At 46.4% G+C, this 72,089-nt stretch overlaps 2 long non-coding RNA genes and 1 pseudogene across 2 annotated transcripts; 1 reads left to right on the top strand and 2 right to left on the bottom strand.

The window, feature by feature from the left end:
* Positions 1–12,103: 12,103 nt before the first annotated feature.
* LOC135904328 (uncharacterized) lies at positions 12,104–14,913 on the bottom strand (annotated as a pseudogene).
* Positions 14,914–38,143: 23,230 nt separating this feature from the next.
* LOC135904329 (uncharacterized) lies at positions 38,144–47,043 on the bottom strand. The gene is made up of 3 exons (XR_010565098.2): positions 46,731–47,043; positions 45,541–45,653; positions 38,144–38,310 (listed from the first exon to the last, which is right to left on the bottom strand). It is a non-coding gene; the product is annotated as an uncharacterized lncRNA (long non-coding RNA).
* Positions 47,044–53,993: 6,950 nt separating this feature from the next.
* LOC135904330 (uncharacterized) lies at positions 53,994–54,765 on the top strand. Its single transcript, XR_010565099.1, has 2 exons — positions 53,994–54,295; positions 54,550–54,765. It is a non-coding gene; the product is annotated as an uncharacterized lncRNA (long non-coding RNA).
* The last annotated feature ends 17,324 nt before the right edge of the window (positions 54,766–72,089 follow it).

The following is a 72,089-nucleotide window of genomic DNA, read 5'->3' on the forward strand; positions in this document are numbered from 1 at the left end:
GCTAGTATGCTTCGCATCCTGGGCTTAACCTTACCTAAGCCACAGCCATTTTTTTTTTCATGTAGCTGCACGTTCCAATGACGGGAGAAAAAATGCGCTAAAGTGTCACTGGGAACTTACTGCTGGAAGAATGCCGAAGCACTAACTTCTCATTAGATTGTAAACACGGGTACAATTCCGCGATGTCAAGCACCTTGCCGCTGTTTGTCTGAAGTCCCGTGGTTTTCTGAGCGTTGATACACGATCGCGAACATAAGTGCCGCGTTTGAAAGCGCGCACATGCAGTGCTGCCAGGTACAGTCATGGAAGTTGCTTATCATACACATCCAGTTCGAGATGGTCAGGGGGATTATATGTGCAATATTCAGAATATGGTTCGACCACTTTGCGATTGTGGCTCGATCAAGAATCGGTATGCGCGCTCCATGCTAGTGTTGACATGAAGATATTAGGCAGTTTTAGCCCCGCCGTGTGGTAAACATGATAACTGCAACCGTACGTCGAATGTCACTAGGCAAGCCTATACTGAAATTTATACCTCAGGTGCAACGCTGTGGAAGCTACGCACGAAGTCCGGTTACCAAAATTTATTACTGCGCGCGTGTCCGTCTATGGTTCGCAGCGTGCCAGCGGCATTGGCTCGCGCGAGCATGCACGTGAAGCTGCCGCGACGGGCTGCAATGAAAGAATGCCGAAAAGAATGTTGATTTATAAGAACGGATTGTTTCTATGGGTAAATTCTTTTTTTTTTCATTCAGAACTGAGCTTATATATGAAAAGTTTTCAAAAAAATCGGGTCAAGAAACACCGAACTTTTTCTAAGTGCGAACGCAGCCACTGCAAGAAGTATCTCAAGCCTCCACAGCGTTGCACCTGATGTATGAAACGGAGTATAGCAACGCTAGCAACAACGCGTTTCCGCATTTGTCGTAAGGCTATCCGGCTATCGCGGAAATAGTCCGAGCACAGCACAGTTGATTTCGTCTCTCCTCACCGCACTGCGCTGCAAGCTTCTTGTGCTTCGGGAACCTGTGAAACACCACATCGTCTCGCCCGCGTGTGTTCGCGCAGCCGAATGCTGCACAGAACGAGGGCATGTTGGGCGCCCTTGGCTGTAGGCACTCACGCAGCACAGAAGGAAAGAACAGTTTACGAAAATCGCAAAACAAACGTGAGCGGCGGCGGCGGCAGATCTCTCGTAGCGTCGTTCAGTAAAGCGCAGGACGGAAAGAGGCATGCCAGCGAATGCCAGCACGCCGGTCCGGCAGCTCGGTCCCCGCCAGTGACGTCACTCTCGCCGGTTCTCTCCTCTGGTAACCTCCTCACCCGGCGCTCCGGGAAGCGATGGGGCGTGTCCGCGGGGGTGATTTAGAAAGCGATTTCCGCCCCTTATATTAACAAAACGAAGAAAAAAATTTCGGAACCGTAAATTATTAGGTCTGTTCTTCCCAATCCCAGCAATTCATGGAAATTGAAAACCACTTCAGCTTCCCTTTAAGCGACGTCGGTGAAAAGCGCGCAGTCTACAGTCCGACGTCACGGCGTAGCCGGCGTGCCCAGGTGCGCTTGGCGAACTCAACGCCGCCAGAGAGCGTGTTCCAACTGCGTGCTGTAGCGGCAGCGAACAGAAGGCAGAACGATGGCCTGCGGTGCGCGTACTGATAGTGTGGCTGTCGTTTTCTCAACATTCGTGTGTGATGACAGCGCGAGTGAGGACGCACTTATTGAGCGCCTGCTTGAAGCGATTCGCAACCATCCGTGTGTATACGATGTGAGACGCATGGACTACCGCGACACAGAGCGGAAGAACAACGCGTGGGAAGCTATACGAAAGCAGTGTGGTCTCGCCACAGGTAAGCTGCATTTCGCAGCTCCTGTACTAGCTGGTGGTAGTCGCCGAGTTGAGCGCGCTTGTCGAATAGCTCTCGTATGTACATGGTCCGCTTCCGTTTCTGATGTAGCCGACGTACTACCATTATGAGTGCGATGTTCTGGCTGTCAGGCACGGCGGCCGCATTTCGATCGGGGCGAAATGCGAAAAACACCCGTGTGCTTAGATTTAGGTGCAGGTTAGAGAACCCCAGGTGGTCGAAATTTCCGGAGTCCTCCACTACGGCGTGCCTCATAATCAGAAAGTGGTTTTGGCACGTAAAACCCCTATAATTATTTTTTGCTGGCTGTCAGTACAAGTTAACGCCATGCCTCAAATTTTTCGTTTTAGGCGCACAAACAGCGCGCGGAACGAGAAAAAGCGCGCACGCTACATGAAGGGCGCGGGTATACGCAAGACGCGCATGCGCCATGGAAACAGCTGGTCGCCGCTGGCGTGAAGTTGCGCTCCCGCACGGAGTGATCGCGCCAGCCCCGCACAGCGCGCGCGCCGAACTGTAGAGGAAGCAAATTTCTTGCACCCCTGGCGTCGCTAGCCCAGCGTATCTGACTTCGCCTGCCGCGGCCTGGCGCGCCGAGGACGCCGTACTTGAAACCCCTTAAGGGCAAGATATAGTCCGGCGTAAAGCCTGTTTCACATGATGCGATTTTCGTCGTACCGGAAGTGCGATTTCCGTCGTTTGCGATGAAAATCGCAGTCGCAGTGCCGACCCCCCGATTTTCGGCTGCGACCAACCGGTTGGTCGCACAGTCGCACCGTCGCACCGATCGCTGCGATTTTCCGTCGAAATTGCGCGGAGAGCTGCCAAAGGAGCTATTTCGCTGGTTTGTTTTGGAAAATGGCGTCTCGATCGACAAGTGCAATGCGCGGAGACGTGGATCGTCGAATTCGGTACGTACGCGAAGGGAGAATAAAAAACTTGTACCGCAGATTGCATTCTCCGATTTCTATGCGTTTGTTGACACTCTGCACAGAAATTGAAGTGCATTTTCACGTTTGCTTCGTACGCCTTTGCGAGTTGTCAGTGCTAGGAGGTGTTCGATCCCCAGCAGACGACGAGGTCGCTACAATGTTTTGTTGAGTAGCATGCAAAAATCGCGCTTACGGAACAGCATGAATTATTTCAACCTCGGCAAGGGCAAATGACGAGACACAGCAAAGTACCCGAAGTTGTACCGTTCAGCTGCATTTTCTTGTCGGTTCTTAATCGTGAATTTCCCGATGCATCTTGAAAAATTGTCTTACCTCACGTAGTTATTAAATTTGACATGGCAAACGTGCAGGCTATCGTAATGAATTTTCTACAATAGCATTAACTCCGTGGCTTGAATAAACAGCTTCGTCAGTTTGTTCTCGCATATTTCATGCACGCCGAGTTGAATCTCGTCTCTCGGGATTTTTCTTTTGCTGCACAGAAACCAATGAACACTTTGTGTCCTTACTGCACCTGTATTGCCATTTGTTTGGAACTGTAGTTAACCCTTGGCTTGCTATAGTGGCAGTGACAACGCACCCTCCTGCACCGTCATTTAAAACTCGTGCAGCAATGCGAAAAGCAACGAAATGCTAGAAGACGACACGTTAAAGAAAAGTAAATCAAAACTGTGCAGCGAAGTCAGCCAGTTGCGTCCCTTCCTGGCAATCTTTGAATCTTTTAAGTATAAACGTTCCTGCACGTCCACACCTAATATGGTGTGCAGAAACATCCGTGCCACACATGTTCCTAATGCAGTTTCTAATAAGTTTGTGATCATGACTTGTACAACGATATCCTCTGTCACCTTTATAAGTAATGCAGTACCATGCTACTTACAAGAGCATATCAGCCTGGTATATTAAGAGAACTTTCTACCTTTTAACTTTACACTAGAATATGCAGTTTATTCAATAAAGAGTCACAAAAAGCTTTTTTGCAATGACACATTTATTGCAGCACTTTTTACCGACATATAGGCAAAAAAAAAAATCTCACGACATTGAAGCCGTTCTTCAATTTATTCACCTGCCACTGTGATTAGGCATTCTGCTACTAACACAAGATGAGGGGTTGAATTGCCAGCTGTGGCAGTTACTTTTGGATGAGAGTCACAGGTAAAAAAGCTCTTGCACTTACGTTTAGTTAATCTTCATTTACTAAACCCTTAAACTTCCAGAAGCTACTGCATAAAGGGAGCATGCTTATGCAAAATTAATGCAACCAATTAATACTAACACTACTTGAAAGCATAGCACCTTTCCCCACACTTCGAACACGTAAACATTCATTACATCAATATTTATTCAACAGCGCTGCACAAATAAGCTTGATCAGGCATAGTAAGTACTCTGTCAGGAAGCTGGTTCTACAGATGCATAGATGTCAAGACATGCACATACAGCACAAAGAAAACCTTTTTTCATGAGTTGTGCCTTCTGGCAGATATGAGTGGGCAATAAGCAGCATAAATTTTATTGCAGGGCATTGTGTAATACCGCTTATGAAAGAATAAAGAGAGTGAAGAGGCTTTTAACAGCAGTACCTCATGCTACTCTAATAAGATGAATGATGAGCAAAGAAAGTTTCTTGTAGAGCACCTAAGTTAAACAGTAACATATTGAAAGACAGAAAATAACAGGTGAGAGTTGGAGGTACATTTGGCCCATCCACACCAACACACTACAGTCTATAGGAAAGCTATCTTGTACAGAAATCAAGGACGATGCAAGAAGCTCTTGACAACATTGCAGACTTTCTTAGCCAGCCTGGCCTCTCACTTTTTGACAAGTCGGCCTGCATCGACATCTGATATAAGACTAGAACCAAGAACTACCCCATATTGCATGTTCTGCTTCAGATAGCTGGACAAATATACCCGCATGTAAGCATCTCCAAATCGTCGGCTAGTGCAAGATCAAGACGGCAGAGCCAGCATGTGGGTGAAACGATTATGCCATGCCTGGACACAATACACATGGTGAAAAGAATAATCTCAACATCGACGTAAACAAGCGATCATCACCTGGCCATGACGGCGTGAGTTATGAAGCACTCGCAAATCTATGTCACACATCTCGCCTACGCCTTCTGGAGTACTACAACGCCTCATGGATAACTGGGGAGGTTCCTACGGAATGGAAGCTTGCGAAAGTCATTCCTATATTGAAACCATCGAAGCAGCCAACAAATTACGCCTCCTTCAGACCCATATCTCTGCTTAGCTGCGTAGGGAAGCTATTCGAAAAAATGATCTACAAACGACTAAATTGGTTCCTGGAAACTGCAAAAGTTTACCCGGAGGAAATGAATGGCTTCCGGCAAAATAGATCCGCAATTGATAATGTCATTGCCTTGGTCTCATCAATTGAAGAGGAATTGGTCTCTGGCAACATACCTACTGCATTATTTTTAGACATTAAGGCAGCATATGATTCGGTCTATCATGCAGCAATACTTGACGCTTTGGAAACCCTTGGTCTTGGAGGACGGCTCTACGCATGGATTGCAGACTATCTTCAAGGACGCCAACTTTTCATGTGTACCCCGGATGGCCCCACGGCGCTTTATGCCGTCGAGAAGGGAGTGCCACAAGGAGCTGTGTTAAGCCCGGTATTATTTAATTTAGTCCTCATCCATCTGAAAAGAAACCTGCCCCCTGGCGTCAAAATCACACTGTATGCGGACGACATCTGCATTTGGAGTGCGGCGCGTTCCCGCAGTACCACCCAACAACGCCTCCAGAGAGCGCTAGAAAATATATCGGCCTACCTAAATCCAAGGGGTCTGAAATTGTCCCCCGACAAAAGCGTTGCCATGGCTTTCACGCGGAGGTGTATGGAAAAATACCCACTAGTGTTGGGTGGTCGCGTCCTTCCATACGTCAAGACGCAAAGGTTTCTTGGAGTGACGATCGACAGGAACCTCACATGGTCGCCCCAAGTGAAAAAACTGAGTGAGAAGATTTCCTCGGCGTCGCACGTGTTCCGATTTCTAGCCGGATCACAGTGGGGCAGCACCTGTCGATCAGTGGTGCTCCTCCATAAGACCTACGTCGATGGAACACTCCGATATTACCTCCCGATCCTGCACAAAATATCTCCCACAAGCAAGAGAAAACTCGAGGCAGCACGAAACAACTGCCTTCACGTATGTCTTGGCCTTCCGAAGGGGTCGTCCCGCTCAGGGACTGTAGCAGAAGCTGGATGCCTGTCTCTGGAAGTGCTATGTTCGCAGGAGACACTTCGGATACACCTCCGCCACGTCATTCATACGAAGACTCACTTTTTAAAGGATATTTCCAGAACCCGTGCTACATCTAGCTTTGGGCAGGCCGTCGGAAGCATATCTATTTCGATTCCTGCTCAGGCGTCACAAATTATGCCGCGAAACATTTCACCATGGACACTGTCCCCACTGGAAATCGTGCCATACATACCTGGAATCAGTGCGAAAAAGAAAATGCCTCAAGCAGCGACTTATCAGATAGCTTTAGAATATATGCACAAAGAATACGCAGCCGCAACGCACATTTGCACAGATAGCTCTACAACTCCACATCGTTCATCATGCGGACTTTTTGTTCCCTCTACAGGACAACGATTCTCGTTTCGTCTTGAGCGAGCGACATCATCTACCTCAGCGGAGCTATATGGCATTAAGGAGGCCCTTGTGTATATACTTCGACAGTAGCCGCCAAAGACATGGGTGATATTCACAGACTCAAAAGCAGCCCTACAAAATATATGGAACAGGCACAAGCGTTGCAATAATCAACCAGCAGCATTTGACATTGCTTATCTTCACCACAGGGCTAAGATTGCTGGGCATTGCATAAAGTTCCAGTGGATACCTGGCCATGCCGGCATTTCGGGAAATGAAAGAGCGGACGAAGCTGCCAGAAATGGACTCCAATACCGCAAGTTCAGAAGAACATATTTTACAAAAGCCGACGCTTCAACCATGGCAAAAAAATATGCCTATCAAGAAAAAAACCGCATCTTGAATCTGCCGCTTCACCAAGATAACTTCCTACGTTACATTGACCCAGAAATGAGACCGAAAATTCCACGACCGCTTCCTCGACACTTAGAGACATTGTACCATCGTCTTCGACTGAACGTGGCATATACGAACAATTATCTGTACCGCATAGGACTTACCACTAACCCATACTGTGATAACTGTCGCAACTTAGAGACAATTGAGCACATATTACTATAATGCCCCGCGTACCGCGACGAGAGACAATTTTTTGAGCACCAAATGGACATGATTCGCCACGAACCGTTAACATTACCGAGCATCTTAGGTCCAATGCCCGGCCCTTCAAAACAGCGACGGGTTTTGGATTTATTGTTCAAATACCTGACAGAAATTGGTAAAATAGGAAAACTTTAAAAATTGCATACTTCCTATACAAAAACCTAAATTAACCCGCCATGTCACGTGTAAAAATTAGTATCAGGTCCACTCGGACATTTCATATTTATTTTTATCCTTTTTTTTCTCCTACTCTCTTCTGGAATCTTTTAATCCCATTCCCTATCCCTATACAGAATAGCATGCCAGCGGTTAAATACGCGCCGGTAAAATTCTCTGTTCTTCTAATAAAGAGCCCTCTCTCTCTCTCAACATCATGGGGGGTGGATGAGCGGATACTATAAAAAAGCGCAGTTGCTGTACTTGTGTCCAAGGTGTTGTGGTATGAATTACAAGCAGCGCACAAAAAAGACAACTCGTCAAACACAGGCATACGGGTACTGACTGGTCTTTTCAACTTTACCAAGGTTGGAGACCTCTATGAGAAAGTGCAAACAAATTACAAGCACCTAGACAGAGTAGAGGTACAGCCTGCGGCAAAAATTCTTTGCTTCAAGAGAGCGGAACCTGGTTGCAAGATACTATGCCAGCATATGAGCTGCAAAGACTACTCCTCCCTTCAGAAACACAGGCTCAAAAGCACCCGAACTCGAAACACAACAGGCCCGTACCGTGCAATATGGAGGCAGACAATTAGGCCAGGAGACTATATTCAACTGGCAAGCACTCGGACAAGGTTGCCATTCATGAAGACACAAACAGACATCAGGCACGTGTAGTAGACTGATGTGGCAATAACAATGTAACAGTAGCATGACACAACATAAAATTAAATACCATACAAGTGGAAATTTCTAGGACGTCCTACAGCCAGAGAAACTGAACTGAATGCAAAGCAGCACTTGCAGTGCAAATTTGCAGACTACAACATCCTGCACGCCTGCATGGATTCACCAGAAGCTGTCAGGGCCTGTGCATCACGCCAGATTGTCAGGGAAATCGGGAGACTGACACACGACTTGCAAGCACGTGGCCAAGAAATTAAATTGCAGGTTACAGGGTACATAGCCATGCAGATATTCCAGGACACAAGTGGCCAGACATAACTGAAAACTAGACAAGTTGGTGTGTGCATTATTAATTACAGCACAACAGACAGCCAACGGACATGAAGCAAGAGCTCTGTGTTCACTCTGTTCTTTGTGTTTCTGTTGTGCTGTATAGTTAATGAATTCATCAGGCTGCACAGAAGAACAATGGCCCCGCACAAGGCCCCGATTTCACGTCCAAATCTATGCGTGCACGCACACACACACATGAAGGTTGCAAGGGCACATAGCATGAAGCACTATCCGCAGTATTACACCAGACCTCACAACTAAGGCTTATTGTGAAAATGAGGCAATTTATACAGTTTAACAGAAAAAGAAATGTATCAAGCAGGCCTGATGAAGATTGCTGCTTGATGCAACCAAACATAAATAAAAACATTGCAGAAAGAAAATGCAGACGAAAAATCCAAGTGAAGAGGAAAAAAACGACCATTCCAATTGCCAATCATGGATGCCAGCCCCTTTCAAAAGACACGGTTCTTTTTCCAATGCACAGAGTGACAGCTTGCTTATGCAAACACACTCTTCCAGTTCCATGCCATTGGAAAAAAAAAACAAGTTTCTTGGAACGTAATTGCATGTACAGTGGGTGATCACAACGTTTCTTCTTTTACCCTGGGCTTGTATAGTTATTTGTATTTCCTCTCTCTCCTGTTTTTGATTGTTTGGTTTCATCAAGCACTGGTATTCTATCAGGCTTTCTTGCTGCACTACTTTCAGGTACCCTTTATAAATCACTGAAATTTCACAATAAATCTTTGAATTAGTTAGAAGTTAGCGCACCCTGTTCTCACTGCTTTGCACTATATGCTCTTGCAACATTGCCAAAATAAATATTTTACAAGGTACACATTGCTAGAGTAGATATGCTGGTATGATTTGCAGAAAGGGATAAGTTGCGAATAATGAACACCTTTTTCAGGAAGTGTAGCGACAGAAAGTGGACCTGGAAAATCCGTAATGGTGAAATAAGAAAATCAAGTTAATTTCACACTTTCTGTAGATCCCACCACAATGCTGGATGTAGAATTGTTAGGTAGGGTAAAGGTGCAGTGATCATAGGTTAGTGAGGGCCAGGAAACACCTCAATTTGAAGAGAAAAAGAGTAAAATTGGTCAAGAAGAAACAGGTTAACCAAGATCCAGTAAGGGTACAATCAGACAAATTCAGGCTGGCACTTGCAAACAATTATGCAGTCTAGAACAGAGATGAAGATGACATAGGGGTAATTAATTAAACTGAACTAGGCTGGCTTCAGAGGCAGCAACTAAAATGGGAGGCAATGCACGGCAACCAATAGGCAAGCTCTTCCAAGTAACGAAGGGCCTAATAAAGAAACAACAAAGAATGAAAGTGTCCAACTCAAGAGGTAAGATAGAATTTGTGGAACTATCAAAGCTGATCAACAAGGAGAAAATAAGGGGTATTCGAAATTATAACATGAGAAAGACTGAGGAAGCCTTAAAAGATGGACCCAGCCTTAAATTGGTCAGAAGGAAACTTGGCATAGGACAAACCAAGATGTATGCACTGAAAGATAAGCAGGGTAATATCATCAGCAATATTGAAGGTACAGTAAATGCAGCGGAAGAAATCCATACTGACCTGTACATACCTCCATTAGAAACAGTAATGAACAGGACACAGAAACTCCTCCTATAACTAAAGATGAGGTCAGAAGGGCCTTGCAAGACATGAAACGGGGAATAGCGGCAGGAGAACATGGAATAACAGTCGGTTTAATCATTGATGGAGGAGACATAATGCTGGCGGCTCTTTATGCCAAGTGTCTGTCGGCTGCAAGGGTCCCAGAAAACTGGAAGAACACAAACATTATACTAATCCACAAAAAAGGAGACGTTAAAGAATTGAAAAACTATAGGCCCATTAGCTTACTCCCAGTATTATGTACAAAAACCTCCAATAGAACCTCCAATATTATGTACCAAAATAACCTCCAATAGAATAAGGGCAACACTGGACTTTAGTCAACCAAGGGAACAAACTGGCTTCAGGAAGGGATACTCTACAATGGATCGCATCCATGTCATTAATGAGGTAATCGAGAAAACCGCAAAGCACAATCAGTCTCTCTATATGGCTTTCATAGATGACAAAAAGGCATTTGATTAAGCTAAAATGCCAGCAGTCATAGAGACCTTACATAATCAAGGAGTACAGGCCGCTTACACACATACCTTGGAAAATATGTACAGAGATTCCACAGCTACCTTAATTCTACACAAGAAAAGTAGGAACATACCTATAAAGAAAGGGGTCAGACGAGGAGACACAATCTCTCCATTGCTATTCACTATGTGCTTGGAAGTAGTATTCAAACTATTAAACTGGGAAGGCTTAGGAGTAAGTATCGACGGCAAATATCTCGGCAACCTTCTGTTTGCACGTGACATTGTTCTGTTCAGCAACACTGCGGACGAGTTACAACGAATGATTCAGGACGTTAACAGAGAGAGTGTAAGAGTGGAGCTGGAGATTAATATACAGAAGATAGATAATTATCAATAGCTGGGCAAAGGAACAAGAGTTCAGGATCGCCACTCAGCCTCTACAGTCTGTGAAGGAGTACGTTTATCTTGGTCAATTACTCGCAGGGGGCCCTCTTCATGAGACGGACATTTGCAAAAGAATAAAAATGGGTTGGAGTGCATATGGCAGACATTGTCAGATCCTGACTGGAAGCTTTCCACTATCATTCAAAAGCAAGGTGTACAATCAATGCATTCTGCCGGTGCTGACATATGGGGCAGAAACTTGGAGACTGATAAAGATGCTTGAGAATGAGTTAAGGACCGTGCAAAGAGTGATGGAACAAAGAATGCTAGGCATAACGTTAAGAGACAGAAACAGAGTGGTTTGTATCAGAGAGCAAACGAGTGTAGCCGATATTCTAATTGACATTAAAAGAAAAAAAAATGGAGCTGGGCAGGTCATGTAATACGGAGGCTAGATAATTAACCGGTGGACCATTAGGGTTACAGAATGGGAGGCACACTAGAGGATGGCAGAAGACTAGGTGGGGCAATGAAATTGGGAAACTTGCGGGCGCTAATTTGAGTCAGTTGGCGCAGGAATGGGGTAAATGGATGGATGGGATCGCAGGGAGAGGCCTTCATCCTGCAGTGGACATAAAATAAGGTGATGATGATGGTGATGACACATAACCATCATAAGTGCAATCACAGTGACTTGTGGCCTAAAATAATCAAGAATAGCGTGGCTGCAAATGGCACCAGACAACACATAAGATGAACAAGAAAACCGAGATGATCAAACAACCAAAAATTTAATGAACAAGCTGAGTAAATACTGAGTGATGAGCAATAAACCGAACACACACAAAAAAGCAAAAACTAATGTGTGTTTCCCGACAGGAAACGCATCCATCTCTAACAGAGGCCATGTTGACACAAGATTCTCACAGCATTTTTAGATCTACAGCTTCCACAATTTCTCTAGGCAGCTGATCACCAGATGTACACAGAATGCTAGCTCCTTCCTCTACCATGCGCGCTCAGATGTGGAGACTTCTAAGGTTGTATTGTAGAGGAAGAAGCTAGGTGCTTACAGGAATTATGAAAGCTGTAGACCTCAAAATGCCCGGAGAACCTTGTGTCAGCATGGCCTCCATTAGAGATGGATGCATTTCCTGTACACAAGTTATTGCTTCTTTTTGTGTATGTTCGGTTTATTGCTTGTCAGCCAGCATTTACTCGGCATATTCCACAAATTTTAAGTTGTTAGTGCACCTTATGATTGTCTTGTTCTCTAGCAGAAAGGGGTTCATGGTCGTAGCCCAGCATCTGCTCGCTGCCACGGGATAGCACCCTGTGGGCTCATGAAATATTCACAGAACATGTCCCTTACGCTAGCTGCAGACCTGCTGTAGTTGTGGCCTACAGGTGGCTGCAAGGGAAACATCGCTTGACCACCACTTGCATGCTGCTGGCCACTGGTGTTGCCTCGTCCTCGTGGCTGCGGGATTGGTAAACTGGATCCTCTCGCAGAAAATTATGGAGGACACAGCAGGCCATCACCACGTAGTCGACGTTTTCAGGTAATAGGTTGATCGGACGACGAAATACCCTAAATCTTGACACCATGATGCCAAACGTGTTCTCGACACACCTCCTGAAATGGAAAAAACAACATGTTAGCTTGCATTATAACTTTCTCACTACAATGTAAAGCTACTGCCTAGAACATTTACCTTGCCCTGCTGAGCCGGTAGTTAAATATCCTTTTCTCCTCAGTCTGATGCCTCCCCGAATAAGGCCGCAAGAAGTCTTGCCGTAGTTGGAAGGCCTCGTCTCCCACAAAAACATGAGGAGCTAATGTACTTGTGTTGGGCAAAGCCTGTGTGGGAGGGAGGCCAAGGGTGCCATTTTCAAGGCACTTTCCAAATCTTGACGCACTCAGTGTGCCTCCATCACTCTGCCTGCCATATGCACCGACATCGACAGCAACAAACTTCAAGTTGCTGTCAGCCACGGCCATCAGCACTATAGAATAAGTGCCCTGTAAAGATAATGCGCCACAATGTAAACACCTCATTGTACATAGACTGTAAGCTATTTATTTATTCGCATTATTTGATGAGTTTGCTATATGTGCCCAGAGGTTGTTAAATAAACTGTATAGACAGTGAACATTACTCAAGCAAAATAAAACTAGAATGACAGCGTCAGTAATTAATGAACAATCACATGTGTCAGTCATTATAGTAGAAAGACAAAGGATAAAGAATACATTGTACTGGGCATAGTGTCGACAGGTCTGCATCATGAGCGCACATCATGCAGATATACCATATCCATTATAATAATAGCATGCATATATAATGATCATAATTAAACAGCTAACAATGACAATAGCATACCTTGTAGTTGTAATACAGGCTGCCCGAGTGTGGTGGGGCCTGTATTTGCACGTGTTTGCCGTCAACTGCGCCGACGCAATTGGGGAAGTTGCACCTTTCACTGAAGCCTGCAGCAGTGCTTCTCCAAGTTTCAGTTGTTGGTACCTGAGGAAAGTCGGAACAATTGTGAAAAGCAGTACATGACAACACAAGGCATATGGGTAAGGTATTAAAACCCCACCGATCGAGTGTTCTATCGGGGACACAATTTCCCAGGCGACGCGCGCGACCGTCGGCCGAATTGCATCGCTGCACTGTCTGCCGGGATCAGCCGCGCCACCGTCTGCGCTCGAAATCGCAGGAAAGCGCATACGTGGCCCATTAGTGCCCCACGCTGTCCGGCGACCTCCAGCGCAGACCATAGCGCGACTGCATGATCCCGGCAGACATGCAGCGATGCAATTCGGCCGACGGTCACGCGCGTCGCCTGGGCAATTGTGTCTCCGATAGAACATAAAACGCACTTTCCTTATTAAAAAGCTGAAATATATGGACATGCATACGAACGACGAACATGTAGAATAGATCGTTCATTATATATTGGGATCGATAATGTCGTTTACTGTGCGGCATGTTAGTTGCTGGCATTGCTGGAGTCAGCTAGCAGCGAGGTTGCTGAGCGCATTGGGCTTTCCTGAGGGCACATTGCGCACACAGGACAGCTAGGTGAACTAGGACAATTCCATTAAGCGTTCCAAATGAAGTTAGTAGAGAAATAAGTCACAATGAAGTGCCCTTGGAAACGCATTGGTATACGTACGTTACTCGCTGTTGTATTTTCCCGGCATTTACGTCGCGTTTTATGCAGCATATAAATGCAGAGGTAACGCAAATAAAGCGGTGCAGAGGCAAATTCGGAGGCACGAAATCCCGAGAGTTCGCGATCGTCATTCCCAATCACGGTGCGATTATTGTTGCTGGTGCTCTAAAGTCAGCTTCGCTGCAATACAGCCATCTTGTGCGGTGGAGCAAGAGTCGCAGAACATAGTACATGTTTAAACGTACATAAGCGCTGAGCTGTTTCTTGTGGATGTGGCGATTTGGGACGTTCCTCACTGTGACATTTTCACGGGGTCCTTTGAAAAATGTATCAACGGGGTTCTACTAATTCCTTTTCTATAACCACTTTACATTTAGTTTCCCCGTGATTGTTGCGATGGCCTGACAAAGTACGTGGTCACGTGGGAAAGGGACACTACGACAGTTTGACAGTCCAGCGTTGCAACATAGCGGACAACCGAGTAGCCGGTGCGAGTGCCCAAACGTCGCAATGCCATTTAGGTGACCGCGCTTCCCCGTTATACGTCACAACACAGCAGAAACGAAGCCGAAAATGACTAGCAAGTTAAGGCGGGCTCTGTGAGGCTTAAGAATTTTTTTCTTGAGGTTTAGATGTACCGGGCCTTCATTTACAGCAAAAGGAAGACTTGAAAATCATCGAAAAAATGTGCTGACTTGAAAGCTGTTTCTCTGGCTCACATTATGCAGAGCTGTCAATTAGCAATACAGGAGGATACTAATTAATATTGCAAATACTGACTGAGCCGCATGTTTAATCTATATATGCACCTTTTATGCCTAAACATGTACGGCCACTGCATGCGCAATATACGTACATACCTTGAGGCATACAGGTTGCAGGGTACTCCACAAGAGCCTGCACGTGGCGTGCACAATGGAGGACACGGTGGAAATGCCCACCCGGAACTCCAAGGCAATATCCTGCATAAACATCCCCGAGGCCAAATACCCAAAAAGAAATTTTCGTATTATTTACTGCAATATAACGACACAGTGAGTTGTGAAAGAGTGCATGCTGTACTGGTACAGGTGAATCTCGACATGACGAAGTCGCACCTGACACAAAAACACGTTCTTAATATACAAGATTTGTTATAGTTGTATGCATGCCAGTGGCGACGAAAAAGGTTTAATTCGTTATATCCGATAATTTGTTATATTGACCTTTGGCTGTTTCAACGCAGCGAACCAAAGTATTGCGACATCATATGAAGGAAGTCACAGGTGGACCTCTACATAAAATAGGTCGCAGCCAATGCAGCAATGATTTGCAAGTTAGAGACAATAATATACGCTGCAGATCGAATTAGTGCCTATAGAAGGAGCAACTGTGGCGCAAGGGCAAGTGCAGCTACGAATTCTGTAAGTTAACATGGTAGCGCCATAATTAAGATGCCTACTTAAGAAATAATGAATGAAAACAAATATAAGATCCACTCGCATAAAATTGCATTCCGGGGGTTTTATTTGCCAAAACCCCTAAGTGATTATAAGGCCTGTCGTAGTCCGGCTTAGTTTTGCCCACTTTGGTTTCCAATGCACGGTAAACGGGTATTTGAGAATTTCGCGGCATCGAAATGCGGCCGCTGCGGCCGGGATTTCATATTCGTTCACATAAATACCTGATAGTGATGGCGAGTCTGGCCCGCGATGGGATTGGCTCTCGAATGAAGTGTAGCCTAGTGAGGGATTCTTCCAAAAGAGCGTGCAGTTCTTCGAATTTTTCTGGTGTCATCCTGTAGTACTTCCTAAAATATTCGGGGTCGCCGGAAATCAGCAAGGGCATCTGAATGAAACAAACAAGACAAGACGATGTATGTATACATGAATATTGACCTTTGGCTATTTCAACGCAGCGAACCAAAGTATCGCGACATCATACTGAGACTCTGGCAAACTGAGAGAGCGCTAGCAACTTACCACTGTGTGAAACTCGGACTCCTGCCTTCGGTTCACCCATATTGGCCGTATCCACCAGCGTCTTGACGTGGCATGTCGCAACAAGATCTTCTTGTTTTCAAGGAGTATCATTTCCAGTAGGAGGAAATGGAAGAGATGCGAGCTAGGTCCATGCAGGGACATGTCTACGTCGTTGAACACATCAACGTCGGCCTGCCTGTTCGTGCTCCTTGCCGAAAGCGTCAGCAGTAGAAATTTTTTCCTCTCAAGCAATACGCGCTCTTCCTGTAGAAGAAGTGCTATAAAAGCCATAGCGTTGGCTGCCATCTCGATCGGAATCAATGGGCAAGCTCACGAAGAGAGAAGCAGATGACAGCGTTGCTTTTCGACTAAAGTGTGTGTTGCGGGTGGCAAAATATAGGTGCGGAGAGAGAGAGAGAGAGAGAGAGAGAGAGAGAGAGAGAGAGAGAGAGAGAGAGAGATGTGGTTCTAGGGGAAAAGGAAAGGTTGACCATATTTTCTGCAGTCCTTGCGGGAGCATAGCCGATGTTGCTATGTATACAAAGAGAGAGAGAGAGAGAGAGAGAGAGTTCTTGTTTGAAAGTAGAGAATTCTCTGCGGGAAAGGGGAAGCGAGAAAAAGCTTCCGCAGGGAAAAAAAATTAAGGCAAAGAGACAGCAAGAGTGCTAGGAAAATAACAACGCTGTGCAACTGCAACAACTAGAAGGTTGAGAAGGGCGATGCACCGTCGCACTGTCGGTTCCGGAGGGGGGATTGGAAGGACGCGACGGGAGTGAAGGACGCGGCGGGGGTGCTGGGATGCGACGTACAGAAAGGGCGCCGAAGGCTGAAGGTCAACGGGCGAGGTGGGACAATTAGGGAAGCAGAGAAAGTTTGCTAACCTGAAAAACTGTGCTGGTCTACTTGAAGGAGGTGGACGCACATCCCTTGCACAAAAGAAATGAAACGCATAATGGACTAATTAACGAAAGTTAGCTAACTATATTTTAACTAATTTAATTATGGTACATATTGCAGTTTACAAATTCTAGCCGGGGAGTTCGCAACGGGGATCCACTGGGAACAAATTCTCAGGATGACACCAGTTTCGACCTCGAGGTAGTAATTCTCGAACTTTGCGGACAAATGCATAAAACTACGCTGTTAATATAGTAAACGGAACGACAGTGCATTTTTACCGCAAGCTTAACGGCGTATATCTCGTAAATGCTGTCACACACACACACATGTATATGTGAGCGGCGCGCACTCTCGTAACTTACATTTTGCGCCGACCTGTCAGGCAGTGAGCACCACCGCCGCAATCCCGTAGATCACGAGACGCCCCGCATGGTACTTTGCTCCCCGCGAGAGACCCTTGAGTAAACACGAGGAAAGACTCATCGCACCGATGCCCTGCCATAGTTCCTGGGACTGTAAGAAGAGACCTACGAGTAGACACGGGGGTTCGAGCGAGGCGAGAGAGAAGAGCCGGAGGTCAGCCGAGCACGAGAGACGGCACGTGAGACGCACGAGAGACGCGGCCGAGGAAGGCAGCAACACGCTTCACGCCGACGCTCTGCAGATAATAAACAGTTTGCATTTGAGAAAGAATCCAGCCTTTTTCATTTGCTGACATATACATATATATATACACACACACACACACACACACACACACACACATATATATATATGTATGCACACACACACACACACACATATAAATATGTGTGTGTGTGTGTGCGCCTTGCAGTCTCACCCTCTAAAATGAGTAAATTTCCATATGTGCGATGTCATTCGTTAAAACTTATTGTAATTAATTTTATGCGAAGCATATTACGAGGGCTCAACCCAGCTCCTCAGGCGCGGCGGTGACCATGAAATCACGTGACACCGTGACGTCACGACAGAGGAGAAGTGGCTTTGGCTCAACTCTTGCAAGACGGGCTGGGTGGGAATCGAACCAGGGTCTCCGGAGTGTGGGACGGAGACGCTACCACTGAGCCACGATTACGATGCTTCAACGCGGTACAAAAGCGCCTCTAGTGAATGCGGTGTTGCCTTAGAAACGAGCTGTTTCTAAGGCGTGCGTCTCTTGCTCAGGCGCACATTTCGTTGCCGCGCCGAACGCTGCTTTGCTCGACGCTCACCGCGTCCAATGCGGGGCGCGTAGTCGCTGCCCTGTAGCCCATTGTCTTACACCCCTTGGCGGGTCGACGGGAACGCTGTCGCGTTCCACTCTTGAAGGCGAAGAAGTAATGCATGAGTTGTTTCTTCGTCTAGCCGAACCAAATATAGCCAAGCAACAGCAGTTCACCAGGCTAAACAGTGGTTCAACAACTAAAATAAAGGCTAGTATGCTTCGCATCCTGGGCTTAACCTTACCTAAGCCACAGCCATTTTTTGTTAATTAGTTCAATATATGCATTTCAATTTTTTTTGCAAGTAATGTCTGCCTCTTCGAGTAGACTAGCTCATGGACTAGAATTGTGCTACCTGCCACACACAATCTTTAAAAAAAATTTTGAAAGTGTTTGCTGACACCCTGTATACACACATGACAACAGCGCGCACATCTGCAGTTTCCATTAAAGCTTTGTTTTCCGTTTTTCCCTCCAAGCAGAGCTGCGAGTCGAGCGAAGGGTCTTTTTTGTCTGCCCGCTTGTTAATTAAATTAGCATCCGAGTAGGTTGCATGCGGATATTGTTACAATGAGCACTCTTCGATAGGGACTTTTATTCTTAGTGCTGCTACATATATTAATTGTTGTGTTTCATTTAGGGATAGCGTAAGGCAAGAATTGAACACAATTAAGGCAATAAGGCTATATTTGCTCTGTATTATAAACCAATTGAGTCATTGCCGACAACAGTATCATCCCGTATATGTTTATTTCAGAAGAAAAGGAAATAAAGAAAAGAAAGCAGAGAACATTTTGACGTCTTTATTTACCCACTTCGCTGTTTGACCTCCAGTCTGTGTGCCGCTCTTTGCGCGCGTCTCCCTTCGGGCTTTGCGTTCCACGTCACTTAAATTAGTGAGAGTCGCACCGTTCAACCTTGAGAATGGCGCAGCGCTTTACCTAGCTTTCCAGTTCTTTAACCTTTGCAGGGTTACGTTTTCTGCTGCGTGGGAACGTCGTGGCTTATCCCTCCTTCCGCCCCTCCCGTACAGTTCGTGTTGGTGTTTTTGTTTGTTTTCTTTTTAACCAGCCCCCAAACAAACTCTCTCTCGATGCTGAAAGTGCACGTAGCGTCGTTGGTCGCCATGGAAACAATACTGTAATAGCTAGGGCTCAGTTGCGCATTACACAAAAAAAGCAAGAACCTAAAGACAGTGGCATAATTGAGAAGCGTTGTACATACAAAAAAAATATGCAAGAATTAAGAGCAAGAATGGAATGTCCAAGGTTCAATTCTGCATATACTTTTGCGCACATCACGTGTGAAACTACTACGGCTTTTGTACCGCATCACGTGAACAATTTGCTTTGCGCACCAGCGAGTCGTCTGTCACAGAGAGTCGTCTGCTTCAGATCTTCGTCTCAACGCCTCCGTTCAACAATGTCGCGTGCGTCTTTCAACGAGTTGCTGATAGAGGAAGTGGCAAAGCGCCCGCTTTTGTGGGACTTCTCACTCGTAGATTACAGAAAAACCGCGAATAGGACTTCCTTGTGGGAAGAAATCAAGGCAGCGCTTGAAGTCGTCGATCCTGGAGGTACGCATATATAAATGTTCCTATCTTTGTGGCGTGCAAACATATTTAGGTGTGCACATTACGTCTTCAACTTTAACTTAGGGAACAGCCAGGTAACGCACGCGCGACACTAAAAAACTGCGTTCTCTTTCTTTTTAAATTTTTTTTTGAATATTGGGGTGATTTCCGCGAAACGTGCCAGACCCAAAAGTGATCATTATTGATTTTCTTGAAAAAAATTGGGCTAGATGGCTATTGTGTGAATATGATTTTACCAAAATATTTTGGTCAATTTTTTTTTCCACGTGAGCGCTGTTTGAAATTTCTGCAAAGTAGGAAAATTTGGTTGGAGGTACATTTTTTTTTTACTCAGGTTTCAAACTAGGTACAATAATTTTTTTTCAGATCATTTTGTTTGCATCCTTGTTTCATATGACGTCATAATTTAATGCATTTGAGAATTTTCTGTGTTTATTTGCCTAAGTAAAAAAGCAATAAAAGTTGCATTTTTAGAACTTCTTTCCTTAAACTGCTTTTTTTTTTCAGCTACCATAATTTTTCTCCCTTTTTGCCTGTTACTGTAGTCTCTGCAAAAAATAATTTGAAATTATTAATAAATACATGTCTTTTTAGAAAAATGCCTCCATAGTTTGCAAGAAATGCATTTATTCTGATATTAAAGCCAAGTTTGAATATTAAGGCCCTCCAGATAAATATATGTTAGATAGCTCAACATACACATTGACCTCCTAGCGTTTGATTTAGAAACTTTCGTTCGAGCAAATTTTGTCTGAGGCAATTGTGGCAATTTCCAATGCAGATTATTATATTTAAATGTTTTAAATATCCGATGCATTTATTAGTCTGATAGAAGTTGCTACAAAAGTACAGTTGTTTATTTATTTCCTGACTGTCCAATAGCATTCCTGACATATTATTCTAAAGGGTGCCCCAACTAACGTTAGACAAGTTGTTCAATGAAAAAAAAATGTTTACAAAACATGCTGCAAGGTACAATCTCGCGACCTATGGTGTCAGATAGTTACACCTCTGGCGACTGAACACCATGTTTTATAATTGTACCTTGCACAGCCTTTTTTTTTAATTTTTGGACAGCTTGACTAATGTTAGATGGGACAAAGGATGCAAGTAGTATATACTAATGCCTATACAGTGTGACATAGTGCTTGATGTTAGGAGTTCTACAGATGAATGCTTCTGCTATGATACATGATTGTAGCCTGTTACTGGAACTAATGTTTTTGTTTGAGTATAATGCCATCTCTAATGCCACAATCTAAATTACACGTGGTCTTGATAAGGCTCGATATGTCAACAGGAGAGAGTAACAAATTGATGAGCTGCAGAGGTTAGCCTGGTTGTTCGCCTGTCTATAAATGCCAAATGGAAGTCACTAGATTAGTGCAGACAAAATAGTTAGGAACCATAGCAATAGCGTAACTATAATTTCAGTTCCAAAATGAGATATATTTGTAGTGAGAGAGCATATAAATTTTCTGTCAAGTTTGAAAACTGCCTAAAGGTTTACTTATTTGTTTTCAACTGGCACATACTTGATCCAAATTTTTCTAGCATTTTCTCTTGCACACTGTATATATACAGTGTGCAAGAGATTGCACCTAGTGAAATGATGGGCAAGTTATTGAAGTGAATTGCGATTGTGTGTGTGTGTGCATTTCAATATAATTTGCAAGTGTCGAACATTTCTTGCATCCAACTGCTAATCTCAAGGCTCATAGGCTATTCATTGCCAATAACCTTATAGGTTATTATTGTGTGCATTGGGATTTTTGTTGTGGTACAGTTCAATACAATTGGTGCACCCCCTCATACAAAACTAGTATGCACATGCACAGTTATTAGTGTATCAGGTCTATTGTTTCGTAATCCAATAAGAAGAAACGGGTGGCCAATGCACTTCGTTTATTGTTGCTTGCAGAAATCATGTAAACATACAGTAGCGCTTTAATCTAGGACATAACATAGCTTCACAAAAAATGTAGCAACCTTCTTCTGACATCAGTATTTGTTCACAATTACATGGCAGCATGACTAAGGCATTAATCAAGTAGGGCCCATAGGGTGTGGCGGAATGCAAGTGAAGTGCCACACAATGCAATTACATGGCAGCATGACTGAGGCATTAATCAAGTAGGGCTCATAGGGTGCGGCGGAATGCAAGTGAAGTGCCACACAATGTAATGATTATTTTAAAAGTTACTTTCTCCGCAGAAGTCATGAATGTGCAGTACAATTTTCATGCATGGTCATTAGTGGCCAGTCATCACTAGGCTTTGGTATTTATATTTTCACAAGTTGCAATTATTGGTGAATTGTAAAGCATAAAAACTAAATATAGAAAATATGTGTTACACATTACGCTGCTTTGTAATGTTCAGCCTTGCCAAACAAGCATTTTTTCTCCTTTTTCTGTTATGTACAATTCTTAGTTACACTGGACGAGATCCAAAGCCGGTGGCGAAATTTGAAGGACACATACCGGAGGAAAATTAAGGAACTTAAGGACGAGACAAGGAGTGGATCTGGCTCCAAATCCAAATCACGACAATGGCCCTACATGGAGCGAATGCGATTCATGTCAGACTTGATGGAGCCACGCCAGTAAGAACCATTGAGTCACACTGCATGCTTTCAAGCAGGAACACTTTCTTAAATAAATTTTGAATAAATGCAAATTCTGCAGGAGCCACAGCAATATGCACGAGGAAGTGGAGGTGCATGAACTATTCGAGGTTGGCACACCAGCCTGTAACTTCCAGCCAGAAGAACCAGAAGGCGACCGCGACACAGACGGCGATGACCAGCCAGAAAACAAGCAAGGGAAAGAGACCTCGGACGACGGGCATTCCACACAACCTTTGTTCGAGGATATTTACAACTTTCCAGAATGCCCTCCCGAGACGCCTGGACCCTCTGGCACTCCAGCCCCCCGGCCACAGAGGCAAGGTATTAAAATGAAAAGAGGGACCACAGAGTTGGAGGTAGTTGATGCCCAGCTTGCAGCTGTGAAGACCGCTTTAGCAGCATTTAAGCCATTAACATCTGCAGGGTACTTTCTACTGTCACTGGAGGAAGCAATGAATGAAACCCCGAAACATATGCAGTCCTACCTACGACAAGAAATGCTGAATGTAGTTTCATCTTATAGTCGTGGGGTGTACCCTGACCTGATTGTGCGGAAACCAGACCCTAACACTGGCATCTTTGAAAACAGACCAGAGGATGAATAAAACTACTTTGCTTAAGAGGAAGCTTTAGCTCGGGCCCAACTCCGATGCAGCCAATTCAAATACATGTAAAACGAAAAAATGTTTTTATAAGATAACCCCTGGACCGATATTAATTAAAATTATTGCATTTGAAAGAGAAAGCTAAATTATAGTGACTGTTGGAAGTGGAATTTCGATTTAGGGCTTGAATTTTGTTAAAACGATTTTCAAGTATTTGACCATTTGAATAATGTAGAAGCACGAAGTTTACAAATTCATTGCTCTGCATCAAGAACAGATATCGCATTTCTGTAAACAGCATCCATTAGATAATTCAAAGCGGACAAATTGGATGTGTGATTTTACAAATGTGAATTTGTTACGTTGGTTACAAGCGTTCTGCAAAAGCTGTATTTCCATATTGCTAATTTTTTTTAATATTCATGTGTAACATATCAATTTTGTCCGCTTTAGATGTACTATTAGATGCAATTCACATAATTGTATTATCATCTTTTGTTGCTGAGTTAGAGTTGTAAACTTGATAGTGTTGTTTTTTTCACGTTTTTTGATATTTGCCAATTTTTAATAAAACATTCACGACCTAACTAAAAAATTCGAAACCAACAGTCAATCGAGGTTAAGTTTTTTTTTTAATGCAACGAACCTCGTCAAATTTGGTGCAGTGGTTGCCGAGGAAAACTAATTCTCCTTTTACAATTTATATAAGAGCACCCGAGCTAAAGCTTCCTCTTAAGGGACACTAAAGAGAAGCACTGTCAGTTTAGACCCAATGAATTAAATATTTAATTTTCACTAATTTTGCAGCAATAGTTTTGTTAGTAGATGAGAAAAAAAGTAAATATTCAGTTTTTCTAATATTGCAGGGAAACCTCAGAGCTGGTATGCCAGTGAGATCTCAGATTTCAAAATATTTTTCTCGTATTTGAGTCATTGTGGCGCAGTAAAAGTTATTGAAACTTGCTAAGCTCAGTTTTCCAAAGAGATATATGGGCGAGCTGGGTGAACTTTTGTATACTTTGTCTTCATCCATGTTAAAGTTGCATTTTTTTGCCTTGTCAGTTAAGTTTCTGGCTCCTCTGAATCATAAAGGACAAAATAACTAGCCTCGACCAGACACTACCAAAATCTTTGACACTGAGGTGAGCCAGGGCAGGAACATCAATGTGACGTTGCTACCCATATTTTGTTTGTATACCTTTCCTCGCTTACCAGGCCTCTGCTTATGGTAAGCAAACCTTTTTTTAGGTTTGCTAAATTACTACTTTATTAATATAGATAAAACAATTTTTCTCTTTAGTGTCCCTTTAAAGCCTAATAATAATAATAATATGTGGGGTTTTACGTGCCAAAACCACTTTCTGATTATGAGGCACGCCGTAGTGGGGGACTCCGGAAATTTTGACCACCTGGGGTTCTTTAACGTGCACCTAAATCTAAGTACACGGGTGTTTTCGCATTTCGCCCCCATCGAAATGCGGCCGCCGTGGCCGGGATTCGATCCCGCGACCTCGTGCTCAGCAGCCTAACACCATAGCCACTGAGCCCTTTAAAGCCTACACTTCGTCACAGGTCAAGAACGCAGTAGCAGCCACTTGCATATAAGTTGCTGACACCATTTGCCATACTACTGCACTCCATGAAAATAGTGCACCTAACTGAATTCTGTGCGCACGATAAAAATCAGCATGGAAAACAAATGCAACACCAAGAGAAGGTAACCGCATGAGCATTCTTCAAGCTGAAGCTTAATAGAATAACACACAAAAGGAAAACACTAGCTGAACGTATGTGGCATCAAGTCAGATTATGGAAGAAATAAGCAAGCAGCTGCATCCTACGATCAACAAGCAGATAGAATGTTAACAGGCCCCTTTGCATAAGGAAAGCTTCTACAAGTTCACTTTGGGAAGACTGCCAACTGTGTAAATGAGCATCTAAGTCAGCACAATAAATTAAAGGGAATGTCTACCTCGCTGCTCTCGGCACATAGTAACAGTTATAGTTGTAAGCCTTTGTTCAAGTGAACTGAAATTAGAAAGAACCATGAAGATGAAAATCTGCAGGAACTCATTTTTCATATTTATACAAGGCAGCACAATAATTGGGCACCTAAACCTTCTCTTTGCTAGATAGTGAGATGCAGCTGCTAGTTAATTTAGTTCCATGATGTAACTTAATGGCATGCACATTGAAGTGTGTTTGCCTTTTGTGTGTTCCTATAATTAAACTTCACTTGTTAGAAAGCACACTTCCCGTGCCATTCTCATTGTGTTGCCATTATTTTTCATGCTAATTTTAAGTATACATCCACTCCAACTAGCGCAATTTTCTACCTCATTGCAATCTTGTATAGTGTACCTAGTTGTAACATCCCTGTTCAGCATAGTGTTACAAACAGTCACTACACAGAGCTTGTGACACAACAGCACTTGAGTAAGGTGAACATGGTCATGGGCAAAGCAGAGAGGAGGTGAATCAGGGGCACCATTCACAAAAACTTTCACTAGAATTGTTCACAAGAGGAAACTCAAACGAACTGCCAAAAACACTGATGAACAAATAGCTTTGCGAGTTCAGCCCCACATAAAGTGATTCACAAGTGCATAATCATATGTTCCCCTCCAAAGCATTTGCCATTGTATTCTTGACCTGTCGCTGGCGATAGTGCTCCAGCAGAACCACACCAGCAGTGCAATAAGTACAAGTGATTACATTTTCGTGCTGTGATAGTGCAATAAGAAGTTTTAAATGTAGCTTGTATTTGTTTCTTTACTATACCTCAAAGGCACAACATGGGCATTACATGAGGGTTGGGCATATAGATAGTGTTTGAATATGTTGATTAGTTTATAACAAATAAGTGGTAAAAAGCGAATTGAAATAGTTGTCAGTTGCAGTTGCGATAAAAATGGACAGATCATTTCAATCGTGCTATATGGATGAAGGAGTGCTGAAATGTAACTGTGTGAGCACGTGGTGGGCAAACTGAATTTGCATGTATGGGATGCCATGGCCATAAAAGATGAGTGTGCTATTTCATGGCAGGGTATTATGGAACCTGTGGAAAAGACAAAAGTGGGCGATTTTATGTTGGGAGGTGAGGTGCAGTTGTCAGCAGAGACTGTGTTCATCCAAGGAATTGATGGGATGTTAGTCCCTGAATAACACAATGAGGGCTTTTTCATGGAATGTAGAAAGCTGTAGAAGGGCATCATGGAGTAATAGCACGAAGGAAGTGTTAGCAGACCGACTGCATTTCCAAGGGAAGCAATATATTCACTAGTGTGAGATTTAGATTACATTTTGAAGCAATAAGAACTCCCCGACCCCTACAATTACTAGGCCCGTCTTTGTGAAACATGTCAGAATTGATAAAATAGGCTGATAGAGAGAAAGAGAGAGAAGAATACTTGATTAGAGAAAAAGTGGAAAAGTTGGCCAAACGAACATGTCCCTGGCTTGCTACTCCACACCGAGGTAAAGAGCAAGGGTAAAAAGATTCCCGAAGTATCAATGGTCTGGTTGTGCCAGGTTCCAACTAGCACACTTTGTAATTAAAAATTACAACACACAAAGATTGTAAATATTATTTCAGCTCGCAGATATCATCAATGTGCATAAACCTCATGATCTTCAATTATTTCCTTGAATTTCTTATGTACCACACAAAGATTGTAAATATTATTTCAGCTCGCAGATATCATCGAAGTGCATAAACCTCATGATCTTCAATTATTTCCTTGAATTTCTTATGTTTAACCTAGCCCGTTCTTGGGCCACTGGGTACGTGCCACCGTGACACATGGGCCTTTCTATACTAGTAAAAGCCTTGTTCGTTAGCTGGGTTTTATCGTTAGACTTTGTATAACTTAGTGCCCTGTACGATGAGCCAAACAAGAACGAGGTGAAAGCAGGAATCAACGTTTCGACAAGTGGACTTGAAGAGGACAAGTCTACTTGTCGAAATGTTGGCTCTTGCTTTCACCTTGTTCTCATTTTGCTCAGCGTCTTGAATTTCCATCTTCGCCTTCCCCATGTTTTAGTGTCCTGTAATCATTTTTCTTTTAATTCCATTTGTGTTTGCACGAGCTTTGTTTACATATAGATATTTTTCTGTTATTGTTTGTTAAGTGTTATATAAGGATGTGTCCTTCCTTTTGTAACTGTTTTCTTTACTTTCCGCTCACCTAATACTCCAACCTTGCAGCCTTTGAGGTATACAAAGAATAAATAAATAAATGCACAAGCATGTGTCATTCCTTTCTCTGCACACATCTCGCACCATACTGCCTTTAACAAACATCACTGTGTTGAAGTCTCGCACACATCTCGCACCATACTGCCTTCAACAAACATCACCGTGTTGAAGTCTCGAAGTGCGCATCCACATTAACTGCTATTTGCATTTTTGTATAGCATGTGAACAGCGTAGTGCATAAACAAACATTGCATGTTATTAAGGTTGTGACCTATGCTATGCATAAACAAACCTTGCATAATATTCCTCATTGGATTGTCGAAAATAAGGGCAACTGTAAATATTGCAGTTACTTGACCAGCATTTACACTTGACAAAAACTTCATTTCGCATAGATTCCAGCATGTCTGCTGAATCTGCAGTTTTTTGGATAATTGATGTGGTCATTACTGTGTGGCCGCATCTTGTAGATTTGAACACAAAGTTCAATAAATTGCTCTGTAGCAAGATATTTACAAAAATGCGTACATCACTGCAATGACAGCACCTGAACTTGATAAAAACACACGCACTATAGGATGTGGACAAACTAAGAACGGACATGCTAAGAACTAAGAACAAGCCGAGGACAAACTCCAGAACGTTTGCATCCCGATACTTATAAAAGTCAACATTTTCATTTTGTGGCTGTCAATGAGAGGGTGAAAGAAAACTTAATTGTGTTCGTGGAACAAAAACCCATTGATCAGCTTCCATTGATCAGCTTGCGAAATGAATAATTATAGCTAACTTTGACATTGAAGCAGCCTTTCGAGAGCAAGAAAAGGAATGAGCACTGCGCAGCTTTGAGCATTAAATTGGAGGCAATTCAAGCAGGTGTACAATTCTGCAAATAGAATATGTTTAGAAATACCAGATATACGAATGAACATTGAGGCTTCCCTTTGTACATCCTTTGAGTGATGAAGTTTGAAATGACTTCCATTACCATGTCATAACAATGTTGATCTAACACCGGTTAAATACATGACTAGCTTAAGAAATCTGGATGATTGCTATAAATTACAGTGAAGGCACTATAACAGCTAATAACATTAATAATAATATTATTATCACAAAACAGGCTAACCGTGAGAAGCGCGCGAGGCTTAGCAGAAAGGTGAAAAACCACGTTCCTGCATTATGCACAGCACCTATTGATATTGTCTTCTCAGAGGTTCACAGTATACTAACAGTACGAGCCGCAGGACAACAAAGCGAACGACAGGCGTGTCTTTCAGAATGCTACGATGCCACGTACAGGTTTCTACACAAGTGACGGTAGCTGCTCATTCCACGTTCAGCAATCGCACACAGATCATTTGCAGCTTCGTTCAGGGGTAGGCGTGGGCTTTCGGGTTGGTGCAAGAATATGGCTCGGAGCAGGAGCCACATAATTTCTCCAGAAGATGACGCTGAGCACGTGTAGCGCGAGGGTCTCGTTGAGCTGACACGACGACTTCGCTGCAGCCGAATTCAGAATACTGCATATGCGGTGAGGGTAGCTATATGAACTTGTTGACAGGTCATCTTATAAGTAGACAAAACGTAGACAGAACGGCACAGACGTAGAAGGCACGAGATAACACGCAGCACTGAACCACTGAACTAGCTGCGCACAGCTGTTGTTTAAAGGTCTCCGTGCATCGCACTGAGATGCCGCAACCGCCGTCGCGCACTCCGAAACAAATGTTAACTTCAACACGTTTTTAAATTACAAAACAAGCATATTATTTGCTCCTAATAAAGAAAAGTCAACAATATTATAAGTTAAACGTTTTATTCATTACAATAAAATAATTGTGCAACGTGTGCCATGAAACCTGGCAGTAAACAACCCTGGGAATCGCACCAGTCGCATTGTTAAAATCGCAATCATGTGAAATGGGCCCTCTAAAAATCGCTCTGCGACGCGTGCGACAGCACCGATTTTCGTCGTTCCAGTCGCAGCATGTGAAACAGGCATTAAACTTCGTAAAGTAGTGACACTCTCCTCCTCCGCCTTCACTCCTCCTCGTTTCTCCTCTCTTTCACGCTCCCTCCTCGACCGTGGCGCCGCTACGATGCTCGAGCGCAGCAGGCGACCTTTCGCAGTAAATGCAAGCATAGCAAGGCAGTGCTCTTCAGGCGTTTACGTTGGCTTTCCAGCTCCGCGTAACTTCGTGGACAGCATAGAATTTTGAGTCAGATGGTTATACAAATTCAGTAACGGCAGCTTTTGTTTCATTTTTTGATAACCATTTCTTGAAAAACTATCTGAAGGGGTGTTAACGCTGTGAGTTGACGACTGCGGATGTATCGCGTGCCCTACAATTAGTTACGCAACATTTGTCAAGGGCGTGTCGCAAGAGCTTCTTGCGAATGGTTGTAGATAACACGTTTACGATCGAATGACATCTTGACTTCCAGCAACATCTCAGCCTAAAGAATCCGCGCCGCCCTTACCGTGTGAATTCGCGGCGCGTATCAGCTATGACGTACAAAGGCTGACGGAGATCACTGCTCTGAAGGTTCGAAAGTATATTACAAGCTACAGTGCCGCCAACGTGCGTGCTTGTCAATCTAAGCGCGCGCAAAGGCTCAGAGGTGGGCGCTGGTGCTATTATGTTTCTCGTGTCTCAACGCCGACAGAAATACCGCGTGCCGATCATCGAGTCGGGACTGTGCGTACACAAGAAAATAAAATGAGTTTTTTAGCATTTGTGCGCGAAGCGGGAGCGCGATAACAATGCTTGACTCAATCTCGAACAAGACCACTGTGGGCTTCAGTAAGTTTTTCAGGTTAATGACTTATCACGAATAACACTTCATCGTGCGTTGGTTCGACCGTTTACTAAGTGACGTACTTGTCGCGAACCTAGTTGCACTGAGGTGCATGCATTGAGGGCGATTGCACTCCCTCCGAAGTAACATTTGCGAGACATGACTTTATTAGTGAAGTCATGATCGCGAGAAGAATCCCCCCGCCATGACGCGGCCGAAATTGCGGCAAGTGAAATCATGTTTTATCTATAGGTCAAGATGACATGAAACGGCATTCGAGTTGCAAGGCAACCGCTTATTTTCAGCATAGATGCATTACAGATTTGCCTTTGCAGTCACAAGTCCGTGTACACCATTTATTGTCTCATTGCGTTAATAAACGCGCCAGCCTAAGAGTCCTACAGCAAGCGCGTCTCAATTAGGCATAGTGACTGTAGAAACTAACAGTTGAATGAACGAGCAAGCGAACGACTATACGAGCGCGCGAACTAAACGAACGAGCAAACGAACGACTAAACGAGCTTGCGAACCACAACCTACTGCAAAGGGCGACCTGCGCGTGCGGCGCTGCGCCAGCGCCGCTGATTTGCTTTTGCTTGCGTGGTTTTTTTTTTAGTATCTAAACCGCTGCCGCGAACAGTGGCGCTGCTGCTCACCCCCACCTTACCCCCACCTATCCCAACCCCGTGGCCGGCCGCAAGCCGCACGCACGGGCAGCAAGCGTTTTCAGCGAGAGCACAGAAGCACGCAAACGCACGCACGCGAAACAGTCGATTAGCTGAGTGCTTGGTGATCTGTTGGTGTCGCTAGATCTTGATTACCAGATTCTATTTCAGTGACACTGTGATTCTCAGCCCCGTGGGCGCCGGCTTTCGCGTTTGCGGCTTCTTCATGCGCGATTGTGGAAGTCAAGCGGCCGAGCATGAAGAGGAATTTCATTTCATCAGTTCCCCGTGACCGATATTAGGAACCAATGGTTTAAACCTGAACAACAACAACAAAAAAATTGGCCGGGGCTTAGCTAAGGTTAAGCCTGGATATCTCGAAGCGAAAAGGTTCGGTGATGCTTATGGTTTAGCTTATCATGCTCTATGATTTAACCTATGGATATGCTTACGATTTAACTTATGAATATGCTTTGGTAAGCGTATGGTTATGCTATACGTGTGCCTTGTGTAGTTATGCAAATTGCTTATCAATGATATATACCATAAGCTATGCGGGATTATTCAACTTCTTTATTCATCATTGTTGGGCACATTGTCTTGCGATTTCTGTACAGCCATAAACACAGCTCTCTGTATCGGTAGTATCACTCTCTTCTCCTTCCATGTTGAATGCGCACGCCTGTTCTCTGGCAAGCGGTTATATAGTCAGCCTCCCCGATAAACACGCGCTTGCGGCGAACGTCCAACGACGACGCATAGCGCTTGGCCGTGGCCACCTGGCCGACTCCGAACACCCTTACGGAGCCAATTCCGACATACGCCGGCTCGCGCGAAGCGCGCTGTTGGCTAGCCTAGTGAAGCTTTTCGTTTCAAAAGCCCAACTCCAGAAAAGTGCTTAAAGTGCAGTGACTATCTGAGTGATGGCACAATAAAGCGCCCTTGGAATTTTTTAGGCTAGACTTTCGTTATCATTTTGGTAAAGCGGCGTAAATAAATACGTCAATAACAGCACATATTTAAGATTGTGGCATAGATTGCAATTAAAACCACTCACGTTCTGCCACGCTCTCAACGGCACGTCACTTCAGTGAACGTGCCGAATGCAGCAAAGGAACGCGTGGGCCCTGCAAAGCGGTACGTACTTGAAGCTAAACATTTCGACAGAATTGCCTGTCTGGTTGGGAAATTGATTAGGACTTGAGACTGACTCCAACCAAATAACTGAATTTTATTAGCCCGACGTTTCGGAGCCCATAGGGCTCCTTCTTCAGGGGGTTGTTCTTCGGGGGGTGGCGGTGTGCCGCTTTTAAAGCGTCTTTTTTTGAAGAAAGGAGGGGGTAGCACGGGAGGTGGGGAGACACTTCACAGACTGAAAGGTGGGGGGAAACAAAAGGAAAGGGGGGGGGGCGTTCTTGACGGCTTCCATGGTGCTGGGATGACCGGAGCTGGGGGGAGTGCTCGCGAGGGTGCCCTTGATGGGAGGCGCGGGGGGGGGAGGTTACAGTGTCGCGCCGACGTTCTTGTGTTGGTGAAACAAGCGGGAGTCTACCTGGCTGTGCGTCCTTTTCTTCTTTTTGTCATGTCGCCAAGGCCATGGACATACACGGAGGGTAGGGTGCCCTTCACGCGGTTTATGTTATTACCCGTATTCTGAATGTGCCATGACTCCAGTAGTAGTCTCTTTCGCCAGTTCGTTTCTGTTTGAAGGATTTCAGTTTCCTGGAAAGAAATTTCGTGGTCGGCGTCTTCAGAGTGTTCAGCGACGGCGCTGCGAATACGGTTGAATGTTCTGACGTCGTTCTCGTGTTGTCCAATCCTTTCTTTTAGATTTTTGGTTTCCCCGATGTACGACGCCGGACAGTCGGCACAACTGATTTTGTAGACGACGCCTTGAGCTTTTTCTTTAGGTGGACGATCTTTTGGTTTAGGGAGGAGGATATTGAAAGTGTTTATTGGTTTGTGCGCTACTTTGAGGCCTTCTTTATTTAATATTCGGCTGGGCGCTTCGCTGATACCTCTGACGTACGGTATGGACACTTGCTTCTGGGCTTGGGGAGAAGTCAATGGCTGAAGGTCCCGCATTTTGCTTCTTTTTTGTTGTCTGGTTGTTTTTCGAATGAAGTCATCTGTGTAGCCATCCCTCTTAAGTTCGTTGAGAACCGTTCTCTTTTCTTTCTTTATATCCGATTCCGATGAGGAATGAGTTTCGGCTCGTTTGAATAAAGAATTTACAACAGACGCCTTGTGGTTTGCCGGATCGGAAATGAAGATAGCGGCCTGTGTGGGTTGGTTTTTGGTAGACTGAAAATTTTAGAATGCCGTCTTTTCGTGTAACTTGTACGTCTAAGAATGGGAGTGATCCGTTCTGTTCGCGCTCATACGTGAACTGTATATCCGGCTCTACGGAGTTTAAGTGTTTCTGCAAGTTTTCGACCATAGTCAAGTTAGCCATGGCAACGGAAATTGAGGCCCCCATAGGAGTTCCTTTAACCTGTTTGTAGTAGCTGCCTCGGAAGGTGAAGTAGGTATTGGACAGACACAGTTCGAGAAGGCGGCAGATCTCGTCTACACTCAAAGGGGTTTTCTAAGTGAGCATATCGTCACGTTCCAGGGCATCCCTAGTTGCGGAAACAGCCAACTTAATGGGTACTCTTGTGAACAGAGAGATTACATCAAAAGAGACCAGACATTCATCATCTTCGATACGTACTGTTGATGCGAGTTTGATGAAATTCTCGGAGTCGCGCAGGTGGGATGCTGTCATTCCGGTGAGTGGTGATATAATCTGATGCAAGTAAGTGGATAGTGATCGTAGTGGAGAACACGAAAAGCCTACGATTGGTCGTAAGGGGATTCCCGGTTTATTAAGTTTTGGCAAGCCGTAGAAAGCTGGGGCAGATCCGTTCCTACACATTAATTTTAGGTAGATATTTCGAGAATTTGAATGTCTGCGGAATATTTCAATCAGCGTCTTGTTCAGCACAGACTGGGTTCTCGTAGTGGGGTCCTTCTTTAGTCTCTCGTAATCTTGGCTGTCAAGTAGGGCGGACGCCTTATCCTCGTAGTCCTTTATGTTCAAAACAACGGTTGAGTTCCCCTTGTCCGCCGGTAGGATCACAATGCTTTTATCTTCTTTCAGCGTTCTCACTGCTCTTATTTCGTCGGAAGTTAAGTTGCGTTCTCTTCTGCGGTTGTTATTGGACCTTATTATGCCGATTGCTTTCAGTCTGACCTCTTCCCGCACTTTGGGGTCTAGTTGCTGGATGCCGCTCTCAAGGGCGGCGATCATCTTGGGGAAGGGGGGGGAGAGTTCTCTGTGGTAACATTGAATTTCTGACCTTTTGCCAGGATTGAAGTTTCTTCGCTTGTGAGCTTCCTGGATGATAAATTGGTTACTGTGTGCTTGTTTAACACTCCTGTTTTCTCGTTTTCGTATACTAGGGAAGAGAATTTCTTCTGCGTTTGACTGTGTTTCATTTCCTCTGAGGACGCTACGGCCTTTGCAAACGATTCAATTGATGAAAAGAGATGGGGTACCTGGTGTTCAAGCTTTCTTCTGGCGAAGAACGCGTCGACTTCTTTCTTCCGGATCACCATGTGGCACTCATGTATCCGTGCTGTCACCAATCTTTGCTGGGCCTTGTTGATGATGTCCCGGCCTTCTGGTGTGTTGATTGGTTGGCGTAGCTGGAGTCTTCGTGGCACGACGTTTTTGTCTTTGCATTTCCGGGTGAAGTCTAGGTGTGTCTTGAAGGTGGATATTCCTTTCACTGCTTTTATATAGTTCTCTGCAAGTTGCACTGCCTCTAGCCCGAAGTCTGCACGTAAAGACTTGAAGCTAAACATTTCGACAGAATTGCCTGTCTGGTTGGGAAATTGATTAGGACTTGAGACTGACTCCAACCAAATAACTGAATTTTATTAGCCCGACGTTTCGGAGCCCATTCGGCTCCTTCTTCAGGGGGTTGTTCTTCGGGGGGTGGCGGTGTGCCGCTTTTTGAAGTAGGTAAAGGCAAGGCGCAGAAGACCAGGACTTAGCAAGAAGAACACAAACGACAAGACGGGCGCGTGTCTACCTGGCTGTGCGTCGTTTTCTTCTTTTCGTCATTTCGCCAAGGCCATGGACATACACCGAAGGTAGGTTGCCCTTCACGCGGTTTATGTTATTCCCCGTATTCTGAATATGCCATGACTCCAGTAGTAGTCTCTTTCGCCAGTTCGTTTCTGTTTGAAGGATTTCAGTTTCCTGGAAAGCAATTTTGTGGTCGGCGTCTTCAGAGTGTTCAGCGACAGCACTGCGAATGCGGTTGAATGTTCTGACGTCGTTCTCGTGTTGTCTAATCCTTTCTTTTAGATTTTTGGTTTCCCCGATGTACGACGCCGGACAGTCGGCACAACTGATTTTGTAGACGACGCCTTGAGCTTTTCCTTTAGGTGGACGATCTTTTGGTTTAGGGAGGAGGATATTGAAAGTGTTTATTGGTTTGTGCGCCACTTTTAGGCCTTCTTTTTTTAATATTCGGCTGGGCGCTTCGCTGATACCTCTGACGTACGGTATGCACACTCGCTTCTGGGGTTGGGGAGAAGTCAATGGCTGAAGGTCCCGCATTTTGCTTCTTCTTTTTATGCGAAGTATATTACGAGGGCTCAACCCAGCTCCTCAGGCGCGGCGGTGTCGCCTTGAATACCACGTGACACCGTGACGTCACGACAGAGGAGAAGTGGCTTTGGCTCAGCTCTTGCAAGATGGGCTGGGTGGGAATCGTACCAGGGTCTCCGGAGTGTGAGACGGAGACGCTACCACTGAGCTACGAGTACGATGCTTCAAAGCGGTACAAAAGCGCCTCTAGTGAATGCGGTGTTGCCTTAGAAACGAGCTGATTCTAAGGCTCAGGCGTGCGTCGCTTGCTCAGGCGCACATTTCGTTGCCGTCCCGAACGCTGCGTTGCTCGACGCTCACCGCGTCCAATGCGGGGCGTCCAAGGCGAAGCAGAGTAACGCATGAGTTGTTTCTTCGTCTAGCCGAACCAAATATAGCCAAGCAACAGCAGTTCACCAAGCTAAACAGTGGTTCAACAACTAAAATAAAGGCTAGTATGCTTCGCATCCTGGGCTTAACCTTACCTAAGCCACAGCCATTTTTTGTTGTCTGGTTGTTTTTCGAATGAAGTCATCTGTGTAGCCATTCCTGTTATGTTCGTTGAGAACCGTTCTCTTTTCTTTCTTTAGATACGATTCCGATGAGGAATGAGTTTCGGCTCGTTTGAATAAAGAATTTACAACAGACGCCTTGTGGTTTGCCGGATGGTCGGATTGGAAGTGAAGATGGGCTCCGAAACGTCGGGCTAATAAAATTCAGTTATTTGGTTGGAGTCAGTCTCAAGCCCTAAAGCGGCACGTAGTGCGTTGATTGCGTCCGGCTCGGGACTAGCGAAACCTACGGGCGAATGAAGTGCGTGTGCGCTCAGGCCTCCGCTAGCGCGGAAAGTGCGCACCAGACCATATTGGCTCCACAGTACTAACCAACATTTTAGCAGACAATGAGGGGAAAAAAGAAAGCTCTAAGGGATTACACTATTTCAATCCTAGCAGCCGTGCGGCCGCGCCTTCAAAGTGGTTTCAAATTTCATTGCACTGCACAGCGAAGATACCAAATATCTGGGGCATGTATCGCATGTGTCGACGCGCATTTTTCTAGCCGCGCCCTGTCAATAATGTGAAATGCCGAGTTAACTGCAGCTCCTCTGCGAATTTTTACCGTCAACGCCGTACTCCTGAAGGCAGGGCTGGAGCGTTTCGGACGTTGCTGTGAGGGTGAGCACTGGCGGCCTCTATCGGCACGCTTGGTCCCTACTCAATGATCACGTGGTATTTCTTTGGCCGCGCGCTGCCGTCGCTTTTTATACAGTAGGTCGTAGTGCGAACGAATGAGCAAACGACTAAGCACAAACGACGACTAAACCAGCCAGGGAACGGACGAGCGACCGCACGTTTTCTTTGCGAGTGCTCCACCGCAGCATCTTAAGCTTCGCACACTTTAAAGCTCACGCGGATTAACACATACGCCTCAACTACCTATGATGCTGTCGCTCGGCGACGAACGCACCGCGTAACACGGTTTCAGGAGAGCATGCACGCTTTTCATCGGTGCCTCTGTATCGCAAATCCACCGGGCGACCGCCTACGATGAACACTAACAAATGAGGCAAACCAAGCTATTCCATCAAAACAAGGCTAGTAAGTAACCACAAAAGGCAGAGAGTTGCTCTCCTGTGGCGTTTTAATGATCGAGACTGAAATTTTGTCAAAATGACTGCGCTGAATCTTAAAATTTCGTAATCATGTTATCGCACGCAACCTCGCGTGCCCGCGAACTCAAGCCGGTTGGCGTACAAAACGATTAAGCGCACCAAATACGACTAACACGACCACGTAGTGCGTATATAAACAAAGCAGACGTTGCGTAAAAATCGTGTTAAAGCGTGCGTTCAAATCACAACATGCACAGTGAACTGTGCAATATCTACTACGTTATTGCCGGCTGCACAATACGCAAGCCTGGCACATACTATACTCTGAGAGACTCAAAACGTACCTCGCATAGTCGCGCGGAGGAAGTTGGCCGGAAGTTCTCGCTCCCGATTCGGTGAAGCCATGTCTTTCTTTTTAACCAGTCACGCACCGGACGGTATCGCGAATAGATTCTTGCCTTTGCTAAAACTGTAGTGGCATCCGAACGCGCAGCAGGTCATGATCACAGAAAATGACATGAAGCTACGTCGCACTTGCCACGGAACATCCTTCAAGGCGTTCACAAGATCAAGACAACACAGAATAGGAATGGAAGGAATGGCGCCAACAAGCGCCGCTTCTCGAGCAAAAATGGCTCTGAAGCGTGACTGTAAACAAACGTAGCCGGCGCCAGGGGCCACGTGATGCCATTAGGCCAATAGCGGCGCGGCGTCGGCTTCGGCCAGAGCGCTCGAGGAGGCGGCATTCTTCAAAGCGTGGCACTAATTTACGAAGATTACACTGTAAAATAATTTACACCCCTAAGGGTTTTTTTCGGTGTCTATAACTAACCCCCTAGCACCCTTGAAAAAGCTGGGTTTTATAGGGAATTACACCCTTATGATGGTTATTCTATATTCCAATAACACCCTATCCCTTCAGGGTGTTTTGAACAACATATTACCCTTCGACCCATGGGGTGTAAGGGTGTGATCAGGAATATATTACCCCTTCACCTATCGGGTGTAATGAGCAATATAATAGCCCTTGAAGTACGGCATGTGGAAGCGGGTACATATACACTTCATTGTTTGTTTCTAAGTCTACAGTTAGGCTAGCACACAGAAATGTTATGTATGGTGTGCATACAATAGGTAATGTGTTTACAAACGCACTGCATAGCAACTTCGAGAGAAAACACATTATCACTTGTGAGTGTTCTGCGTGAAATGGTCCCATTTATCACAGATACAGAGTGACTGCATGGAGGGTCATTTATTCTAGCCTCCTGTACAATATTTTGAGCTTGGACTATGCCTTGTGGTTACAAGTCTTGCGGCCGTTCTACATTGAAGAACAGTCTCATTCAAACCAAAGTTCCAGGGCACAGGCGAGGATGATGATGCCTTTTTGTAGCTCCATTCCAATGTCCTAAGGCGAGCCATCATAGATGAAGCCATTTCTTCATTGATCACTGTAGCCATCTGCTTCTTTTCTACCTGCAAAATGATTTGTTGCAATTTAATGTCAGGAAAAGTACACGAAACATGACTAGCAGCGCTTCCCTGCATCATTCACTTTAATATTTCAAGATCACATGAAGAGCAGGTTAAAGAAAACAAGCACAGATAGTGCTTACTTCCAGGAAATCGTTATTTCGAAAGAATAAGGCATTTAATCTGCCACATCATGAATGTAGGAGAGACAGGCTACACAACTATATGAGGGCAATTCAGAAATATCAACATTCATGGCCATTTGACTGCAGTTTACAGGAATGCCTGTGTTGACGTCAGCACTGTGCAGAGGTGGGCAAGGACTGTGAAAGACCAAAATCCTACCACATCAAATCTCCCGGATCAGCACCGAAATGGATGGCCCACAATGGCTTCTGATGAGGGTCATGAACATCAGCAGATGAGTTGACTCGGTGCAATCGCAGGATCAAGCAACACCAGATTGCAACACTCGCCATTTCCATTGCCTCAGTGAACCACATCATTAAAGACCTGCGTTACAAGAAGACTTGCGCTCGTTGGGTGTCACGGTAACTGACGACTGACATGAAAAAGTCGAAGCATAGCCAACAAGTTCAATTCTTGTAACCCAGGAGGTTTTTAATTATGTGGTTCACTGAACCAATGGAAATAGCGAGTGTTGCTGCAATCTGGTGTTGCTTGATCCTACGATTGACCCGATTCAACTCGTCTGCCTGATGTTGATGATCCTCATAAGAAGCCATTGTGGGCTGTCCAGTTCGGTGCTGATCCTGGACATTTGATGCGGCTAGATTTTGATGTTTCTCAGTACTTGCCCACCTACGCACAGTGCTGATTTCAACACAGGCATCCCCGTAAACTGCTTTCAGATGGCAATGAATGTTGAAGGGCGCAGAACCATCCGCAGTGAGAAATTCAATTACAGCCCACTGTTTCAACCGGACATCACCACTGGATGCAGGCACGTACCCAGGGGGGGGCCCGGGGGGGCCCGGGCCCCCCCGAAATCAAGTGGCATACACCCCCCCCCACGCCACCACTCCTCACACATTCCTAAAGCGCCGCCAGATTAATGTTGAGACTTGGCAGCTGTTCATCGGTCAGCCTTAAGCTGCCTTTTTCACTCCTTTTAGATGGCGGTAGTTATCGGCATCTCTTGTAATGTGAAGGACAGTTTTCTCATAGATTCCGCACCCGCGCGATTAACTCGAGATGCGCTCAGTTGTCACCATCTATTCAACCGTCACGCGCATAGCTGTTGCTTTTGTTAGTTCAACCTTCATTGTTTAGGCTGGTCCTGGGACCAGGAGAGGGATGCGGCTGTTACTCAGCTGGTCTGTACTCTCATGGAACGAGTTGGGGCCGGAGAAAACACCAATTGCGTTTAACTTTTCCCTTTGCTTCATTATTTCCTTGAGTTACGGCTCGCCGCGAGGCTGGCAGATGCCCGCAACCATATACACGTGATATGGGTTAGATAAGGTGGGAAATAAAATGATGTGAAAGAGCATCCATCATGAAACCCTGCAATAACCCTTAAACCCATAAGCAAGATGACTGTCGCCCGTTACCTCGTCTGTTTTTCCCTAATTGTATAGCACTTTTCGTGCAAGATTGGCAACTGGAAACAAAAATCGCAAGGAGCTGAGAAATTAAGCGATCTACTATGGGAGAGGGCCAACGCAACAACCAAAAATGGTAACCGTTGTTTATGAGAATATTTATGGATCAACATCTTTTTATTTAAAAAGGAAGTAGAGGTCACGCCGCCGGAAGTGGAGAATAATTACTTGCTTTGAATGACGATCCTACAGTTATCGGTCGAACCGCCTCACGTAGCCACTTCTCTGCTGTGCTTATGTGGGTGTTTTTCTAACCTTTCTCGGTGAGCGCAGTACGTCTAGAATCGCAGAGTCCTGCGCTCTACGCGGTTGTATGGGACTGGTGGCCGCACAGCGTTACGCAATTCGCGGAACTGTCAAAACTCACCCACAAGGCGAAAATAACTGATATTCGAAACTATAACATGTGAAAGACTGAAGAAGCCGTCAAAAAAAATGAACACAGCCTGAAATCAGCAAAAAAGAAACCTGGCATAGGACAAACCATGATGTATGCACTAAAAGATAAGAGGGATAATATCATAAGCAATCTCGAAGATACAGTAAAAGCAGCGGAAAAATTCTAAGCTGACCTGTATACAGTACCCAGAGGAGTCACGATACCTCACTTAGAAACAGTAATGAACAGGATACAGGAACTCTCCTATAACTAGCGATGAGGTCAGAAGGGCGCTGCAAGACATGAAACGATGAATAGCGGGAGGAGAAGGTGGAATAACAGGCCATTTAATCAAAGATGGAAGAGACATAATGCTTGGAAAACTGGCGGCTCTTTATACGAAGTGTATATCGACTGCAAGGGTCCCAGAAAACTGGAAGAATGCAGACATTATACTAATCCACAAAAAAGGAGGCGTTAAAGAATTGAAAAATTATAGGGCCATTAGCTTGCTCCCAGTATTATATAAGATATTTACCAAAATAATCTTCAATAGAATAAGGGCAACACTGGATTTTGTCAACTAAGGGAACAGGCTGGCTTCAGGAAGAGATACCTTACAATGGATCACATCGATGTCATCGATCAGGTTATCGCGAAATCTGCAGAGTACAATAAGCCTCTCTATGTGGCTTATATAGATTACGAAAATGCATTTGATTCAGTAGAGATACCAGCAGTCTAGAGGCACTACGTAATCAAGGACTACAGAACGCTTACGTAAAAAGCTTGAAAAATATTGCTACATGCGTGTGGTATTTGTTTGTTTGAACGAGGTGCGTGGGCGCCATCACTCCAGAAAAGAGGAGGAAGAACGAACTGGGCTCGCGCTGTGAATCTAACCGGTCAGCGCTGAAACCGTTGTTGTAAATATAATCTGTAAATAGTTTCTCGTCTTACTGGCTCGTCCTTCGCGTAAGAATATATATAGAGGTTATACAGCTACCTTAATTCTACACAAGAAAAGCAGGGAGATACCTTTAGGGAAATGGGTCAGACAGGCAGACACAATTTCTCCAAAGCTATTCACTGCGTGCTTAGAAGAATTCAAGGTATCAAACTGGGAAGGCTTAGGAGTAAAGATCGACGGCAAATATCTCAGCAACCTTCGGTTTGCCGATGACATTGTTCTATTCAACAACAACGCAGACGAGTTACAACAAATGATTGGAGACCTTAACAGAGAGAATGTAAGAGTGGGGTTGAATATTAATATGCAGAAGATGACGAAAATGATAAATAGCCGGGCAAAGGAACAAGAGATCAGGATCGCCAGTCGGCCACTAGAGACTGTGAAGGAGTACGTTTACCTAGGTCAAATAATCACAGGGAACCCTGATCATGAGAAGGAAATTCACAGAAGAATAAAAATAGGTTGGATCGCATACAGCAGACATTGCCAGCTCCTGACTGGAAGCTTACCATTATTATTGAAAAGTAAGGTGTGCAATCAGTGCATTTTGCCAGTGCTGACATATGGGGCAGAGACTTGAGAATGAGTTAAGGACCGCGCAAAGAGCGATCGAACGAAGATTGCTAGGCATAATGTTAACAAAGAGAAAGAGAGCGGTTTGGATCAGAGAGCGAACGGGTATAGACGATATTCTAATTGACATCAAGAGGACAAAATGTACTTGGGCAGGTCATGTAATGCGCCGGTTAGATAACCGTTGGACCATTAGTGTTACAGAATGGGTACCAGGAGAAGGAAAACGCAGTCGAGGACGACAGAACACTAAGTGGAGCGATGCAATGAGGAAATTCGCAATGATGATGATGACGACGACGGCGACGACGATGATGATGATGATGATCATGATGATGGAGGTGGTGGTGGGCCCCCCCCCCCCCCGAAAAAAAAATCCTGGGTACGTGCCTGACTGGATGCCATGCATTGCTCGATTACTTTGGAACGTGAAGAGATAGGAAGATGGGGCAAGTGACATTCTATAGCTTAAACATCAGTGCATTAATGATAAAGAGCCAAAATGTTTTCAGTACTACTGGTAAAGTAGTGGGTTGTGCATCAGTGCACAACCCACTTTTGTGCCTCAGTGCATAAAAGTACATTTTGTTAAAAAAGTAAGTGGAACAACAGTGCATTTTTCCGGCAAGTTTGATGGTGCATATCTCCAAACTGACGCCATTCTGGAAATCAATTCCAAGTAGATACACCTTGTAATCTCACTGGCTATGATTCGTAAATTACAATATGTGCCCCAGATATGTGGTGGCGCTGGCAAACACTCCCAGCGTTCTACTAGGAAGCATAAATACCCAAGAAAGTGATGGGGAAACGGCGCCCGCAGTAGCTTAATTGGTAAAGCATCTAACGCGTAATGCAAAGACGTGGGTTCGTTCCCCACCTGCAGCAAGCTGTTTTTTCATCCACTTTCATTTCCATTAATTTATCATTTCTTTATTTCATTTGTTAATCACAAGTAATTTACCCTAACTTGTCCTTGGTGTCAGTGTTTGCTGGCTTCTTAGGATATGATTAATAAACATTGGGTTTCTTGGTTAAGCCCCTTTCTTTTCGGTTATATTAGCTATAATGTAATTGATTCGAAAGATAATAAATTTTTTAATTAGTTTAATATGTTTCGATTTCTTGTGCTAGATATATCTGCGTGTTTGAATATTCCTGCTCAAGGACTAGAATTATGCTATATGCAACAGGACTATATTTAAAAATTCCACAAGACTGAAAATCATCACCCTGCATAAAACAGTGTGAATTTAAAAACAAGCTTCAGTGAACCTTATTGAATCAGCAAATGGCCAGTGTAACTAGTCTGATCATCCTGGAAATCTTTTGTAGCTTATAAGCATAGTGAATTTCAATTCCACATTTAGGAGTGCAAATTTTTCTAGAAGTCAGCTTTTTCTTTTTAACAGCTAGCATCCCTGCCAGTTTGCTTAAACATAATGTTGCATGACTTCAACAGTACTGCACAATCACTTTTTTCTGCTCACAGTGTCTAGTGATGTGTCTTTAGCAGCTGAGATAATTAATGTTCATGCAGATAAACATCAGAAAACATTGCAATAACTGCCAAGAAAATGCAATCATGCGTTTTGTTTACAAAAGAGCATGTGCTCTACCTTCTGCCAGGTTTGTTTTCCGTGTCAGGCTAGAACGGAACTTGCACAAGAGGCACCTTTTGCATCCATGAAGATATTTTATAAGGTTATGGTGGTGTCGAAAAATGACATCAACCAAAGCACTTTAAACTATTTTATGAAACAGGTATTTGTACAAAGATAGAAAAGGCACCAATTTTGAATTTATCACATTTGGTTTAGAGTACCATAGTATAAAAGGCTCAACTAGTACAGGTACGCAAACGGGCTAGTTGGTATTGGTCGTTGACGTTAGACAATGTGAACTCGACAAAGGATGGAGAAAGAGGAGATAGCATTTGTTCCATTTCTCGCCACTGTTGACGTCCCTTGTACAAGTCTGCGCTGTCTGTCGAACATCATGGATCAACTAGTACAGCCTGAAAAAAATATGTCATGAAAGAAAACTTGACTTTCAACCTCGACAATTCTGCCTGTTAGGTATTATGGTTTCTTTAGAACTTATTTCTTTATACAAAGTCAGAGCCATCAAGTAAAGCTTACTGAGAAAGAAATGAAGAACAACGTCAACACCTCTCAAGGCACATGCATCAAAGGAGTCAGAGCATCATACACATTACCTTTAGGTGCAAGAGTATTCTCTTTCTTAGGCAAACTGCATTTCTAGTTTCTTAAAGCCTATATATTTATTTGCCACAGCTATGGGAAAATCACAAGGTGGAAAAGATGTGTTGGGGTAATTTCAACTATTATGTACAACAGCAAAAGGTAAAGCACAGGAAGCCTCACTGCTCCTCTGTCTAAATGACATTCAGTTTCATTTGTCATGTCCACTCCTATCCTGATGGCAGCAGAAACAGGAAGACAGCAGCGTGGTTCAGAAAGTAGATGAAGGAGCTGATATCCTAGCTGACATAAAGAGTAAAAAAAGGGAGCTGGTCAGGCCATGTAGTGCAGACGTGAGACATCATTATCTAGCGTGAAAAAGACAACGGACGACAGCTAGAAGCACACAGGACAGAACTCAAGGCTTCAACTGAAATTTTGGCTACACAGAAACAGAGGATTCAGGGGATGCGACCTCAACGCATAGAAGCAACATTTATCTTTCCTTTTCGCTGCCTGACACAGGAGGTATTGGAGCCATTCGATGGGCAGGTTCATTTTGAGATACGAACACTCTTTTTTGGCGAGAGCAAGGGAAAGGGTGCTTACACACTTATCACCCGCTTTTCGATGCAAAGTGCTTCGAATATTTTCATGTCGACCTGCCTCTAGAGCCGCGTGGGCAGATGAGTGCTTTGAAACTGCTCAGTGCATGAGCACTTACAGCAATGATTGGCCAGATGGCCACCAGCCATGACAGCTGCCCTATCTTTGTTCCCCCAAGTGGTCGTTTAAACACCGACCTGTTTGGCTTGAGGACACATAGGGCAGCTTTGAGTGCCTTGGTGGCTGGTGGCCACATGGCCAATCATCGCCATACGTGCTCATGCACCGAGCAGTTTCAAAGCAATCGTGTGCTCAGGCAGCTCCAGAAGCAGGTACATAGGGAAATATACGAACCACTTTGCATCAAAAAAGTGGGGAATAGGTGTGTAAGCACCCGTCTCTGGCTCTTACCAAGAATGTTCGTAAGTGAAATTAACCTGTTCATGAATTTGTTCCGATAGCTCCTGTGTTGTTTCTGTCCGTCGACATTCTGTGCATTCCATGTTTCTGTGTAGCAAAAATTTCAGTTGAAGTCTAGACTTCTTTCTTATGTGCTTCTTAATGTTGTCTTTTTCACGCTAGTTATTGATGTCTCAAGTCTGCAATGAGCACCAACTAGCCCAAGTGCCTTCTTCAACCAGGTAATGCATAGGGCAGATAACCAGTGGCACATTCGAGTTACAGAATGGATGCCAAGAGAAGAGAAGGGTAGTCAAGGACGGTAGAGAAGTAGACTACGATGAAGTCAATAAATTTTGCAGGCTTCACTTCGAATCAGCTAGCGCAAGACAGGGGTAATTGGAGCTCACTGGGGGAGGTCTTCATCCTCCGGTGAAAAAAATATGTAGGCCAATTGTGATGAAAAAAGTATACCTGTCGGGTCAGACGTCTTCACTGTCTTTTCAGCAACGTGTAGGCACAAGACAGCCAGTCGGTTCCCATGCAATTGCTTCACGCTGACTGCAATTGCTTCATGCTGACTGCAACTGTATGGGCACAAGAAAACAACCCACCATTAATGCCATTCGAGATTGACGACTCAATAAAAGAACCTCTCAAAACTGCAAATACAATTAAGCATTTACCAGCTTAATAAATACATATATAAAGGCCAAGAATAGTTACAATAACCATACACTTTATAACTAGACATTAAAATAAGGTAGTGAAGCGTACAATAACCGTAGGACGCTAAGTGCAATTCATTTCAGAAATACTGTTGACAACTGACAGGACGCCTTAGGCAGGGTTCAGTCACACAACAAGAAAACAAATAGTAATAATAAGCACGCCTGCGTGAAACCAAGAAACGAGTACAAGGACGAGAAAAAAATTGATTAGGCTCGGTGTGCTTATTTATACAAAAAGATAAATTTATAAACAAATAGCGCAACCACGCATTCATCCGCAACAGCACGACAGCTTCTATAACAAACGAGCACAACTTAAAGCGATTGATAAGTACATAGCCGGGACGGTCGTGGTTCTTTTGTTTTGCATTAGTTCTAGTCATGAAACCACAAGCATTGCAAGCTGCCTGCGCCATTACCTACCACGGGACCTCCGACAAAAAAAAATAATAATAACAATTGAGTGAAAGTACACAAGCGACATTTAATACGGTTGTCACACTGCACACTTCTGGACGCGTTTGGCCTCGTTGCACAATCGGTGGACGGGAGCCAATCGCGGTCGAAAATTTAGATCCAGAACGCGCTCAATCGTGCTCGAAAGTGGCCGTGTGACACCGGTATAAGTCTGCGCCCATCTTTGGTAACAGAAAGAACCAATTAGTCAAACCAAAGTATTATTTCCCTGCCTGCGCCGAATACTGACGCGTAGCAGTACTTAATTCTCTACAACTCTAGTTGAGGACACGTGAACAATGAAACATTCATTTTTTTTTCTTTTTCACATTCGGTGCCCATAGGCTACGCCTGGAGTACATATACTACACTCGCATCCAACACACCTTGCGCTGTCCTTTAAATAAATTACGCGAAAATTACTACCACAATGACGTACCATAAAAAACGCGACGCTGAACTTGGCTGCGTACGTACCTTTTATATGAGCAGTTCATGCGCCTTGCAAAAGGCCCTCGGTTTGAAGGCGGAGCGCTGTCACGATCTGTACTCTGGGCACGCCGTTTCGTTTACGTAGTGGATGGACCATGTTGACGATGCATTCCGCCGAAAAACAAAACGTCCACTTTATCACTGTTCAGGCCGAATGGAAGATGTTTTCTCCTTCGCCACGAATGACGGCCGTCGTAGGCGTAGTAAACACACTGTCACAAAGAAACACCGATGTCGTAGGCCGCTGGTGCCCTTCTTTCTCACGCATAATCGCGTCGCCTTCACTCCGGACGCTCACTTCGCGTCGATGAGCACAAAAATACACGAAAATAACGAGGTGGTACAACCTAAACGCAGCAAAAAACAATCTAATTACTCACAACTTCAAGAATGTCACGGAGAACACACACATGTGCCTCCGGCGGCCCGCCGCGAGACGCAGGAAATGACGTAGCGGCGATAGCGGCGACACCCGTCGGGGGAAGTTGTTTCAATTTCGGTTTCGTTTTCAAGGCATAAAAACAAATATTCTTTCAAATTATGTGTGTGTATTACTTTCAAAGCTATTTATTTTACGCTACCTCTAAGCCATTTTCTGTGTTTACGGGTAGTTTCACTGGAAATTTATTTCCAGAAACATGGGCTGATATCAAATCAAATGGGGCAAAGGTGGGCTGGTAACTGCGTGTAAGTGAATTTATTTGTCGATGCTTTCTTTTTTGTTTGTTTGCTTGGACGTTCATTTGTAAAGAGACGTGGCCCTTCCTGATTGTATGAGATACAGAGGTACTTGCGAGTCTGTCTTTTCTTTTATGCACAGAGAAACAGAGAGAGAAAAAAAGCTTTAATTGGCATTTTCAAGAAGTTCACAATGCTCATATTTTTGAACTGGAGTGCTCACTCAAATTTTAAATAGCTTGGATTAACGGAAGATATAAAAGTACTTGCTAAATAGCTTTCTAAACGTATAGGGGACACCACGAAATTTCACATGTGCAGAATTACACGAAAACCTCAAGTTTCCAAGTACGAAAAGTCTTTCTTTGCCTGCTGTCGTGAAAGTGCAACCGAAGCGAATCCAGATCTCGGGGTTTTTTTTTTCTTTGTTTTTTATGAGCGGGTGCGCGAGTGGGGCCTATGACCGCTCAAAAGAAAGAACAAATATAACAACGATTCCCCTCTGGTGGACAGCACCGTGAGTTGTAGTTGTCATAATCTGATGTCGGTCTTTGTCTTACTGCAGTTGCTTATAATAGCAGTTTGACGGGTAATGAGGAAGATATATTCAAAATCGAGGTATTTTGTGCATGCGGTAGACAAGTCATTTTCGACCCAACTACGCTCGCCCTCAAACTACCACGAGTAGAGCAATTTAGTATTGTTCCCATTCAATAGCTGTGCCTATACCATCGCCGAACCCCTTTGCTCGGCGAGGGTGCAGCTGTGGTAAAGGCTATTGAATGACAACAACAATTTCCTGGCAAAGTGTGGGAACTGTGATGACATTTCGTCTGGGTGTTGGCTTTAAGTATTCTCTTGTCTCCCCTTAGTACCATACTGTCTCTCCTCTGCGCTGTTGCATGTGAGTACAAAAAAGTAAGTGCTGCACCTTCTGCACTACTTTTGCGGTGGGTTGGGGTGGGCAGAAGGGGGCTAACGCGTAATTAGTCTTCCAGAGGGCATTGTGTCGATGGCCAGGGTGTTTCAGTGGGCATTGTGACGGCCAAAGAGGTCCAAAGAGTATTGTAGCGATGCCCACGAAGTTCTCGCTAAAAGGACTCGCACACGCCTTCCCCGCGTCCCTCTCATGTTCATTATGCACGCTCTCAAACCACCCACCGACGTGGCAGGCAAGCCAGTGACAGCAGCAGCAGCAGAATTGGAAAAAGTGAGGGAGGAGGCATAGAAAGCTTCGCTTTAAAATCTGGCAGAGCGCCCCTGTGCACGCTGTAACCTGCAATCCAGAGCTCTGGTGTTTTGAAAAAATTCAATTTCATTCTGCAAAGTATTTCTTTTCCGTATTCAGCATATGCACCTGTCCTACCCGTCTCGCGAGGGGAGACGGGCGAGTCTCGCGCAGGTCTACATATGCCAAGACATCGCGAACGTACTTGGCAGATGGGCAGTAGCGCGCACACTTGAAAAATGCCTCACCACTGTTCCGTGATCAAAGATGGGTCTGCAAATGCCCCGCCAATTTCTGGAATCTCGTTATATCTACAATGATTGGCTTGTTATCCTATTCATGCATGCAATAATACTGTCTCCAATTTGGGAGGGGAAATATTTCAGTAAATACCGTTGTTAGTCGGTGTTGTAAATACTTTATGCATCGCAAGTTGTACGTTGGTTCTCTATACTTTCTTAGATTATTCTCCCTTTCTTTTTGAGCACTCCGTTCAGGCAGCTGTTTGTAAGCCAGTAGAACGTTCCTTTACTATACAACTACAAACTTAATAGTTTCTTTTTGTACAGCCAGCTTCGTAAATTGACGCAGACGCGAAGCCATGAGCGTTTTGCACGGCTCTTTCTGCAGACGCTGCTTGAGCAAAGCATTGTGGTGGGTGAGAAGGCTCAAGTTTGCCAACGAACCCACCTTGTTTATAAACTTGAGAGAAGCAGAACGAATTGGGGTTATTGATTCGGCGAAAGAAGGTCAGGTGGGGTCAAAGCTTCTCGAATCGGCGAATCTTTTGTCCGCGTATGGTTCGTCGCACCCTTTTCTGCCTGTTTTGTCATGCTTGAAAGAAACCTAGACGACCGCACTGCTTTAGAGCAATTGTGGCGCGTCCAGCTGCATGCTGTCACGTGGCCTATTCATTTTGCTAGATTCCTGGCGTCCCAAAAGCAAGAGCTGCACTAGTTCTGCCTTGCTGAAAACATTTTGAACATTTTTCTTTTGGTTAAGTATTCAATACTAGAAAAGTAGGTGCGCGCTTTTGGATTCCGCGGAATTTGTGCGTGACGACATTTAGGAACTGTGTGCCACCTAGAACACTGTGACATAATAGATAGTAGTGCTTCAGCAACAGGTTTTTCCCAGGACATATTTAAAATGGCTTATCAAAACAGACAGTGAAACGGAGGGGGACTCTCTTCAGGAGTTTTGTCGGCTTTGAAAGCCCGACATGTCTCGGGGGGGAAGGGCTCGGGGTAAGGCAGGGCCCATTTCTGGATCCGCCACTGGTTTTTAGTGCCGTGGGACACGCCGTCTCTTCGTGCAATTGTATGTTTGTGAATGTGATAAAAACAAACAAAAACACCCTTGCACCCACCCCCAATATTCTTAGTCAGTGCACCCTTTCGGTGGGTAAAAGGGTGTTATGGCATCTAGAACTGCCCTATGCTTCGCAAAAAGTCATGATGATGGGATGTTTCTTGAATGAAAACACCCTTCAAGGGTGTTATGATTCGCAATTCTCACCATCAAGGGTGTAAATTATTTTACTGTGTAAGGGGCTTTAGCCGGACTATATCTTGGCCTTAAGGAGCCCACATACACAGCTTCGCTCGTCATACGTCTGCACACAGTGGAAGGGCGCTGAGTTCTTTCTCTTTAGTGTCCCCTTTCTTTATCGGTGAGGTATCCTGTGCCGACAAAATGCCTGAGTAGTCGTTGCAGCCGCTGGTGCACTGTCTCCGCTAGGCGCTCGGGGCGCGCAGCTGACGGAAGTCTCCCCAGGTGTGCGTATACACTCATTGCAGCCCAACTCCCTCGCTAAGGCGTCTCGTAAACATTGAAGTGAGCAAACTCTCATATCGGAGAACTCGCGCTTAAATCACTGAAGATAGCACAGGCGCATATAACAGTACATCAAAACGGTGGGAAAATGACACTTTGGTAATTATTTGCCAAGCTCATAATTCACAAACGTAAAATTTTGCTACGCATGTCCTATAACAAGTCCAGATTGTTAACCAGGTGTCAAGACAGTCTAACCTCGAGTTCTATCGGGACATTGATAAAACAGCGAATACCGGCAGTATGATTTTTCAGACCAACATTTGAACGAATGTTTTCAAAGGTTCAAATTTTTGCGCGCACATTTGCCTCGCATGCACATTGGCTTCGATGTTCCCTGCATTTTTAATGAACTTGATCTCAGTGACAGTTGCAGTTCTCCCAGCGCAACGGGCTGAATTTTGCCCGTAGCGCTGGTATTTATATAATTTTTATAACTTCGCATACGTATTGTCCATACCTTTCCCTTTATTTTGACCAATATACGGATCAAGACTATTGTTTCGTTAACTGAGATCATCGAGGAAACCTACTATGCACCTCCAGGAACACATCGAAATTTGCAGAAAACGTGTATTAATTATTGCCATAATTATAATTGCGCCACAAACACTGAATTTTCTCGAGACATCACGCCCGCGTTTACTCAGAACGTGACCTTCCTTTCTTGTAGAATTATCTTGGTACACTGAACAACAACAACAAAAAAATAACAAAAGAAAAAAAAAGAAAAAGAAAGCACGGCTGTCTCGTGCTTTCACACATTTACTGAAGCAATTGAGTACAGTGGTTGCCATTTAACAGCACATTTATCTTCGCATGATAATTGGCCACAGTGCTCTCGTTTTCAACAAATGCGATATCGGTCACAATTACGGCTCTTTCAATCCAGCGTGCGAAATTCGGCGCCATTCGTAAAACGCCTATAACGCTCGAGAACATTCAAACATGTTGTTTACAGTAAATGCTGTTATTAACCTGCACACTTAATTATTGGCCTACACATCGCCCACACTATGGTGTTAGGCTGCTGAGCACAAGGTCGCGGGATCGAATCCCGGCCACGGCGGCCGCATTTTGATGGGGGCGAAATGCGAAAATACCCGTGTACTTAGAGTTAGGTGCACGTTAAAGAACCCAAGGTGGTCGAAATTTCCGGAGTCCTCCACTACGGCGTGCCTCATAATGAGAAAGTGGTTTGGGCACGAAAAACCCCATAATTCGATTACATCGGCCACAATATTTCCGATATTCTTACCGAATAACAATTAAGTGCCTTGTTTATTTCACTGAGGTTACCAAGAAAACGCACTAAGAACACATCAAAATACAGACAAATACAGACAATTCGGCCTGCAAACCTAATGTTTCGCGGCGCATTACGGTTGATATGTGCCCGATTTTCACCGATTGTAAACTCGGGTATGTTTAGAGTTTCCCTCAGGACACCGGGGAAAATGGATCAGGGCTATAGAGCGTTTTCGAAAACTTGCTTAAGCAATTTTTCTCGGAGCGTGCACTTAACTGTCGCTTTTAATTATTTGCCCACAGTCAGTTCGCTTTCCCTTTACAATCTACTAGCTTCAACACTAGTTAAGGAGGGGAGATGTTCCATGTTCGAAGTCGGCGCGCCTCGATGACACGAGTGCACGGTGGCAGCGCGAAGGAAAAACCGTTGTCTGGACATGCGGGTTGACACCATTGCTACCAATAGCACAAAAACTCTCGTGACGGACACGGCATTGGTCAAAACAGTGGCACACTTTATAACACGCAAAAGGATAGGTTTGCTCAAAGGCACGTGTCATCTCCATCTCTTCCACGTTAGGCACCGAGTGCTGGCCTTGATGCACCAGAGGCCAGGTTCAAGCTCGCAATTGTAACCAACCATAATTTGCCCGTGTCGTTCGCCTTTCTCCTTCAGGAAGCCGCCACGCAACCTGCGAGAATGTTCCCACAAAACACGGCATATTATGTCTGGAGGACAGTGGGTTGCCCTTCCAATACAAAGGAAACTCCGTTCCCCGTGCAGCTGCGGGCCGGTTCGCTTTTACGCTTCAAGCGTAGTAATTGGGACCCCATGGTGATGGCACACAAAAGCATCCCTCGGTCGCAGCCGGCTTAGTGGTCGTAAAAATACCGCCGTTTTCACAAGGCATTCTCAAAAGACGCGCGCGGATGCCAAACAATGACACTGAAACCGGATGGGCATGTGTCGCGTAGCCGCGACTACGCTCCCCCGCCTGGCGGCGAGACCCACAAACAAAGTGTAGTCGCTACTGGGAAGGTCAACGGCCCACGTGGGATGCGCGTGGGCGCTCGCGGTGGCGGTGACCTCAAGCACACCCCTTCCTCCTCCTTTAACCCCCGTCTCCCCGAACGCTTCCCATTCAGCTCGGACCGTCTTCCCTTTTATTCCGAGCGAGGGTGCGCACTTGGCGGCTCTTCAGGTGTCCCTCTATTGGCCTCGAGCTCCACCACTGGAAAAGCTGGCGCCATCGTCGGCGTGACATGCTATTACTGATCACGTAGACATAGCGACCGCGTCGGCTGCTTCGGAAGCGCCGAAGCGAGCTGAAAACGAGTTTAAATTCTCTCGTACGATGCAGTTCTCATTTAATGGCTAGACTTTCCCGCTTCGAGTGGTTCCTTTACAACGCTTGAAAGCACTATAATAGGCAGTGGCTGCCTTTGAAGGCGCGCAATATGGTAGACTACTGCTCGGTGCCGCAGTGCCGGACGTACGCAACGGAGCCCGGTGTCAGCCTTATTCACATGTAGCCGCAGACAAGAAGCTGCGTGAAGCCTGGCTCGCGAAACATACACCCGGCAAACAATCATCGGCTACAACTCGGGTACGCAGCAAGCACAGACGTGAGGAAGATATCTGCTACGGCGCCGGGTGTGCGATGTTCGGAAAACGCGCACTGAGGCGCTCGCCCGAGACCCCTGCCCGACTAATGTCATGACGGTTTGGTCTATGAAGTTGTCGATATATATACTAGCAAGTTCACTGGAGTGGAAAGGAAGCGGTAAGAAGCACATTAAAAGAAAGCATGGCATATGGTCATGTTTGTGTTGTGAATTAATGCACTCGATTACAAAAAAGAAGCAGCGGGAAATCGCACACTGAGAACACCGATAAACATACTGTGCGACGCAACTCAAGAAATAATATTGAAACGTCCAAGAATTGAAAAGAAATAAAAAAAGATTGAATCATCGCGACGGCACGTCACAGTCTCCGTAGTCGTCGAAGTCTCTAAAATGAAATTATTTTTGAACAGCTCTGATAGCGCCCACGCAACAATGGATGCTTGTATACTGTCAAATGCTCATATTCTGCGGCCTAAAGCTCATGGCACGGCGCGAAAACGCGCACGCGGCGAAAGCGAAACTGCGCGGACAAGCATTCAGACGCGCAGTCGGTCGCTGCGAATCTGTGCGATCGCTGCATTGAGGCTTTATTCTGTTACGGTCCGTTTAGTTTACAAACACTATAGGCCTCGTGCACTGCAGCTTCAAGCCGCGCACGTAGCGCCCTCTGTCGCGGGTGACGGCGATTATAGGTTGGGGGTGAATGCGAAGTGGACGCGTTGACAACGTAGGGGAGCATGGCGCCTCGTCGCGTGGTTGTGAAAACCGGGTCCAGGAAAGGCAATTCGCCGTATTGCTGCGTTTATGGCTGTCACAACAGCTACAGGAACACTGCTGGATAATTGCCGCCGATCAAATTCTACCGTTTTCCTAGGAAATCGTATGAGAATGAAAGAAGACAGAGGTGGATCGCAGCTGTCCGCCGAGCAAGGTAAACATGTCTTACTATCGATTAATGCCAGTATAATGTTGCACATTGGGCTTCTTGGTATATCATGATGGAGGCAAAGTAGTTGCGCATCAAAAACAGAACAAAAGAACACAGACAACACACACCAAAGCGCCAAATGTGTGTGTCGTCTGTTTTCTTTTGACCTGTTTCTGATGGGCTGCGCCTTTTGCCTTTATAATGCCAGTCTGTGCGCCTTATGTATTCAGACACGTTATCTTCTTGCTTTCTAACAGCTCAGAGGGAGAGCTGTGGCAACCGAAAAGGAATGAAACGCGAATATGCAGTGCTCACTTCGTGGGAAACGAGAGAAGCAACATCGCTCAGCACCCAGCGTACATTCCAACAATATTTCCACCTTGCTACAAAAAGAGTGATGCCGCCTTGCCCCAGACCATGTTTTCACTTTTCAGAATAAAAGGAGAGGTCGAAGTGACCCTTAGCGCACTGTGTATGCTGCCCTCCTTATCTAGTTTTTTTTTTAGCAACTCTCGGTCGAAGCTGTCGTCTGCTAGATGTGCCGTCGACGGCACCTGGATCATGTCCCTGCGCTCCTCAAGCTCCTTAATGGCACAATTTACACCTGCAAACTGCGAGAAAAGAGCTGCAGGGTTCACCATCTGCAGAATTGGTTTTCGCGAAGGTCGACTTGCAAAATTGATTGCGTCAATCAGCGGCAAAGTCGCATCACACACACACAAAAAAGTAAAAAAACGAACTTCCCGTACGGGAAAAGACTTCCTTGATTGATTTTTTGACATCGACGTTGGGACGCGATGATGGTTTCTTCCATGCGCATGGAACATCCGTGCACGATGTATATTCGTATTCATTTACGAATATCGCCATGGCCGCGGCGTGCTTGCACCAGCCTCCGCAGCCAGCTTTGCATGTACAGCTTGCGTGCAAAATATTTCTGCAATTTTCAGACAACTAAAAAAGAAAGAAATGAAGCGGTTAGCGATATTGAGGCACTTATTTATTTATTTTTTTTGAAGGATTGGTTCACCTCAAGACGCACATCGTAGTCCATGCTTTTCATCTGGACGACACATTTGCCGACGATATCCGACGGGCCTCTTGCGTTCACCGATTCTTCTCTTACTGCGTAAACGTGCCTGCTATAGTACAACCTCGCACCCATGCGTAAGAAGCTCTTCTTGAAGTAGCCATCGATATTTTCTATCTTTAGAAAGCCGCAAAACAACACACGCCGATCACTTGTCAACGCCATCTCCACCCATAGCGCAGTGCGCGGCGCGGCCGTAAACAGTATTGCCCCCAACCTGAAATCTCCGAGGATGGCCGCATGTGGCGCTGCATGTACCGGTACAGTGGCGCCGCGTAACCAGAGCTCGAGGCCTATAAGAACATATTTCACATAGTTTGCACTCAGCGTCTATCTACTTTTCACGCAAGAAGCCGGTTCAGGAGACTATCGGGGCGACCGCGTGCAGTGGAGTTCACTGTACGTATTTAGAGATAGCGTCTGTAAACGATTTTGTGCTTTCAGTTTGCCCAAGATTATTATACAGTAAAAAACTTATCTCGTTTCGAAAGTACTTATAGGAATGTCCGCGAGAGGTCGTGCGTTGTGTACAGAAGTGTCCGGGAGAACTCGTGCGTGGTTTTCAGTGAGCGCTGACAGCAAATCTATGAGGAGCGCGCCGCGTGAACCCTCATACTACGCATCGAGGCGCTTCCGATAGATGGCGACTTCGTAACTCCTCGCTGCCAAGATGCTCTCGCAGGGAGCAGAGTTGCGCATAGGCCCGTCATTATGTTCCAGCTATGCAGTGAAACCACTCCTCGCACGCGCAGGAGGCAAGTGCCGGGGGGTGTTCCATGTGCTTTTTAGTGGCGTCCGTTCCTGGGTTTCGCGGCGTTGTCGTCGGCCTCGTAACCAGCTCCGCCCCCCTTTCATCCCCCCAGCGCTAGCAGCGACCGACTGATACCGCTGGATGCCGCTGACGCCGCTAGAGAGTCAAGATAACGTGAGTGCATAGAACACGGTCGCCGCCATGCAGAAAGAGGAGGAAGGGTCCCCCCCCCCCTTTTCTTGTGTGGCGGATAGGGTGCTCTTCAGTTGCCGACGCGCCGGTTATTTCACGTAGGCCCCGGCACGTCGACGAATACGTGACCACCTTCCCACGGCTAGACCTGGTTCTTAGCGCTGCGGAAGCGAGGGTATCATATTGTTTGTGTCGGCATCGGCGGCGTTGTCCCTGAAACCAACTCCGCAGCTGGGGTTGACTCACTATCGGCGTCAGCGGCATCAGTCAGTCGCTGCTATCTCTTCCCTCCTCCCTTTATCGTGTTGTCCGCTTGCTGCGCGCGCTTCTGCCCCCATCGTTTGCCGCTGGGTGTACACGCCGCCCCCCTCCCCCTCTTCCTGCGAGTCTCCGGTTGTCAAAGCGCCGGCTCGAACTTAATTCCTTTCTTCGCTCCTCCACCAATGCAACCCCTGTGCGGTGGCAATCAGAGAGCCAGATCGGTGGCGGCGGATCTGTATATGTGCACCGCCCGAGCCGAAATTGAAGCTGCCGTTCGCCCTGTGCGGTGGCAATCAGAGAGCCAGATCGGTGGCGGCGGATCTGTATATGTGCACCGCCCGAGCCGAAATTGCCGCTGCCGTTCGCCGCTGCGAAATTATCTGCCAGTTCTTTCTGAGCCATGAGCGAGACGACCGATGGAAGTCCTCCGTCTGCTGCTGCTGCTGCTGCTGCTAAACGAGCTGCCAGAGCAGAGGCCCAGCGCCGTCGCCGTCAGAATCCAGAGGTGCGTGCCGCCGAAGCAGAAGCTTACCGTCGCCGCCGTCGAGATGATCCAGGAGTACGCGTCGCCGAAGCAGAGGCTAAGCGCCGCCGCCGAGAAGACCCTGCCGTTCGCGCCGCCGAAGCGGAGGCTCATCGCCGCCGTCGAGAGCAACCAGCAGTAAGCGAGGCTGAAGCAGAAGCTCATCGCCGCCGCCGAGAAGACCCTGCAGTTCGCGCCGCCGAAGCGGAGGCTCATCGCCGCCGTCGAGAGCAACCAGCAGTAAGCGCATACATGTGTTGCTCGATTTCTTTGCCTCAATCTATCGAAAAGGTGAAACAGCTTATTTGCTGCGCTCAAATTTCGCATTAGGAAGTAACGTAATCGTCGGTAATTTTTTTGTCTGCTGGTCTCGAGCTACATGCGGCAGTTGTTCGCAAGTGCTGAGCAAGATGGCTCCTTTCAATACAGGCTACACGCTCGAACCATTGGCGCAGCCGGAGCGAGACAGGGTTGCAACCGCCCGAAATTTTTAGTTAATATATGTGCGTGTATATACATGTATATACAAGCACACGTACAAACATGCATGTAAGAGGTAGGACCCCTTAGATTCCCCGAAATAAAATTCAGACTATATATACGCCCGTGGCTTGAACAGCTCATAAGTTCGCGTGCAAATGCGCTGTACCTTGCAACAAAAAGCGATGCAATGTTTTTCAGCGTGCATATGAAGTTTTTCAGCCGAGGCTGGAACTCAAGAAATGTTTTCAAGGGTGTTTGGAGAAGACTTTACACATGTAAGGTGCACTATTATATGACCGCATATTGGCTGCCGCAACGATCCGATTATTGATCGTTGCCAAGAGAACTATCGCGCGTGCGGTTATGCCAGGGACCGTTAACAGAGCGTCATTTATCACTAACCGCCGTCAACAGCAGCCTCACGTTTTCGATATATGTTGTGCCGACACGTAGATTTAAGCACATTTCGAATGTTCACATGCGCACATTTTAAGCAAGGAGTTAAGTTTTGTTCTTTTCTCCTTGAAGTCGACCAATATCTCTTCAAGGTGATTATCGGCATTGATGAAGCTGGAGGCAGGTTGGAGGTAACAAAACTTGAAGATATATTTCAACGAAAATATTTACACAGTCAAATACAGAGTTAGCAAAAGAACACTGATGCAGAACACACAAACAGCGACTTACTCTTCTACTTTTTTTTAAGTTAGAGCCTAGGACAACTGTCACTACATACGACCAACCGAGTCTCACTGTTCTACCACTAAGTGGTTACGGCCCAGACTAGCATTGCATCATACGGAGTCTTACTGGTCTATCAGGTTTAGTGATTACAGCCTAGACTGAGGAACAAGCACCTCGTCTCGATTGCTATAGGCGAAAGAGACAAAGAAAAAGGGCGGTAGGGCCGTTTGCCCATCCCACGGAAGCAGTTGCCAATGAGAGTTGAAAGTCTCCTTAAGCCACAACCCAAAGCGATGGCCTTACTCTAAAAAGTGAATGCATTCGAAAACAACCCTGTTTTCCTTCATCCTTCAGCTTCGTTTCCCTCTCTTATTTCCACGTGGTCAGTGACGGCCTCGGCAAACACGCCAGGCACGCACGATTTATTGAGGCCATGTCGCACCTCAGCGGCGTTTCTAGCCAGCAGGGGGTTCGGGCGCTGCTGTCCCAACACCGCGTACTGCAGTCCCCCATCAAGGTTTTTCCTCGTGGAAAAATAATGACTGCTGGCGGCATCCGGACTCGGTGTTCTTAAAAGGACGTCCTCCGAACGCGGTCTCCGCATGCGCACCGCGCCTCTCTCTACGGCGCGCATTACAAGTTGTAACTCGACACCAAGCGGGCTCTCCTCAGCGCTCAAAACAAGATGCACGTGGTTGCCGCCGGGTTGCGTAGGGACGTGAACCCCCGCTCCGTACGCGCAACACGTGGTCAACATTGCTAGGTGCCCCTAAACCTCGGCTGCGTCTCTAACCAGCAAGCCGGCGCCACAACGTCGCGTATACCGCCGTCCCACTCGAGGTTTGTCTGCGTGGACCTATTATGGCCATCGGCGGAATGCCAACACAGCGCGCGTATGAGCTTGTTCTCCGAATCCGTTTTCCGCATCCGCCCCCCCCCCCCCCCCCCCGGCGCGCGCCGCGGCTCATCATCCGACATCACGCGGGCCGTCCGACCCCTCAAAAACAGAAACGGTTGCTGCCAGGCGCGCTGGGGGTGGACGCCTCCCTATTCACAAAACACATGGGCAACTCGCGGCACTGCAAAAGTATGTACAAAACAATCATGCAGCCCTACACCGTCCATTCTGCATGTTCGAGAGATGAGCTACCTAACACGTTCCCCCTAAAGAGTATACTGGGCTGATTTTCGCTCACTGATACGATAAAACACTGCCGCCATTGCGTAATCAACTTTCTAACCACACCCTCGCTTAATTACATCACAACAACAAACAAACCTTCAAATAACAAAGCAAGAAGAGAGGTAAAAGAAATACACAATACATGTCATCAAACAATTAAGCACACGATTGCAGTTCCAAGCTATAAGAGCACTCTTGTGTCTCTGTGTCTTGAATCGGCACTCACAAAGTCCGCAATGTACAGCGCCAGGTGAGCAGGAACATTCACGCCCATCCAGTTGGCATGGCACTGTAGTATTACGCAGGCTTCCATGAGTTGTTGTGAAGCCTCGACAAAGCATCCGCGTTACCATTGCTGACACCCTTCCGATGTCGCACTGCCACGTGATATCGCTGTAGAGCCAGCGCCCATCTTGTCGATTTTGCCCCGTGTGGAGTCGAAGTTGTAAGGTACGACAACGGATTGTGGTCGCAAACAACGTTTATCATGGCACCAAAAAGCCAGTAGTCAAACTTCTTTAAGGCCCATATAATAGGGAACGCTTCCCTCTCAATTGTCGACCATCGCGTCTGAGTCGGCGTGAAGCGGTGGCTGGCAAAGGCAATAGGCCTCTCCTGTCCCTCGACTGTCATTTGCGCCAAACAAGCGCCCGCCGCCGTAGCTGATGCGTCTGTGAAAAGCCAGTAGGGCTCAGATGGGTCCGGAGTGCTGAGCGCCACGGCCTCGCACAGGGACTATTTCAGTGTCTCAAATGCCGTCTGAGCTTCCTCTGGCCAGGGTATGCTATTGAGTACCGCTTTCTTTGTTAACCACGTGAGCGGGCTCGCCACCTCTGCACATTCTCTGACGCGCTCGCGATAGTAGCTGCACAGTCCTAGTAAGCTGCTTAGCTCCTTTATAGTGCGTGGTCGCTCCAGATTCTTAATTGGAGCTATTTTCTCTGGTTGTTCTGGGCTTGAGAATCTTGGCGCGCAACCTAATTTCTCGAGCATCGACTGTGTGAGCTGTGATTTGAAATTAGTGCCCTGTTCGGAACACATCATTTCCGGAACGCCAGTGCGACTGAATATTTCAATCAACGCGTCGAAAGTCGCCTTAGCTGTCAAATAGCGCTGTGGGACATCCACTGGCCACCTTGTGCAAATTTCCACCGAACATAGCGCGTACTTATGGCCTCTCGCTGACGGTGTGTCTAAGGGTCCAATGATGTCCACGTTGACAATTTGAAAAGGGTGCTCTGGCCTAGTGAGAGGAGTTATAGGTACTCTGTCCGCGCGACGCCTCTCAGAGCGAATTTAACAATCATGGCATGGACGACAATGCTCTAATACCTCCTCCTCCATGCCAGGCCAACAAAAAATTATACCTAATGCGCGCTTTAGTTTTCTTTGGGCCTAGGTGCCCTCCACATAGTGACTCGTGAGCTAAATGCATCACCTCACTGCGCTTATCTTTCGGAACAACTAGTTGTCTCATTCGGGTGCCTACTATTGAGTCCCAGTGGTATAAGAGTCCATCAGAGACGAACATGCCGGATTTCCCACTCTGAGCATCTTCCCAACCTTTCTTTAAGGTAGCGTCAGCTAGCTGCACTTTGCGGAATTCTTCTCTCTGGCTTATTGACGCATCCCTCTCTTAATCAATTAGCTCAACTTCTCCAGAAACACCTTCCTCCTCCAAAGTAACGTTGCAGGCCACTACCTCGGCTTTCTCATTTGATCGCTGTATCCTCTGAGCAGGCTCGGCTGGTGCTACAATGGATTCCAGAGAGCTGCTGGGCCTCAACAAATGTTCCCAATCTTCCTTGGTCAGCAAACAATCTGCGCCCTCGACGAGCTCATTAGTCAACGCGCAGAGTAGGTCAACGTTCTGAGGTTCCGCCGCCATTTGCGGGCTATTTAACTTTACCGGCAACGTTGCTAGTTTTACCAAATGCAGACACCAATTGTATCGTGCCTGACGGCTCCACAATACTTTGCGGAAGCAGACTCTCGCGTATGACAGTTATTTCACACCCCGTATCTAGAATCGCATCTGTGGATACGTTTCCGCATGAGATAGGAATCAACTGCAGGTTAGTCATGCCTTCATCCCTGTGTTTCAAGGCTTCTACCCTTGCAGTAAGGACTCCAGCAGGTATCTCACTTCCCGCCTCGTGGGCTATCGCCACCCTTTGTGCCCTCTGCCTTGGCTCGGTAGCCTTCTTTGGCTGATTTTCGTTGTCACTAGACTTCGGGCAATCCTTAGCGAAATGGCCTGAGCTGTGACATACGTGGCACTTGAGGGCGCTTTTCGCTACTCGTGTCGGCTTTTGCCCCATCTCTGCCGCTGATGATTTTGAGGCGTATCCCTTGCCTTTAGCTTGTTCCAAAGTTTGTAGTACTTTGGCGATCTCAGGTGGCTTAAGCCATCCCTCGCCTTCTCGTAGCCTCACGTACTCAAGACGCTCTATACTGAGGCCTGCTTTTATACGATCTGTGACCATGAGTTTTACCATAACTTCTACGGTTTTCGCCCCTCTTACTTGAAGGTAGTAGGAGAAATACGTTTTCACTCGTTACGCGAACTGTGACCACGTCTCCTCCTTCCGCTTCACTGCTCTCTCAAACCTCTGCAGATACTCCGCGGGAGAAAGCTTCAGTTCCATCAACGCTGCCTCTTTAACTGACTCGTAATTTGTACTCTCTTCCTGGTTGAGGTTACGCAGTAGGTAGCCAACGCGCTCAGTTAGAGCTGGCATGACTAAATGCACGCGACTCTCATACGGTACCCCGTAAGTAGCAGAAAGTCTTTCTATCTCCTCAAACCATAACGGTACATCCGCGTCACACGGCAGGTGGAACCCTTTCAGCACTTTTGCGAATTGCTCGACGGAGTCGAAGCCCATTCGCCTCCGATCGCTCCGTTCCGACCCAGTGCTGGACAACATGTCATTGAGACGTTCAGCATTCGTCCTTGCCTGCAAGAGCCTTTCGTACTCAATCTGAAGTTGTATACAAGCGGTCTGAGCATTGAGCCTTTGAATTTCAAGTTCAAGTGTTCTTGTCCCATTCGGAATTCGCAAAGGCTGAGATCCCTGCTGCGACAATTCCTGGCTCTGACTGGGTGCTCTCACTTCATTTGACTTACCGGAATTTAGCATATCGTCATTTGATAACTCCTGATTCCTATCCATTTCCGCCACAGTCGCACCCTCAACTCCATTAGACTCCATCGTCTCAGCGCCCCCGCTTGTCCTCACCATGTGCTCTACACATCAACTGCCATGCCAACCTAAGAAAGACGCAAGAAATCCTGCTCACCCGTTGCTGAATGCGTTGTCGTTTCCTGATCTCTTCCACGGTGCCGGGCTTGGCTGCTGTGGGATCTTCTCGAAGGTGGAGGAGGTGGCCGTTGAATGACTTGCACCACTGGTCCAGTATTTTATGTTGTAGAGCTGGCTGATCCCTTCGACTGCGCCAGTTAAGTTTTGTTCTTTTCTCCTTGAAGCCTACCAGACTCTCTTCAAGGTGATTATCGGTGTTGATGAAGCAGAGGCAGGTTGGAGGTAACAAAACTTGAAGATATATTGCAACGAAAATATTTACACAGTCAAATGTAGAGTTAGCAAAAGAACACTGATGCAAAACACACAAGCAAACAGCGCCTTACACTTCTACTTTTTCTTAAATTAGAGCCTAGGACAACTGTCACTACATACGACCAACCGAGTCTCACTGTTATACCACTAAGTGGTTACGGCCCCGACTAGCATTGCATCGTACGGAGTCTTACTGGTCTATCAGGGTTAGTTATTACAGCGTAGACTGAGGAACAAGCACCTCGTCTCGATTGTTATAGGTGAAAGCGACAAAGAAAAAGGGCGGTAGGGCCGTTAGCCCATCCCACGGAAGCAGTTGCCAATGAGAGTTGAAAGTCTGCTTAAGCCACAACCCAGAGGGATGGCCTTACTCTCAAAAGTGAATGCATTGGAAAACAACCCTGTTTTCCTTCTTCCCACAACTTCGTTTCCCTCTCTTATTTCCACGTGGTCAGTGACGGCCTCGGCAAACACGTCAGGCGCGCACGATTTATCGAGGCCATGTCGCACCTCAGCAGCGTTTCTAGCCAGCAGGGGCTCGGGTGCTGGCGTCCCAACACCGCGTACCAATTTCAATAGCCAACCACATAAATGCGTGTTCTTATTTACATTACTTACTTCTGAGAAGCGTCACTGTGTCATACATGAAACAAGAATCGGCTAGCATACAGCACACCCAGCAAAGTCCTGGTGGGTACTTCCTTTGTATCTTATGGCCGCAGACCAGCAGATGCCCGTTCCCTTTGCAACCTTTGCACGCTTTAGCAATGGCGGAAATACACCAGATTTAAAGATCAGGTTAATTACTACGCTCAGGGGTTCACATATGGCATCAGCGACTAGCTTTAGGTGGCGTACTGCAATACCATCTAATCCTGGACTTGTGTTACGAAGATTACGTATAATAGAAAGCACTTCGTGCGGCGTGACAGGATGAAGAAAAAATGAATGGCTCAGGCGTTCTATTTTAGGCTGAAAAGTTGTTAGTTTGTTTCCCTCGGGTAATGGGAAATGATCAGAAAAAGCGTTTGCTATCTGAGAAGGCTGACAAAAAGTATGATTGTCGCGTACAATTTTGGAGATAAACTAGGGCGACTCATTGTTGAAAAAGTCATTCAGCAACTGCCATTGTTTTTTAGGGTTGTTTTTATTGTGCAGGAATGCCGTTTCATAGTAAAGCCTTTTGGCTTCTCTGAGAGTCCTGTTAAGAACGTTGCAGTATATTTTGTACCGATTTCTCAGAGAACAGTTAAATGGTTGTCTTTTAGTCTTCGTATACAAATTATCTTTTTTGCGCAATCTCTTCAGCAGACCTGCAGACATCCAGGGATTATTGGGGCGTTTAAATCGATTTTTACAGCGCACAGTTCGAGAGCATGTACTGATAGCTTTAGTGAATAAATTGCAGAAGAAATTAAGAGCTTCTATAGGGTCTTCAATAAAATTCAGATCGGACCAGTCAGTGGAGCTAATGGTAGAAATTAATTGATCTGTGTCAAGTACTGTAGCGAAGTAAGAGGTGGCAATGTTGGCCAAACGTGTTTCGAAGATTCCAAAAACCGGAAAGGGATCAGTGAGGTCAGTGTTTACAACGCCCGCCGAAATGGGTACGTCTAGGTTTGTTAAAACATGATCAATTAGTGAATGAGAACCCTCACCAACGCATATTATAGGTGATGTAATGAGGGATTCGAGGCCGTAGCCACTGAAGCAGTCAGTGTAGGCTTTATACAAGCGAGAATTAACATCCAGCAAGTTGATGTTTATATCTCCCACAATCATTACACTCTTATTTTCCGACAGTAGTTTAAGTGCGTTATCAAGAGCATAGATGAAATCCTAAACGTTAGAACCTGGTGACCTATAATTACAACCGAGAACAAACCTTTAAGTGCTACATGCCTCGATGGGCTCGTTAGTTTCCATCCATACCGTTTCGCAGCAATCGACGTGAAGGTTTAAATCATTTCGGCGAGTGTAACTGATGCGCGGAGAAACAAAGATGGCAGCCCCACTGTCACAAAAACTTACACCTCGCTCGCCGATCCGGCTGCCAGGCGCAAGCCGACGGAGCACAGGGGTCCGCTTTGCCCCGGCCTACAAGCGAGAGGTCTTTGTACATTTATTTATTCAGCGTTGGTCAGCCCGAGCAAGGCGCCCGTGCAATCACGAAGCAACTCGTTGAAGGGGGATAACAAAGCATTTAATCATACACAAAACTAATCAAGGACAATAAGGGAACAAAGAATTCTAAGTACGAACGAACAAAATTGGCGAGAAGCACACATAATTCGAAACACGACCAGAACACACAATAATCAGGCAGGGTTACAACAAAAGTAAACAAAGGAGTTTAGAGGCACACGAGTCATTGAGAGTTAACAGAAGAAAGAAGAAGAGGACAAGCCGGCGACAGACCATATCGTAGCGCGGAGAAGAACGGGGACGGCTCGTGTGGCAGTCGTTGCGGCGATGGCTCGAAGGCGGCGGGCCCGGTGCTATGAAGCGCGCGCCTCGTCCGCAGGAATTCGGCCCCGCACGCCGCAAGGACTCACACAACCTTCTTCGCTGCCTGTTTCCACCAGACTGTGTCCCTTCCCACCGAACTGCTAACGAGCTGGCGGAGGGAAGACGCTGGTAAAAGGAAGTGCTGTTGTTGTGGAATAAGAGACGGAGCACTTTGAACTTAAGGAAAAACGACAGACGTCCTTTCGCTTCGAGCGCATCAAGAAGACTGCTTTATTTTTCACTAGAAGGTATGGGAAATGGGAGAGAGTAGTGAGAAGGAGAAAGTCACAAAACACCATGCCACACAAACATTCTTGCACCACGTACGTGCGAAAAGCCATCGCCACAGGCCGGGCTGGCAGCGTCATGAGCCTCCGGGACATGAACGCCTGAGTGCAGAGGGGCTGTGCGGGGGCCCAAGGACCCGCGTGTCCGCAACTCCCCTGTGTGCAATAAAGTTATCACCACCATCTCCACACTTGGAACGCACCACCGAAGCACCGCACCGCCGGTTCGTTTGTATACGTCGCGCCCGCCAGTAAGGCACGTAGTTCGAGGGGTATCAAGTGTCCGGCGCCTCTGAGAAGAAGTTCTCCTTGCCACTTCGTCGGTGGCCCGCAGCGCGGGGTTTAGCAACTGTCTGGCGCCGCTGGGGCGGGGGACCCTGGCTCCAGAATGGAGGATATACAACAGCTGTACCCAGCGGTTATTTACGGGCGTTTTTTCTCTCGGCGCCACCGAAGACAGCATGCGCACTGTCGATTTATGGCTCGGCCGTCTCCGCCATCCCGACCAGCGGAAGCGACCGAGCAGTGGACACAGGGCGCACAACTCTCTTCACCGTGCGCTCTGCCTGCTCCACTCTGGTAATCTTACACCGCGGCCAAGCCCCGACTCCGTCGACGGGGACAGCGAAGCCGCCTCCGAAGAACAGCCACTTGCGCGGCTCACAAAGCCGACCGTCTCCAGATGCCCCTCGACCCCGGGCAGTCCTCTCCGCCCTCTCTCACGGCCTCCTCCCATAGCCTCTGAACGGGATGCCCGAAAAACGCACTCGAAAGAAATATATATATAACATGGTTGGCGCCGGTCTGTGACACTGCTCCCCGCTCAAGAATATTACAGCGTAATATTTTACTAGCCACAGGCCCGCGACCAATCACACACAATAACAACAGGAAACCTGTGAGCGTTGAGCGTCAGAGCAGGAATGTACTCTCAAAACTAGTGTAGAATCTACGGACGCACAGGTGGATATGAACACTTCACGGTTGCATTGTCCAAAAAAAAAATAGTCCAATCCCAATGGCATGAGCATCTGGACCCAGTCTCATGGGCACTGTCAGTTCTCTGGCACTATCAGCTGACGCGCACCCACTGCACTCGTCCATACTAAGAAGCATATGATAACGCACGGCACAAAGACAGCAACCACATCATACACTCTAAGCCAAAAAGGACTAAAACGGGTATGGCTGTTAGTCTCTTGGGGGACTAAATGACCTGCCACAGATTTTGAACCAATTTTGGACTATCTGCGGGAGCAAATGCAGCGGCCTAACTGGGGGAGCAACTACTGCAGACTAAAAGTGAGGGCAACTTTTAGACCCTCCCAGTTAGTCCCTAGAGGATAAACGGTTAGCCTGTTAAAGTTAGTCTACAGGAGTAACTGCAGGAGCAACTTTTAGTCCCTCCCAGTTAGTCCCTGGAGGACCAGCAGTTAGTCTGTTAAGGTTAGTCCACAGGGAGTAACTGCAGGAGCAACTTTTAGTCCCTCCCAGTTAGTCCCTAGAGGACCAACAGTTAGTCGGTTAAGGTTAGTCCACAGGGAGTAACTGCAGGAGCAACTTTTAATCCTTCCCAGTTAGTCCCTAGAGGACCAACAGTTAGTCTGTTAAGGATAGTCCACAGGGAGTAACTGCAGGAGCAACTTTTAGTCCTTCCCAGTTAGTCCGAAATCACTTTTCCAATGATTCCAGGTTGCCATAGCTTTTCAAGCAAAAACAATGATCGAACTCAAGTAACCCATGTCTATTTTTGATTACATATTGCCACCATCATCTTGAGCCACAATTAACAAAACAAAAAAGGAATACTAGCATACAAATGCCAAGTCCTTGGTATACAGTAATGACATATAGATACAGAAGATGAAAAAAAAATTGACTGAAAATATGCAGCAGTTCAAACAAAATAAACAACTCCAAAGTATACAGCAGATGAAACGTGTCATAGCCAGAGTAAAATCATGAAAATGAAATTAAGTCAGGAGCAGTCACAGTCAAATATCAGTTAGAAGCACTCTACAACCCCAGAATGCAGAGATCTAACTTGGCTCGAACTTGACTTCTCGCAGTCTCAAGACAGCTTCGCCGCGCGTCGTAAATCGTGCTTTATCTTGCGGACGACTTGGGAACGACTTGGCTGCGTCAAAGTCCGCTCAAGTTTGAAGTCTGCTCCCGGGCTAGCTTGAAACTGACTTCGTGTGTTATTCCAACATGGCAGCCTCCCGAACGGACGTCGCGCGGAGGTTAGCTGCTTTCGAGTTTGCTTGCTACGCCATGGATACAGCATTTTCAGAGGCGCAGCCCTTGCCGAAAATTCCGCGACCCACCCTACGTGACCGAGGGAATTCGATGGAGCTGTACGACGACGAACAATTCCTCGGTCGCTACAGATTCACGAAGAACGCCGCGCGACTTCTCGCTACGTTGCCTATCCGGGTAAGCGGGAACAATAGAGAACCGACTGTGTGCCTCCTATGCTGCAGTTGCTGATGGCTGTGATGTTTTACGGCGCTGGCACGTTTCAAACAGTCACCGGAGGTCCGGTCCGCATTCCTCAGTTAACAGTGTGCCGCGCAGTAGGAAAGGTGACTCTGCTCATCGCGAAGCACCCGCGCCCCATGCTGGTGCGCTTCCCGCAGTCGCGGAAAGATTGATTGCGAGCATATTTTCTTATCTCCTGTGACTACACATAATAAAAAGTAGCCCAAATAAGTCAGTCATGCAGAACATGTGCGCTTACCAGTTTTGTGGCGCTTTCCCTTTTCTTCCGCAGCTTCCTCTTTCCACTTTTGCTTCAGGTTGGTCCAGCATTTTTTCAGTTGCAGGTGATCGCGCCGCGTAATCCCGTGGTTGGCATTCAAATGTTTTGCTATTTCTTTCCATGTCTGATTCTTCTTGGTCAACGACGCGACGTAAGTTTTCTTGCATTCCACAATATGCTTGTAGCCGTTAAGGAGTGTCGTCGGCAGGCTCCTTTCGTATTCTTTAAAACGGGCTGCCGTCTTGCGTTGCGGTGCATTCTCTTGGGAGGAGACCGTACGTGAGTGCGACATTTCAGCGTCAAAGCCTGTTGACAGAACAGCAATTTCGTACCAAATGCGGCGCGCGGCCGTTGCGCGAGCCCCACAACTTGTTTTCCTAACAGACGACACGCACTGCTAATTTGCGATGTCTACGACGGTGCCGCACTCTCCCTCTCGTTGTTCTCGACAAACCCTCCATGCGAAGCAGACAAATCGTTTGCACGTGTCATTTTATTTATTTATTTTGTTTTTTATCGGGTGTTGTCACCCATATGGGTCCGGGCAGGGGACTCACCGGCGCTCGGTACTCTTTGTTCGCAGCCCATGTTGCAGTTTTTTTTCTTGTTTGTGACTCTGGCCTAGTGCGTTCGAATAGGTTGGCTTTTTCTTCAAAGGGTCACGTAGTCCGAGCAGAACACGGGCCGTCGCCTTCCTCCTCGAATGCCTATGGGCCACAATAGAATGCCTAGATGGGCCACCATAGAAAGGGAGGCGTTTGCCGTAATCTGGGCCCTTCGCAAATTCGACAGGTGGGTTTACGGCGCCCGAATAAATATCGTGTCAGATCACAACCCCCTAACCTACTTAACTACGACGCACCCCGCGGGCGCGAAGCTTGTCCGCTGGGCGCTGGCACTACAACGGTACAACGTCACCGTCAGCCACAGAAAGGGCACGGAGCACGCGAATGCCGATGCGTTATCGCGTCTTACGAGAGCCGATTGGGTATCTGAGGAAATGTGTGGGGGGAACGAAATGCAAGAGTAGCGCCCCCCGTGGTCTCTGGGGGCTGAGCCCGGGAGTCACCCGGAGAGACTATATGTGCTTTGACATGGAATGTACATACTTGGCAGTGCTTGATATTATGTCATTGCGGTGTGTTTCAGTGTTAAGGCAACGGCCCGTATATATGCCATATTCAATGCCGTGTTTTGTGTGTCATGCTGAACCTTTTTCGTGCGCCCAAGAGTGTTTTCACGTAACCAATTCGTCACTTCTAAGTTAATTTTTCCCTTATGTGGTATGGTTTCCACTTGTGTGTATGTATCATTCACGACGACACCTTGAGTTAATCGTGCATTACAACCAGTAGGATTGTAATAACGATCTTGGGTGCGGGGTGTAAGGTCGTTGTGAATGTTCGGCTTGGTGAAGCTCATATGTGCATTATTTTCGTTGCTGAAGTGCGTGCTTCCCCGGCTTCTGCGGGGCCCACTCTGTTTTGTGTATGTGTTTCATGGCAATGCTGTGCTGCTGGCTCGCACCCTGGCCGCTTCCAGAGAGCGCCTGCTTTGGGAAGGCGGTGGCCGGACGCTGTTCGGCGAAAAAGGGAGCGGCAGGGGTTCTGGCGCACTGGTTCTGGCGAGGGCCATAAATCGCGCAGCGAGCCGCTGTAGCGGCATCTGGAGAAGGGAGTAATTGGGGAGTGTTTTGCGTCGGGCCGAGGCGCCACGGGGGGCTCGAGCGGCGGCCACCGCCGGTGCGAGCTACGCAGCCCGGGGACATGGTCCCGCGGCTGGCTGGGGGGTGATAATGTGTGCGGCTGGGCGGGCAGTGTGAGCTGAGGCCTGAGAGACGACGGACCGTTCTCGTCAGGTGCCCGATCGGGGCGACGGACTGCTCCGAGGCCTTGCTCAGCCGCATTCCTAAATGTGAAGCTGTTTCCTTGTTTGCTTGTAACTCCTTGTACTCCATATACTCCCTGTAACCGCTACTATCTGCCTGTAAATAAATCAGTTCGAATTATTGACATCAGCATCGTTAGTGCCGAGATACCGAAGCAGAGAGCAGGGCATCGGCTCGGGAAGAGCCGAGAGCGAACAACAACAACAAAGAAAGAAGAACCCGGCGGAAGAAGAAGAGAAGAAACCAAAACTTTACTAAGTCCAAGCCCGATCCAAGTTAGATCTCTGCATTCGGGGATTAGTGTCTGTTTAATATCCTGGTCAGATGGGCAAACTTAGGGCACCTTGAGTGAATTTAATTTACTTCGTTGAGTGTCACTTCAGCAGCAGGGTGCTAGGTGGCAAACCAAAGTGCCATTCAGGAATACTGAAAATGATGCTACAGTGAAATCTTAATATAATAAACTTCAGGGGACTACAATAAATTGTTCGTTAATATGAAAGGTCATTATAGCAAAAGCCCCAGAATTAACAATTCCGTGCATCAAGCCATAAGTGTGTAAGCTTTGACTGTGTGGGCCATCCACAAAAACTATTCTGTTGCTATTTTCCATTGACTCGGCCACCATATACCACCAAAGCACCGCGGCGCACATGAAATAGACGCTGTCTACAAAACCACAGACAAGCTCCCAGACGCCTCCAAAGCACTATGTTCTTTTTTCTTCTTTTCTTTTTTTGTCACTTTCATTGCCGCATGCGGTCACAAAACCTATTATGTCGTCACCTCCAGAAAGAACAAAAGAAAAATTTGTGGTCTCCTCGCTACGCTCACGACGCGCACGCTCCGATTCCGCGCGCGCCGGACGACCACCGCGGGTTCGAGCACTCCGAGGCACCATGCGTGCAGGGCACCGCGTCCGCGCCTGCTCCGGCCCGCTCCGTGTGCCGACGCGCAGCTGCGCGCGTACGCACCCCGCCGGCCCCAGCTTAGGGGGAAGGCGAGACCGCGCGCGCAGCAAGGGAGACCCTAGGCAAAGCTCTCGAGAAGCCAGAAAGTACATTTATTAAACTGGAAGTCAATAGAAACATCAATTTTCACGTCCCGTCCGAATCTGAAGCTAGTTACACAAAACATGGCCGAATGGTCGCCGGTGGCCACTAACGGCGCACCGCGACAGAGAGAGAACAAAGAAACGAGGAACAAAGAAAAAAGAACCCCAGCAGTAAGAAGTTGCCTGTCCTTCGGTCAGCGCCTGCCATCGCGCGCCCCACAGCACAGAAAAGGGAAATAGAAAGAAACGACAGACGAACAGACGGGGGCACGATCGGCAGACGCTGCCTCAGGACATCGAGACGACGGAAGAGTGCGCGCGCGCCCGACGAGCCGAAGTAACCATCGGCCGGCGGCGGACAAAGGGGGCCGCCGCCGGCAGAGAGGAACACGTACGCACCTTCAGACGCCCCGATGTGGTCTCCCCGGGACCCGACTTGCGCGCGCTTACCCGGAGTGCACGCAAGCAGGGCCCGAATCCCGCCAAAATGTTAGCCAATGGCGAAAGCCTGTTGACCTTCGTGTAGGCGGGATGACAGCAGAGCGACAGTG

The sequence above is a fragment of the Dermacentor albipictus genome, chromosome 2 (genome assembly GCF_038994185.2).
Source record: "Dermacentor albipictus isolate Rhodes 1998 colony chromosome 2, USDA_Dalb.pri_finalv2, whole genome shotgun sequence".
NCBI classification, from domain to species: Eukaryota; Metazoa; Arthropoda; class Arachnida; order Ixodida; family Ixodidae; genus Dermacentor; species Dermacentor albipictus.